This window comes from Triticum dicoccoides, chromosome 1B (assembly GCF_002162155.2).
Source record: "Triticum dicoccoides isolate Atlit2015 ecotype Zavitan chromosome 1B, WEW_v2.0, whole genome shotgun sequence".
NCBI lineage: Eukaryota > Viridiplantae > Streptophyta > Magnoliopsida > Poales > Poaceae > Triticum > Triticum dicoccoides.
In genome coordinates this window covers 416,961,550-417,020,207 of record NC_041381.1, presented here as the reverse complement: position 1 = coordinate 417,020,207, position 58,658 = coordinate 416,961,550, and the positions used below count along the sequence as shown (strand labels likewise).

Genomic DNA, 58,658 nt, shown 5'->3' with positions numbered 1-58,658 from the left:
ACGTTTGGCAGCATCACTTCAAGAAAGTAGCATGACTTCAAAATGCTTGGTTGAAGCGCATGAAGATCTCATGCTTACCAGCAGTGTAGATTCCCATGCTTCTGCCAATGAGGTTCTCGAAACAAAGATCAGTGAGCTTGTGCATACAGTTCAGCTGAAAGAACAAGAGATCGATGGTTTGCAACACTGTATGAGAGAAATGGAGAACACCATTGCTGATATTCAGAAAGAGAAGAGTCAGTTAGAGGAACGTTTGGCAGCATCACTTCAAGAAAGTAGCATGACTTCAAAATGCTTGGTTGAAGCGCATGAAGATCTCGTGCTTACCAGCAGTGTAGATTCCCATGTTTCTGCCAATGAGGTTCTCGAAACAAAGATCAGTGAGCGTGCAGTTATGCTGAAAGAACAGGAGATCGATGGTTCGCAACATTGTGCGAGAGAAATGGAGAACACCATTGCTGATATTCAGAAGAAGAGTCAGTTAGAGGAACGTTTGGCAGCATCACTTGAAGAAAGTAGCATGAATTCAAAATGCTTGGATGAAGCGCGTGAAAATCTCCTTGTGCTTACCAGCAGTGTAGATTCCCATGTTTCTGCCAATGAGGTTCTCGAAACAAAGATCAGTGAGCTTGTGCGCACAGTTATGCTGAAAGAACAGGAGATCGATAGTTTGCAACATTGTAGGGGAGAAATGGAGAACACCATTGCTGATATTCAGAAGGAGAAGAGTCAGTTAGAGGAACGTTTGGCAGCATCACTTGAAGAAACTAGCATGACTTCAAAATGGTTGGATGAAGCGCGAGAAGAACTCCTTGTGCTTACCAGCAGTGTAGAATCCCATGTTTCTGCCAATGAGGTTCACGAAACAAAGATCAGTGAGCTTGTGCGTACAGTTATGCTGAAAGAACAGGAGATCGATGGTTTGCAGCTTTGTACTAGAGAAATGGAGAACACCGTTGCTGATATTCAGAAGGAGAAGAGTCAGTTAGAGGAACGTTTGGCAGCATCACTTGAAGAAAGTAGCACGACTTCAAAATTGTTGGATGAAGTGCGGGAAGATCTCCTTGTGCTTAGCAGCAGTGTAGATTCGCATGTTTCTGCCAATGGGGTTCTCGAAACAAAGATCAATGAGCTTGTGCGTACAGTTATCCTGAAAGAACAGGAGATCAATGGTCTGCAACATTGTACGACAGAAATGGAGAACACTATTTCTGATATTCAGAAGGAGAAGGATCAGCTAGAGGAACGTCTGGCAGCATCACTTGAAGAAAGTAGCATGACATCAAAATGCTTGGATGAAGCGCGAGAAGATCTCCTTGTGCTTACCAGTAGCGTAGATTCTCATGCTTCTGCCAATAAGGTTCTCGAAACAAAGATTAGCGAGCTTGAAAGCCACAAAGTTGAACTAGAGTTGCTTGTAACAAAGCTGGAACAAGAGAATATTGAGTTTTCGGAGTTCATATCTGAACTAGAGGCTCAGTTGACTTCTCTCACAAGTGAAGAGGAGTCAACCAGGCTAGAAATGGATTATTCTATAGCACTTATCGCAAATCTTAAGGATTTAGTAGAACAGCAGCAAGCAGAGATGGAAGCTCAAAAGCTGGAAATGAAGCAAAAGCATTTGGAGTCCCAAACTAGATTGTCAGAAGTACAAGAGGATTCGGAGGCTCTAAGAAGATCAAATGCAAAACTACAGGCCACAATTGATAGTGTTGCTGAAGAATGCAGTTCTCTTCAGACTCTAACAACTGACCTAAAGAAGCAGAAGCTGGAATTACATGACCATTGTGCACAGCTGGAGCAGCAATTAGATCAATCAAAAAGGAAGACAATGGATTTGTTCGAAACAGCAGAGTTCCTAGAGGCAAAACTCTCTACACTTCAAAAAGAGGTAACTTTAAAAGAGCAATCTTTGCTTTCAGAGCTGGAGAATATATTCCAGGAGCACAAGGAACACGAAGAAAGGATAAATAGTGCACATTTCCTTTTACACAAGATAGAGAACGAAAAGATTGGTGAAGTGAAGAATCTTGAGAGGGAGGTCATGAGCCTTACTGCACAGCTGTCCTCCACAGATGGGGAGAAAGAAAGTGCTGCCTTGGATAGCATACATGAGGTCTCCATCCTGCGAGCAGACAAGGCTAAACTTGAGGCTAACCTTGAAGATGTCAGTGCACAAATGAGACATTATCAGTCTCAGTTGGAAGATCTTCGTACAGAGTCTAAAACCAAAATTAAAGGCCTGATTGATTCGCTTAACGCATCCAAACATAATGAGGAAACGCTGACAACAGATGTTGAGCATATGACAAGATTGATGGAAGCTGCTAGATCCAATGAAGAAAACTTAAGGAAAACTTCAGACGAACTAGAGTTGAAGTATAAATCCAGTGATTATGAGAAACTGGAAGTAATGGAGGAAATTTCTGGACTAAAAATCCAGGTTAGCAAAATGGCAAGCATCCAAGATGAAGTTTTCAAACTACAAAGTTCTCTTGATCAGGCTAAGTTTGAAAAGACAAAATTAGAAGAGCGTATGCAGTCACTATCTGAAGAATGTGAAGAACTAAAGGTGCAGAAGGCCATGTTAACAGACAAAGTCTCTTGTATCCAGAGTACTTTGCATGATGCCGATGAAGAAAATCGTCGTAAATCCACTCAAGCAAAGCTTGTAGTAAATAAGGTGAGCCATTTAGAATTATACCTCAACTTGTTCTAGATCAGGGTTTACGTAGATTTAAATGTGATGGCCATGTGCACTATTTTCACTTAACTATTTCCTTGCTACTTTAGGGTAATGACGACGCTGCTAATGACAATGGAGGTACTCATGTTAATGAAGATCTAGACATTCACTCAAAGCTAGAATTACTGGAGGCTAGACTTGCTGATGCATTGGAGGAAAATAAATCATATAGGGCGCAGCTGCAAAGGTTTAGTGATTTATCGCATCCCTCCTCCCTCTGACATCTGTTACTAGCAAAACTCATTTTTCACTAGATTTCCTTTGCTATACCATGTATATGGGAGTCTTAATTAAACTCCCATGTTCTGAAGGCTGCAGACCATCTATGCCACTCCATTAAGCATTAAAAAGAAGTATTTCGCTACAAATCAAACGTCAGATTTTTTAGCATGGCAAATCGAACGCCTGAGATGGCAAATTATACCGTCGTGAGGATGTCAATTTCCTTTAGCAAGCATGGCAAATTCTTGCCATGTTTAGTTCTTTGCCAGGATTTGCCATGCTTGCTAAAGGAAATTGCCATCCTGGCGACAACACAATTTGCCATAAAAAACAGTTGATTTGCCATGGTTAAAAATCGACGTCAGATTTTTAACATTCCCATAATAAGAAACAACATTCATGTAAAATTATCCATGTGGTATTAACTATTCTATACAAAAAATGTTCAAAAATAACAAACTATTCTATACAAAAAGATAGTTTGGATGCATGCTCCCAGCTGCTTTTCAGCCTTTACTTGCTGCTGTCACCAGTGCATCTAATATAAGGGTGCAACATTGCCGCCCCCAGATGGTCTCCTTGTGCAGAATACATCCATTTGGAAATAGATGACATCCTAGAATGCGTGCAGTCAAAATGTTTCTATTGATTGAGAGAAAAGAAACAGTGAGACATTTGATTTGTGCGTCCGTAAATGGACAACTTCTAATATATAACCTTTATCGTACCATTATCATGATCAAAATATTGTGCACATTAGAATGGTTTTCGTTTCATGCGGTTTTTACTAGTGTAAGGCATCAATCGATGATATCGGGGTACCTTTCAGAAGATCATACTCTCTTTTTACCCTGTACAGTCCAACGGGAGAGGGACAACTCGGTAGCAGGGATGAAAAGGATAACAAGGATGGGAACAGGATAGCACAACTGGAGTCAGAGCTAAAAGACATGCAGGATCGGTTACTCAACGTGAGCATGCAATATGCAGAAGTGGAGGCTCAACGAGAAGAACTAGTTATGGAGTTGAAAAGTGCAACTGCAAGGAAGGGACGATGGTTCTAGGGGATGACGAGCAACTGTGTGCCATAACCGTAAGGCCCACAGTCCACAGTACAGGTACTTCATGTATTCTCCTGCTCCTTCGATTACATGCAATTGCAACTTGATTTGTTAGATGTGGAGCACGAAAAAAATTTGGGTTAAATTCAAGGCTGCTACTTCGATAAAACTTTACCTGCTATCGAATACTCAGACACACCATGACAGATGCAGTAGATACTAGCTAATGTAGTACTGGGAATTCCCACCATAAAAAGTTGATTTGTTGTGATGAAACTCAAAAAAAGTAACAGTAACATGAATGTGTAACATTGGCGGCACATGGACTGCATGGTTTGATAGCAGATAATGTGTCATAAAATTGGGCTAAACTACACTTATCAAGTGGTAAGAAACCCTCTTTCATTGAAGAAAATTATGGCAGTAAACTCATTCATTGAAGAAGCTTATGGCAGTAAACCCTCTATCAATGAGGAAATCACTGATAACTCTTTATACTTTCCTGATATTGTAGATGCGCGAGCGTGAGCGTGAGTACATCAATCAGTATTTGTGTCCTCATAACGACATGGTTGTCTAATTATCAGGACATATTTTGTCGACGTCGGAGGGTACCGGCATTCCCAGACAACCACCGTGCAAGAGCTGAGTAATTCCAAGCAAGTGCAGAACTGGATATGTGCTCTGAGCTGCACCGGAAGCTGTGCCCCCAAAAGAATAAAATGCTCATGGTTCTCACTTCTCAGGTCTCAGTGATGAAGCAATCACATGGCAACAACAACCATTCACAGTTAGCAGTTGGGAGGCCCTACTACACTTAGTCTCAACCGATTATTAGTTGTCGCAAGCATATGTGGTGCTAGGGGATAGCCTAAAATTCATCGGTTCATATAACCACACAGACCACTCTTCCCTTTACACAGAGCCAACATAACCGTTGGTTAGTTCATCTTTGTAAATTAATCAACTGCTGATAAGTGTAGTTTCTCTTGCTGAATTGTATAGTTGCTCATGTGATATCCTTTTGTAGGCTAATGTTCTTTCACATGTAATATAGTACTCACTCCATCCCAAAATAAGTGTCTTAACTTTAGTACAAAGTTGAGACACTTATTTTGAGACGGAGGGAGTATATGCACATAGTCTGTCGATTACTTTGTTATTCGCTTGTTGAGGACAGTATTCTGTCAAACACAATTTGGCATATAGCTTCTTTGATTGAATGTGACAATGGGACCCAACAGAGCAATGGTTACAAGAGGTCTTTAGTAGCAAAGAAAGAAATGGGGGATGATTGAGTACTCGGGATGATTGGACAATCTGAAACTGTTGGCAGTCAGGTCATCATTGAAGAAAACAGTTGGGTTCAGTCCACATGTTGATGATGTTCATGCATTGGTGCCTGGAGAACTCTTGGCTTGCATGCTGATCAAGAAATAATAGCTTGTGTTTAGACAGCGGCCTTTCGAATGTCCTTTGCACTCACCAGCTTCGGTGAAAGTATGGATCAGCTGATAGGATCCTGTGTTCAAAGCCAAGGACATGCTCCTCTTTGTTGAAACTTGAAGCATGGCTTCTGAACTGAACTGATCTTGAAACATGCGGTGGGCGCTCCGAATCTGCTGCATGTATTTTAGACAAATAATTATAGTACCTAAAATAATATTACTCCCTCCAATTCATAATAAGTGACAAGGTTTTAGTTCAAACGGACCGGAGAGAGTAATTATTAAGCCATATGGGTTGCGAGGCTTCATATCTACATACAAACTAGTATGCTACTCTACCTAAAAAATCCTATCTGATAGGAACTGGGATAAGATAGCTCAATTTATTTTATATTTATTTATTTATTATTAGCGAAAGCTCGAATTGGGTATTCGACGTGTCGCTATCTAGCGGGCTGTAGTTTTGCCAAGTGACAAATTGGCGCAGGCTACAATTGGATTTGGAAAGCAACCACCTAATACCTATCCAATAATATAAGCAATATAGAACAAAATGTCTCCTAGTTGGCTTGGCCCCATTTACATTTATTTATTCTGAAAATGGAGGATCAGGCGAGGAAGGGGTCAATGATTTGTGCTCCCTTTAGCCAACAAGGAGGAGACTTCTTTCTCAATTTCTGGCTGGCTGTCTATGCATGTATAATTGATAGCCTTGAGAATACAGCTTACCTGGTTTATAATGTGTGCGACTAAGGTGGTCGTTGGTTATATATATTCAAAATGATTAACAAGTACTTCCTCCGTTTCAAGTTACTCGTCGCATAAATGGATGTATCTAGAACTAAAATACATCTAGATACATCCATACCCGCGACAACTAATTCGGAACGGAGGGAGTATACATTTCACAAATATCCTAACAAATGCTAACATAATCAATATATATTTTTACATCAACTAACATTTGATTAATAATACCTTGTTTGCATTAGTTTTGCCTCTTCGGAGCCTACCACGGTGAAACAGACCAGCAAACTTAGGAATGCTATTCGCCGAATTTAGAGAAATAGGGTTCATAGCTATTTTTATTGAACAATGAAACTGACAATCATCACATTCTATATGTATAATGCTTTGATCATACACAACTCAGTGTTCTTAAGAGAATTTGCACAATTGTGAAGTTATTACCACTCTGTACTATCACACCAAAGCTAAAACATAAACTTACCCAGTTAGGTTAGCTGTGCCTGTACACCCTCAGCCCCTCAGGCATGTACGCGTCATCACCCCCGGGCCCTCGCGGTCGCCGGCGCGCGCCTCGCCGCGGCCTCCTCTTCTCTTATCGCTTCGATCATGGCGACCACGCGCTCCAGCACGATCTCCTGGTCGTCACCGTCGTCGCCGGCACCAGGGCCTGCGCGGCCGGCGTAGTGGCAGACCACGACGCACCGGCAGACGGGGCATGAGTTGCGCACGTCGAGCCACCGGTCGATGCAGGGGGCGTGGAAGACGTGGCCGCACGCCGGGACGACCTTGACGCCGTCGTCGTCGCCGAAGGCCTCGAGGCAGACGGGGCAGTCCCCCTCGGGCTGCTGCCCCTTCTTGGCGCCGGCGCCGGCGTCGGCGTAGCGCACCACGGGGAGCGCCGCGCCGTCGGCTGGGCGGAGGAGGGCGCTCGGGAAGCCGTGGCGCATGGCACGGCCGCCGCGCGCGGCCGCCATGGCGCGCTGCCGAGCGCAGCGGCAGTAGGTGCAGAGCAGGATGAAGCAGAGCACGATGGAGAGGAACACCACGGCGGTGGCCGCCCCCGACGAGAGGTCGAACTGAGACCTCCCCGACGTCGGGGCGGCCGACGGGTCGTCGCGCGAGGCCGCCAGCCGTCTCGCGTGCGCCGCCATGGCCATGTTTCCGGCGCCTGCTCGTGCGCGCGACGAGACGCGCTCTCCTCTCTGGTTGACTGGTTGTCCGGAGGCCACAGCCCACAGGTGGCCCTTTTTCTCCGTGTAATTGGACGCGAGTTTAGTTTTGTGATGATGACTGGTGAGGTGCTAGGTTTTGGGCTACGCGGGTCAGCCAATTTTTTCTTAGGAAATCAGTAGTCGACAGCCATCGATTACATCTAGCCAGGTCCTTCCAAATTGGAAAACCATGCTCGGGTCATCCTTCCCACCCATCTCCCCTGGCGGTTACAACTTACAACCCACACAGAGGTGCAGCCTCGTAGTACGTGGGCGTTGAGCTCACAGCAAGTAGCAGTAGTCCGTGATCAGCCTCACTGCACCTCTGTGTGGCACCTCGCGGCAGCTGGCACGGGCTTGCAACAGTGACCCTCCTGCAGCGTCGCTCGTCGTTCTTGCGGTAGTGCGGCGATCAACTTGCAACATTCAATGTGGGCTTGCAACACCCACCCATGTCGCCGTAGCATCCTGTGGCCTACTGGATCGCGAGTCATCTGCGGTCGTCGCGCCAACCGATGTTGCAGTGCCGGCTGTGCCCCTAAAGCATCGACACAATCATCGCACCACCATCGAGGAACCTTGAAAGCTCTGATGGTCAGCTTTTCTGAGAGCTCGGGGCTGGCTTTGCAGCGCCACGCCCCATTGAGTCACTCTGTGCGTTTAAAAACCGAACCAAAAAACCATATCGAAAATAAACCAAACCGAACTGATTTTATGGTTTTTATGGTTTCTGGTTTCGGTATAGTATGAACTTTTCATACCGATTTAAACTTTGGTTTTTATATACATACCAAAATACCGAACGGTTAACCGAATAAACCGAAGTAAAAAATAAATTTATATTTCTTGAGATGAACAACCATACAAATTGTCATTTTTCTTGTACATGAGTCAAATTCATTACTAAGCATGTAAAATTTTCTTGTAACATAGTCATTTTTCTCTTTTTGAAATGCTAAGCACGTCCATAACCATCAACAGATGAATCAATGCATGCATATATACTTATATATATAGTCATATACTATTTGTGTAAAATAGTATGTGTTTTGAGTCATAAATTTGCAAATTATTATTATGTCATTTTCAAATTCACGTCAACTTTGGTTTTTATGGTATATACCGAAACCATACCGAAATAATTTGGTATATACCGAAACCAAACTGTATTTTAATTTCATACCGTATTTACCGAAGTATTACAAACCGAAAAACCGTATAAACCAAACCATGTAAACCGAATAAACCGAACGCACAGGGTGACCATCAAGTGTCGGCCTTGTAGCACCAGGCGCAAGTTGTGGCCGGTCTCGCTGCAACACCAGCCACAGTGCTCATATCATCACTAGATGACCGCTCACAGTGCGGGTGGTGCATGTTCGCAACGCCGCCCCCTAGCTCGTCGTGGCGCCAACCGTCCCTTTGCAGTAGTGGCCACCGGCCATGGGAAGAGGCATGCATATCCTCGAGGAGGGCTTGATGCTTCTATGAAGCCATTCTTCACCACCAATGGAGATTTTAATGATTCACTTGGGAATCATTCTCCCAATAGAAGGCATTGATAATTTACTTGGGGAATCCTTCTCGCATTAGGAGGCTTTGGTTCCACTAGAGAAGATAGATCCCACAGAGGGAGATACATGAGCAAAGCTCTATGATTTTAGTTCCAGTCTTTGCTAACCCTAAAATGGAGGAGAAGGATGAGGGATATATGTAGGTCCAAGGCATGAAGGGGTAAGTGAGGGGCAAAAGGGTAAAGATACATGGACTTTGCCCAAATTCCGCATGCAGACGCGCTACCGGACAGTACAGTCGACTGGACAATCCGACCCTTCTGACCGGACAGTCCGGTGGCAACAAAAGGTTTGGAGCCTCGTGCAGACGTTGGCCGGATTGTCCGGTGGTGCAGCTTTTGCACCACTTCATCTATCGCTGCTTTCACGACCCCCTCTTGGATGGTGTTGTCGTCTTCTTGTGCTTGCACTCCTCATTGCGCATGAAGCTCCTCTCAAATCTATACATGCATGAGGGGGGTCAAATAGTGTACCATCCAAGAGAGAACCAAGTATACACACATAAATGATAGTATTCACCTTAGTATATGTGATGTGCATGTCCCTTGGTGATGAAGCCAAGTCCATGGTATTGACACTAGGATGACAACTCTCTGATGTACAAGTCTTCCAACATATGACTACATGAATGCAATGCAAGATAGCTTCTTACCAAGTCTACTCACTCTAGCCATAATATTATCAATTTTGGGCATGGTAGCTTCCATAGGAAGTCCAAGATATGTAAAGGGCACACCCTCTGTAATGCATCCCATTTGATTGGCTAGTTCATTAACACTCTCCTCAGAAATGTCAATAGGCACAAGATAGGACTTCGTATAAAAAGATCATGCGTGAGTAGTCTTCCTCGGACTATGAGTCCATAATAACAGTTATGTGGCGTCATATCTCCCTTGTTCTTCAATACAAAAATCACATTAGCAACCCTACATGATTTTGATCCATTGATGTAATTCTCGGTGTGTTTGTTGTGGTGTGATGAATTGTCACTCCAAACCCAACCCATATGTGGGGGAAAATGGGGTTGTACAGACATGTCCTCCACACCGGACCCGACTGAAAGGATCGATATAGTTGACTAGAGGGGGGGGGGGAGAATAGGCAACTAACAATTTTAGCTTTTCTTTAACAAATTAAACTTTGCATCAAAGTAGGTTGTCTAAATATGCAACTAGGTGAGCAACCTATATGATGCAACAACAATAAGTACACACGCAAGCAAGGGATACAATACAAGTAAGCTTGCACAAGTAAAGGCACGAGATAACCAAGAGTGGAACCGATGGAGACGAGGATGTGTTACCGAAGTTCCTTCCTTTTGAGGGGAAGTACGTCTCCGTTAGAGCGGTGTGGAGGCACAATGCTCCCTAATAAGCCACTAGGGCCACCGTATTCTCCTCACGCCCTCACACAATGCGAGATGCCGTGATTCCACTATTGGTGCCCTTGAAGCCGGCGACCGAACCTTTACAAACAAGGTTGGGGCTATCTCCACAACTTAATTGGAGGCTCCCAACGTCACCATGAAGCTTCACCACAATGGACTATGGCTCCGCGGTGACCTCAAGCGTCTAGGGTGCTCAAACACCCAAGAGTAACATGATCCGCTAGGGATTAGTGGGGGGGAATCAAATTTCTCTTGGTGGAAGTGTAGATCGGGGCCTTCTCAACCTATCCCGAGCAAATCAACAAGTTTGATTGGCTAGGGAGAGAGATCGGGCAAAAATGGAGCATGGAGCAACAATGGAGCTTTTTGGGAAGAGGTAGGTCAACTTTGGGGAAGAAGACCCCCTTATATAGTGGGGGGAACAATCCAACCGTTACCCCCCAAGCAGCCACGCAGAGAGCGGTACTATCGCTGGGGAGGGCGGTACTACCGCTGAGCCAGTGGTACTGCCGTCCTGCCTAGCGGTACTGCCGCGCAAAGGAGGGGAGCAAGGTCCTGGACCCTGAGCGGTACTACCGCGATGGTAAGGGCGGTACTACCGCTTAGGAGCGGTACTACCGCCTCTACTGCCGCAGCTAGTGCCTCAAAACCCGACATAAGAAAAAGGGCCCTCGAGTCGAGGCGGTAGGAGCTCGGAGCCGCAGCGGTACTACGGTGGAAGGCTCCAAGCGGTACTACCGCTGAGGAGCGGTACTACCGCTTGTTGCACTTGGGCGGTACTACCGTCGTGGCCCGCGGTACTACGTTGGGACCAGACAAGGCCAACAGGAAGGGGAATGAGATCTCCATTGAAGCGGAAAGGTTCAGCGGGTGCGATACAGATGCGTACGTGTTGATTCCACCCTAGCCTTACCAAAGCATATCCCCTCTTGATAGTACGGTGACTCCTACGAAACTAGTCCACCAACATAGAAACGAAAGAGCTGCACCGTCTTGAATAAAACACCGAGGGGAGGGAATTGTCTTGTGCCAAAGGATGAATATCTGAAAATCTCAACGCACACGATTAGACTGCAAAAGCATTGTCATCAATCACCAAAACACCTTAGGGATGAAAATGCCCTTACAATCTCCCCCTTTTTGGTGGATTGATGACAATACGGGATTTGCACAAACGGGAAAAGACATAGGACATGCGCAAACCCCACAACTCTAAAATATAGATGGGATCCCCCTAGATGTGTGCTATCTAGATAAGTGCTTTGGACTACACGGCACACATACTAGGATCAACGCTCCCCCTACATTTTAGAAACCAACAACCTAAGCAGGATATATGAGAGCAGAGTATATATCAGGATAAGCATGCAACTCATAAGATACCAAAGGACTAGATAGACATAGATAATGATAATATAAAGATAAGGTAGCATATGTCTGGAACTTAGGTCTCACTGGCACAAAACCAAACAAAGCAAACGGCGAGAAAACACAATGACACCACAAAGACACACGACACCACAAAGACACACTCGCAAATCAGACAACGACACAAATCCCTAAACTCTCTCCCCCTTTGGCATCGAGACACCAAAAAGGGAGGGAGTGTTGCTACAGCTCCAGATGATAGCAAGGGAGGGTCTCGAACATCATATCCCAGTGGGATCATCTGCACCGCCGTCATCGGTCGGAAACTACTCGGCGTCTGAATCTGTCCACGGGCAGTGCTGCTCAATCCGCTCCTCCTCCTCAGTTATCTGGCCCTCAGAACCACTATTAACGGTCACACCCAACTGACGCATGAGCTCCTTGTGACGTCCCCTGGCCTTCTTCTCAGCCACATGAGTCATGTACTGACCATGAGACTCCATGCGTAAAAGCTTCTTCATCTTGAGCTTGAGCTTCTTTTCCCAAGAGGGCTCTGCCCCAGAAGGCTCATAGTCATCGTCATCATCAGCCTCAGCCTCCTCCTCGGTCTCCATGGCAGCAGCAGAAGATGTACCCCCAGTTTTAGGGACTGGGGTGCCCTAGTTGTCCTTCTTCCTCAGATGCTTGATCTCATGAGACACCAACTCTCCAGTCTCCAGCATAACTTTACCTGATCCCAGGCCTTCTCAATGAGCAACATGATGAACGGTCCATAGATCGGGCACTTACGCTCAGAGATAGCAGATAAGAGCTCAGACCACATAACATGAAAAATGTCCAGGGACTCGCCAGTGTTTGCTTCCTTCTCATGCTGGCAGAAGAGAAGCATGTCCACGAGATAGGAGTGAACCATATCCAGATTCTTGATACGAGGGAAGAGAGTCTCACGGAAGACATGATGAAGAATGTCCAGAAAGGCGGGCAGCTCATAGGTTTCCTTCTTAGTGTCGGGGTTGATCTTCATAGTGCAGTAGGGCCATAGGGCTTGCTTGTGAGTGGAGGTTGCATTTCGGTGAGGGCGAAAGCCAACAGGAGTCTCAAGCCCGTGATCTTCCACCCCAACTAACTCCATGAAGGCCTTCCACTTGACAGAAAGCAACTTGTCATTTGTCATCCAAGTCAGAGTCCTGTCCTCATCAGTCCCTAGATGGACAGTGGCATAGAATTGAGCCACTATATCTGCATCAAAGTCCTTGTTGAACTGCATGATACTAAGAATGTTCAGCTGAGAGCACATCTGAAGAGCTTCACCAAAGTACTTAGGATCCTTCTCCATAAAGTCCATGTCGATGGAGCGCACATCAACATAGAGATTCTTCTTGGCCTTGATCACATCAAAGAAGATGGCAAACTGAAAGCGGTTCCAGAAAGGCCGGTTGACCAAAGTGGGTTCTTGGTCTTCCATATAGGGGTTACGGCGATGCCTTGCCCAGAACTCCTTGGCGTCATTTCAGGCACAGTTTTGCCCTTCGGCTTCGGCTTGATGGCAGACTTCTTCTTGAGTTGAGGTGGAGTTGGAGCACTTGAGGAAGCACCTACTGGCGGCTGTGGAGCACTAGAGGAACCACCTGTTGACTCAGATGTGCGGTAGCGCTTCGACGTTGCACGATCGGGGTTGACACATCGGGCTTGCTGCTCAGGATGTTCATCACCTGGAACCAAACACACGAACACACGAAACAACCAGAAAGAACGAGCATAAGCCAACAAACACAACAAAAGAGACCAGGAAATGGTAGGAACATGGTGGAACTGGGCAAGCAGCGGTAGTACCGCGACCCAGAGGCGGCAATATCGCCCGAGCGGTAGTACCGCGCCAAAGGGAGCGGTAGTACCGCTCGAAACGAGGAAACAGCGGTTCCCTACTGCCATGGTCAACTCCGGCACTACCGGCTTGCCAAATTCAAAAATACTCCTACCAAACACTAATCCACATAGTCTAGTTGCCTTCTCCATCCTACTCAAGCCTAGATTTAGCCAAAAATTGAGAGATGCAACCACTATTGTCCCTAAGACGCTAGATCTGAAATATAGACAAAAAGAGAGGAGGAACGGGGGCAATACCGACATCCATGGCAAGAGGATGAGGTGGGGATCGACTCCACCGAAGGACATGGAGAGGGACGGCCCGGAGAAGAAGGCCCGCCGGAGCCCTCTCATGGCGAGGCATTGCTGGAGAGATGAAGAGGAACGAGGGGGCAGAGCGAATGGGTATGGGGGAGAAGAAACCTCCCCCTGCCCCGATATAACCCCCTGGTCCCGCCCCTCAGCGGTAGTACCGCACTGGTGGGCGGTAGTACCGCGCACCACCAGCGGTAGTATCGCCCAGCAAGCCACATCAACTAGACAACAACGACTTTGCTCAAAAAGGAGAGAAAACCAACGACAAGAAGAGGAGGAAAAAGAACTCGGCAGCAAACACACTAGCAAGGGGACAAGAAACACCTCTTCAAGAGAGGGCGGTGGCCGAGGCCAACTACGTTTGAGTCAAGAGGTATGGCGCCGCGAAGATTTTAACCTTGGGCATGACCAAAACTCGTCCTTGAAGCACAAGTACCATCGGAAATGGTTAATGTAAAAGACTTGATCAATTTATGCATAATGGGGGGAGGGAGAGTTCATTGAGAGAACAACACTCCCCCTATGTCCATGCCTACACCTAAACTAGACAACAAGTTGAATGTGGTGGGATGTGCATGGGTTCAAGATACATTGCTCGAATCAATGATATTTAGCTCATGCCTTAACTTGCGAAATCTTGCTTCATCCAAGGGCTTCGTGAAAATATCTGCAAGGTTATCATGAGTGTTGACATACTTGAGCTCAACCTCTCCTCGCCTAATGTGATCCCGGATGAAGTGATACCAAATCTCAATATGCTTCGTCTTGAAATGTTGCATTGGGTTGAGAGAAATCTTGATGGCACTTTCATTGTCACACCAAAGAGGCACTTTGTCACAAATGACACCGTACTCCTTTAAAGTTTGCCTCATCCATAAGAGTTGTGCACAACAACTACCGGCCACCACATGTTCCACTTCGGTGTACGAGAGAGACACACAACTTTGCTTCTTGGAAGACCAACTCACCAAAGAGCAACCAAGGAATTGGCACCCTCCGGAAGTGGACTTCCTATCCACTTTATCTCCCGCCCAATCAGAATCCGTATATCCTTCAAGCTTGAAGTTTTCTCCTCTTGGTACCATAAGCCAAAGTTTGGGGTATGAGCCAAATATCGAAAGATTCGCTTGACCGCCACATAGTGGCTTTCCTTCGGTGCGGCTTGAAATCATGCACATATTCCCACACTCAACATGATATCCGGTCTAGATGCACAAAGGTAAAGCAAGGAGCCAATCATGGAGCGATATACCTTTTGATCCACTGCTTTACCATTGGGATCAATGTCAAGTTGGCACTTGGTAGGCATTGGAGTAGAAGCCGGCTTGACATCACTTAACTTAAATCTTTTTAGCATGTTTGGGTGTATTTGGTTTGGTTGATGAAGGTACCTTCTCTTCTTTACTTGATATCGAAACCAAGGAAGAACTTCAACTCTCCCATCGAAGACATCTTGAACTTAGAGGTCATGAGAGCGGCAAATTCCTCATTGAAGGCTTTGTTAGGAGAACCAAAGATAATATCATCAACATATAGTTGACATACAAACAACTCCCCTTTGACCTTCTTAGTAAAAAGAGTGGGATCGATTTTCCCAACCTCAAATCCACGATCTTGTAACAACTCGGTAAGGTGGTCATACCATGCACGTGGGGCTTGCTTAAGGCCATAGAGTGCCTTATCGAGTTGATACACATGATCTGGGAAGTAGGGATCCTCGAACCCGGGGGGTTGCTTGACATAAACCAACTCATTAATAGGACCATTAAGAAAAGCACTCTTCACATCCATTTGTTGTAACTTAAAGTTGTGATGGGAAGCATAAGCAATCAACAACCGATGGATTCGAGGCGAGCAACGGGAGCAAAGGTTTCACCGTAGTCGATACCCTCGACTTGGGAGTAGCCTTGTGCTACCAATCTTGCCTTGTTGCGAATGATGTTCCCATGAGCATCTTGCTTGTTCTTGAAAATCCACTTGGTTCCAATGACGTTGTGGTTCCCCGACGGCCTTGGCACCAATCTCCACACCTTGTTGTACTCGAAGTTGTTGAGTTATTCATGCATGGCATTGAGCCAATCTGAATCTTCGAGTGCCTCATAGACCTTTTGGGGTTCAACACAAGAGACAAACGCGTGATGTTCACAATAGTTTGCTAATTGTCTACGAGTGCTTACCCCCTTTCTTAGGCTTCCAACCACGTTCTCCATGAGATGACCTTGGGTGGTGAGCTCGGAAGCAATCTTCGCGACACGACGCTCTAATTCCTCCTCGGATGTGGAAGGAGGAGGATTAACTTGATTATCTTGAGCGTCGTCTTGAGCTTGTTCTAAATCTTGAGCTTGCTCTTGATCTTGAACTTGCTCGAGGGAGAGAACTTGACCTTGGGCATCATTTGGTGATTCACCACCGTCTTGCGGTTGATCTTGCCCTTGGTCTTGTTCACGAGGTTGAGGGCCTTCACTTTGTTCTTCGGAAGCGTGTGGGTCTTGGGTTGGTGATGGCTCCACTTGAGTGGAGTATTGTCCTTCTCCTTCGGCCACAAGGGGTTCCTCAATGGGTAGTGAGGGAGTCCTGGACTAGGGGGTGTCCGGATAGCCGAACTATCATCATTGGCCAGACTCCAAGACTATGAAGATACAAGATTGAAGACTTCGTCCTGTGTCCGGATGGGACTTTCCTTGGCATGGAAGGCAAGCTTGGCGATATGGATATGTAGATCTCCTACCATTGTAACCGACTCTGTGTAACCCTAGCCCTCTCCGGTGTCTATATAAACCAGAGGGTTTTAGTCCATAGGACGAACAACAATCATACCATAGGCTAGCTTCTAGGGTTTAGCCTCCTTGATCTCGTGGTAGATCCACTCTTGTACTACCCATATCATCAATATCAATCAAGCAGGAGTAGGGTTTTACCTCCATCGTGAGGGCCCGAATCTGGGTAAAAACATCGTGTCCCTTGTTTCCTGTTACCATCCGCCTAGACGCACAGTTCGGGACCCCCTACCCGAGATCCGCCGGTTTTGACACCGACATTGGTGCTTTCATTGAGAGTTCCTCTGTGTCGTCGCTCATAGGCCCGATGGCTCCTTCGATCATCAACAACAACGCGGTCCAGGGTGAGACTTTTCTCCCCGGACAGATCTTTGTATTCGGCGGCTTCGCACTGCGGACCAATTCGCTTGGCCGTCTGGAGCAGATCGAAAGCTACGCCCCTAGCCATCAGGTCAGATTTGGAAGTTTGAACTTCATAGCCGACATCCGCGGAGACTTGATCTTCGACGGATTCGAGCCATAGCCGAGCGCGCCGCACTGTCACGATGGGCATGACCTAGCTCTGCCGCCGGACAGTGCCCTGGAGGCCGCACAAGAGTCCGCTCCGACCCTTAACTCGGAGCCGACTGCGCCGATCGAGGATGGGTGCTTAGACAACGCCTCGGGGGCTGCTACCTCTACGGCGATAGAGCCGAATACCGACCCTGTCCCTTGTGAAGCTCGTGACTCCGAGGTGCCTGACTCCTCGCCGGCTTCATTATCTTCATCATCATCGTCATCCTCATGGTATTCTTCTTGAACCACCAACCCTCGAGTAGGAGTCTTTTTGGTGAAGTTGTTCTTGTTGGGGAAGGACTTGGCTTTGTCCTTTCGGATGAGCTTGCCACCATTGTCTTCCCGCTTCTCGTAAGGGCAATCCACAATAAAATGGCTCACATTGCCACAATTGTAACATGTTCTCACACGTTGCTTGCCCTTGAACCCACTTGAGTTGTTCTTGTTGAAGTTGGGCCTTGTGTTCTTCTTGCTCCAAAATTGCCTTGAAGCAAGAGCCATGTGTTCATGATAATCATATTTTGTATCTTCGGGGTTGCTCTCCTCATCTTTCTCTTCTTCCTCTTCTTCCACAATAACCTTGGCCTTCAAGGCAAGGTTGGGCTTATTTATCCTTTGTGAGTACAACACCGTGTTGTCGGCGGTCTTGTCCAAGATCCTCATTGCCACAAACTCATCCAACACTTCGTTTGAGGTCAAGGAGTGGAAGTCCGGTCTTTGACGGATGACGGAGGACAAGGCCTTGTGGTAAGGCATCATTGCTCTAAGAAACTTGCGCTTGATCCAATTGTCATTCGTGTCCTTGCTCCCATGATCTCGGAGTGAGACCGCAAGTTTGGTGACTCTCCGGAAGAGCTCACGAGGTTCTTCATCTTCTTTCATTGCAAACTCATCGGCTTCATCTTGAACCATTTCATAATTAGAGCGTTGAATGCTTGCACTTCCCTTATAGAGGGAAACAACGCAATGCCATGCATCTTTAGCCATGGCGAAGGGTCGAAGATGAGGGAGATCTTCAGGAAGAACTGCATCTTGAATGATGAAGAGAGCATTCTCATCAAATTGATGGTCCACGGCTTCTCTAGGGGTGAAGTTGCTTCGGTCATGTAGATGAAAACTTTCTTCAATGATTCTCCAAAGGTTAGTATTCACATGATTTAAATGACGCTTGAAGCGATACACCCAAGAATCAAAGTCCTCATTTTTCACAATCTTAGGAGGAGGCCCGACATGATTTAAATGAGTAGAAGGAATCGGTCCTCCATAAACTGGAGGTGCCACATGGGCAAAGATGCCGGTGCCATTTCTACCACTAGTAGAAGGATCCTTTTCACTCGTAGCTTCCCCCTTATCGGAGTTAGCATCCGTCACCTTGTCAGTGGGATCACCCACTTTCAACGGCGAGGTAGATAGTTTAAGTCTTTCTAAGAATTTATTAAACATGCTTTCAACCTCGGTTGTCATGGAGGTTTTCAATGTGTCCAAAGCCACATTGAATTCCTCACGGGACACCGTGGTTCCCCCATCACCCACAGACGAGCCCGGATTCACACCGGAGTGCTCCTCCCTACCGTCTACGGTGTCAACCATACTCTTCGGACGACAAAGTCCTTAATAAAGAGACGAGGCTCTGATACCAATTGAAAGGATCGATATAGTTGACTAGAGGGGGGGGTGAATAGACAACTAACAATTTTTAGCTTTTCTTTAACAAATTAAACATTGCATCAAAGTAGGTTGTCTAAATATGCAACTAGGTGAGCAACCTATATGATACAACAACAATAAGTACACACGCAAGCAAGGGATACAATACAAGTAAGCTTGCACAAGTAAAGGCACGAGATACCAAGAGTGGAACCGATGGAGACGAGGATGTGTTACCGAAGTTCCTTCCTTTTGAGGGGAAGTACGTCTCCGTTAGAGCGGTGTGGAGGCATAATGCTCCCCAAGAAGCCACTAGGGCCACCGTATTCTCCTCACGCCCTCACACAATGCGAGATGCCGTGATTCCACTATTGGTTCCCTTGAAGGCGACGACCGAACCTTTACAAACAAGGTTGGGGCTATCTCCACAACTTAATTGGAGGCTCTCAACGACACCACGAAGCTTCACCACAATGGACTATGGCTTCGCGGTGACCTCAACTGTCTAGGGTGCTCAAACACCCAAGAGTAACAAGATCCGCTAGGGATTAGTGGGGGGGGGGGAATCAAATTTCTCTTGGTGGAAGTGTAGATCGGGGCCTTCTCAACCTATCCCGAGCAAATCAACAAGTTTGATTGGCTAGGGAGAGAGATCGGGCGAAAATGGAGCTTGGAGCCACAATGGAGCTTTTGGGGAAGAGGTAGGTCAACTTTGGGGAAGAAGACCCCCTTATATAGTGGGGGGAACAATCCAACCGTTACCCCCCAAGCAGCCCCGCAGAGAGCGGTACTACCGCTGGGGAGGGCGGTACTACCGCTGAGCCAGCGGTACTGCTGCGTAAAGGAGGGGAGCGAGGTCCTGGACCCTGAGCGGTACTACCGCGGTGGTAAGGGCGGTACTACCGCTTAGGAGCGGTACTACCGTCTCTATTGCCGCAGCTAGTGCAGCAAAACCCGACATGAGAAAAGGGGCCCTCGAGTCGAGGCGGTAGGAGCTCGGAGCCGCAACGGTACTACGGCGGAAGGCTCCAAGCGGTACTACCGCTGAGGAGCGGTACTACCGCTTGTTGCACTTGGGCGGTACTACCGTTGTGGCCCGCGGTACTACCGCTGGGACCAGACAAGGCCAACGGGAAGGGGAATGAGACCTCCATTGAAGCGGAAAGGTTCAGCGGGTGCGATACGGATGTGTATGTGTTGATTCCACCCTAGCCTTACCAAAGCGGATCCCCTCTTGATAGTACGGTGACTCCTACGAAACTAGTCCACCAACATAGAAATGAAAGAGCTGCACCGTCTTGAATAAAACACCGAGGGGAGGGAATCATCTCGTGCCAAAGGATGAATCTCTGAAAAGCTCAACGCACACGATTAGACCGCAAAAGCATTGTCATCAATCACCAAAACACCTTAGGGATGAAAATGCCCTTATAATCCGACATCACCCCAAATCGCCCCCCCATTGTGCAATCTCTCCTCTCTTGTCCTAGCTGCGTCCACCTCCTCCCAGTCACCATGTGCACCTCCCTCCTAGCCCCCTGGGCCCATAACACCTTCCGCCTGTCTCCCTCCTAGATGTTGGGCCCACACCACCCTCTGCCCGCCTGCATGGATTTTGGCTCGACAAAATATGTGGGGCTATTCACGACGCCATTGCTAAATGTGTAGAGTCACACCCACTAGGACCATTGTGTCTGCGAGCGCACGCGCAAGGTGGTCGAGAAGGAGGTCGCCAACCTGGACGTGGACATGACCGCATCCATGTTGGTGTCTTCCTCGATCACGTCCATGCATGTGGATGACTCCGGCATGGCTTTGCAACAGTATAACATCCAGGAGGGCTTCACCTGGGACGCAAATGCATTTCTGGTTGGAGTTGAGCGGGAAACCTAAGTGGGCAACCCTCTTTGAAGATCTCAAGAACCCCAACAAGAAGAAGAAGAACAATGATGGCTCAAGCTTCCACCAAACTATTGGATTGGATGAAGAGGATGAGACAAGTGGACTTGGGGCCGAGCCGAAGATAAGTAGGAGCATGAGGGGGAAAAAGTTGGAGAAAATCGGAGCAACGAGCAAAATGTCAGCCACATGGACGAAGTTGCTTTTCAAAAAAGACTTGGAATTGAAAAAAAGAAAGGACATGAAAGAGGAGGAAGAGATACAAGCTTTACTTGGATTTCAAGGGGGAGAGGCCGACAGGGTGTGGGAGAAGTTGGTAGTTGAGACGGAGAGGATGAAGATAAAGAAGATGTAGGCATGTGAGCATATGAAGCTTGAGAAGACAAAGACGATGGAGAGCATTTAGATTGGGAGAGAGAAGGTGAGGACCGGGAGGTTCACCAAAGAGTCAAAAGATAATGTTGATCGACACAAGCCTCATGGATGTCAATGCCAGAGAGTAGAATATCAACGCACACAGAGACATCGATGCACATAAAAAACACTTGATTCATCTGCTTTATTGGCTATGTATATACCGATACCAAAGAGTGAACTATCAACACACGTAAAGACAACGACGCACATAAAAACCACTTGATTCATTTGTATTATTGGCTACGTATGAATTGCTGGATTTTATTCGTCATGGATCATGTTGGCTTGTTTGAATAGATTGGGAGGGAGAAGGTGAGGATCACGAGGTTCACCGGAGAGTTAGTCAAAGATCATGTTAACCGACACAAGAGTAAATAGCATAAAACTACTACTTTACAGGCTATGGTTCCAAAAAACTACCGGTTTTTAATTTTTCTCAGATAACTACCAAATGGGCGGTCGGCTATTTCAAAAAACCCAAATCATCGAGTCCTTATCAGTTGATCACGATTATGACAGGTTGGTCCCACAGCTAAACAAACCGTTAGTTTGACCTTAGTTTGACCGTTAACTTACATGTGGGGCCCACATGTAAGTTTCTTCTTCCTTCTCTCTTTCTTCTTTCTCTGCCTCCTGTGCCAGACCTTTCCTCTCCCGAGCCGGCGACCCCCTCCCCCTCCCAAGCCGGCGAACCTCCCTCCAAGCTGGAGCTCCTGGTGGCGACGGTTGCAACGAGGCCGGTCTCGTCCGCGACACTCCAGCAGTGGCGCAGGCCATCTGCATCGAGCTTGAGGAGCTCGGGCCAGGGGATGGCGGCGGCCGCGGGCGAGGCACGGCGTGGGGGCGGCGTGGAGACCTGAGCGGAGCCCCATGGCCGGCGGCGCCCCAGGCGGCTCCTGATGGCGTGCAGTGGCGCAGCGACCCGAGCCGGAGCCCCATGGCTGGCGGCGCTCCAGGCAGATCCCGATGGCGCGCGGCGGCGCTGTGGCGCTGCGACCTGAGCCGGAGCCCCATGGCGGCGCGCCCGGCGACCACCCCGGCCACCCAAGCTGCGGGCGCGGCGACCAAGGGCAAAGCCCCATGGTGCAACGGCGACCACGGGCAGAGCCCTTTGGAGGCGCGGCGGCGACAGCCCAAGGACCCGATTGCTTTTTGTTAAATGATTCCAGGGACCCGTTTGCTTTTTAAAAATATTTGTAGGGGCTAATCTGTAAAAAATTTGTTGATGAGGCGCTGACATGTGGCCCCCACAAGTCAGTTAACGGTCAAACAAACGGTCAACCAAACGGTGTGTTTAGCGGCGGGTCCGACCCGTCATAAACATGTTTAATTTTTTAACAAAGAGAACTTGGGGTTTTTTGAAACAGCCAACCACTGACTTGGTAGTTATCTGAGAAAAAATAAAAACCGATAGTTTTTTGAAACCATAGCCTGTAAAGTAGTAGTTTTATGCTATTTACTCCCGACACAAGCATCATGGATGCCAATGTCAGAGTGGGCTATCAACGCACACAAAGACATCGACACACGTAAAAGAAAAACTTGATTCATCTGTTTTAGCAGCTATGCATGAATTATTGGAACTTATTCTGTCATGGATCATATTGGCTTGATTGAACTGTTGAATTGATTTGTGCTACATTTGAGAAGGGGAAATGGGGGCGCCATTGCCAGGGCGGACAAATGAGGATCAAGCTCTGTTGTCCACAGAACAAATGGAGGCTCAAATTTGGTACCTGCTCTTGAGATGCTCTAAGCCTCGGCAGGGTATATTACCTGCACTAGCTCCTATCCGAGCACTAATGGACCTTCGACGAAGAACAACTCAACAAGTTTTTCCCAGCCCACGCATACTCTGCTGGAAAAGGAAACCATACAAACAGACAAGGTACTACCGATTTACTACATTAACTGTCAAAATCAGCAAGTCGATGATTCATTTCTTTACAGTTTACGCAACTATTAGCCAATGATAGCTGGAACCTGCTGAAAAGATACAAGAAGGGGACATTTAGTCGGGTCAAAATTTCTGGACAAGGAAATGTTCCAAACATGTCCAAATTTAATTGCAGAGGCATCTCATGTATTGACAATTCTGTTGCCGATGACTGCTAGTCTCACCCTGTTTTGCTTTGATTTTGTCTAGCCCGATGGACTGCACGAGAGGAGTGGATAATCAGGAGAAGAAAAGTAATCATTGAATGCATATGTTGGATCATTCTGCCAAAATGTCAACGGCACTAAAGAAAACTAGTGAGAGGTCTTCTTGGCAATCTGTAGTTTTGTAACATCTGTTAGCTTATATAAAGATGATAAACATATAAACATATTAATGTGTTTACCTCAGTGCTAAGTCAGCTTCTTGCTCAACTTTACGCAGACTTACATTCATATACAATCCCTGCAGAAGAGAATATTTGTTGAGTGTCATTTTAGACCCAAAATCACAAGTGTAACACAGTGAAAGGAACGAAGTGAAGCTTGGTCTCAATTGATTTGAGACCTGCATTCTTTTTAGTATCAGCGCCATGCCTACCCATTCAAGTAATCACAAGACGGCATGGATGACTACAGGTCTACAGCAGCTATGGTTTTAGTCGAGTGATTTCGAAACGTGTAGTGCTTTTATCCTTCTCTTTGTCAGGGAAAGGTGACTAAAGCTCCAAATTGCAATTTCACTGCACTTTCCGCATTTCATTTAGTGTTTAAAACTAATTATTTTCAGCCATCTTGTTGATGGTGGGACAGGCATAACCTGGGAGCTTACAACTGATCTAAACAAACTTATAATAAAGCCCTGTTCGGATCCACTCCGCTCCAGCTGCAACTCCCGGAGCGGAGGGAGCGGCAGCGCAATCGCACAGAGCGGCTCAGACCCAGCTCCTCGCACGGAGCGGAGTTTTGAAACTGGAGAGGTACCGAACAGGCACTAAGACCAACATGAACATAATCACCTACTATGGTATCTTGCATAGTCTACCCGTGAGTGCTACAGTGTTTTAGAGTTTATACCTCTATCATAAATTGAAAGCAACCTGATCATGCACAGGACACTGAAGTAATTGGATAGTGCTTCCTTACATTGGTTGTATGGATAGTGGCCCCAGTGGTCATGCTGATTTTTTGATCTGCCACAAGCTGAATGTCCATCTTTTGTATGACAATTGCAAGTGCCACAATTGCTTCTAAAAGAGCAAACTGATCTCCAACACATTTTCGAGGGCCTCCACTGAAAGGGATAAACCTGGCAAAAAGAGGTGGTAATGGGAGCACAAAATAATGTAACCATTTTGCAACACCAAAATAACAGCATAAAAGAATGTATCTCAAGGTTACTTTCTGACCTGAAATCGGTGTTTGACTCATTTGGAATGGGACCCTCCAAATCAAATCTCTCTGGAATGAATTCATCTGCTCTGTCCCATACCTTCAATAGGAACAAAAGAATAATTATTGCAATGATAAAATATTGGAATGCTGTCCATTTATTCATGCCTGGACACTGCCCGAGGATGACGATATGCAGTAAACAGAATACTTCCAAGTTTTCAACCTCTGAAATTTAGCGTGATAAGAATTTTTCTTAGTTCATGTTATCATTATATTGTGTAAATTGGTAGTTTGGTATCATAAATCCATAATATCATCAGTGTAAGCAGCATCAAGGTCATACACATACATAAGCTATTTAACTGGTAGCTCATGGTTTTGCGAATCTTTGAGTAACCATACACATTTCTGGTAATTAACTCTATTGTTCATCAATAGACTAGACATAGATATGCTATATTTCACTATGCAAAATAGTTGAAAAATAGCTTTAAAAAATATCAGCCAAGATCACAAGATGTAATATTCAGATGAAAAAGGATACCTCGGGTGATCTGTGTATATTGTACACAGAAATCATAATATCTTGACCAGTCTTAACCTTGTAGTTTCCAGGAAGCACATCATCAACTAGTGCACGCCGTATCAGCACCTGTTAATACAGTGTCCTTGAGTAACCAACACTAACTCTGAAGTGGCTTGTCTGAAGCACAAGGAATTACAGGAGGATGTGGGTATAGCCGCATGGACTCATTGATACAGCGCATCAAGTACTTCAGCTCTTTTACATCTTCATATCTGGGGAGTCTACCTTGTAGAACACGATCTACCTCTTCTTGAGCTTTCCTTAGTGCTACTGGATCCTTCAGCAGTGTAACACTGAGCAGTCAATAGATATTAAAGAGATAATTTAAGTAATGTGTTGCTTCTCATTTGGGACTTTACTTGATATAACATTTGGCCAAGGTAGAAAGGAGTACCTTACTGAGAAGATAAATAGTCCATGTCAGTACAGAGCCTGTCGTTTCATGACCAGCAACTAACATTGACAATAGATCATCACGTAACTGCAAACTGCTGACCTGGGTCATACAAAGAAAGCATGTTAGTTAAAGCAATAAGCAATTGAGCAAAGTGCTTGTAACATAAATAGTGAAACATACAAAACAAATAGCCAACATTTGCATGCCAAAACGGCACAGCTGAGTTAGCACCAAAAGAATATACTGTGTTCGAAATAGGATTTTACGTTGCTGCGCCAAACAGGTCCTCTGTACTGTCAATACTCCAAAATACTCTGTTATGTCAACACCACGGTATTTTATACATACAGGCTAAATTACTATTCTTTTACCAGGAAACAGTAGAAGAGCCCTTACAGTAAAATTATTATTCGAAGGCAATCAATAATATGGTCTATGCTGAATATTATCATTTGTACAAGTAAAAGTGCTAACGACTACAGTTAATTTTACGTCGCTGCGCCAAATAGGTCCTCTGTACTGTCAATACTCCAAAATACTCTGTAATGTCAAGACCACGGTAGTTTATACCTACAGGCTAAATTGCTGTTTTTATCAGGAAACAGTAGTGGAGTCCTTGCAGTAAAATTAGGATTCAAAGGTAACCATAATATGGTCTATGCTAAATATAATCATTTGTATGTGTAAATTTTTTACGCTGCAATAGTAATAGGATGTCAATAATTGCTGCAGAATCAAACAGGCTTTCTCTATTCAAACATTCAGTTGAACTGACACTAGCAACATTGATCAGCTGAGCACTCAAATGCATGATGGTTCAATGCCCGGTTAATGATTATCAAATATTGCGAAACTAAATGGATAATAAAATAAGCCATCATAAGGGAAAGACGAAAACCCCTGAGTTAATAACAACAATAAGACTAATCTCCAAGATTATATGAAACGAGGAAAGGTAGCTTCCTAGATAGTAGAAACATCAATAGGAACAATAGGAAATTGACATCAAACATTGTTTTAGCTCGAGATAAACTAAACTACCTCTTCACGGCTAGCAAGTAAAAACCGCAGGATGCTAGGATCTGCCTCATTTACATATTCTTCACCCTCAATCTGTTCATTTTCAGCATCTACGATGGCCTTGCATTTTATGATTAGCTCCTCAACGGTACTCCTTATTGTGTTAACTGCTTTTTCTGCTTTTATCTGTCTAGGAACAATCTTGCACAGCAAATCGATCTGTAGAAAATAAACAAGGATCACATCAAACATCAGTCGTGCAATTTTCCCCTTCTGCAAGTTAGCAAGACCGAAGTCAATCAGAGGTCCAAAATAAGAAATGTAACATGATGAAAGAACCTACCTGCCAGTATGGTAAAAGATCTGTAGAACGAGCCTCTGCTTCTTTGAGTGCAGTGTAAACAGCATCAATAACAGGACTATCTGATGTGAGGGAATCAAAGTTGTAGTTGAACAAGGATAAACCAATCACATCTAACGTCATTTGAGAAAACCTCGCTTCCATATTAACAGGTTCACCGCTCAAAGCATAAGTCTCGAGCTTTTCCACCAATCTCTCAGCACATTTACAGAACACTTTATCAACCATTACTGAGAGAAATCTTTTGTGTAGAGATGGTACAACTGCTCTACGTCTCACCTAAAATAGCAGATTAATAATAAGTTAAAGAGAGGATTAATAGACGAACAAGATAGGGAGGGCATGAAAACTCAAAATCAAATTCATGTGAATTACAGGCAGGAAGCTTTCAAATTGTACAAGCATCACTCCTTGCTAGAAAATAGGACCTAGTGAGTGTCCCCCTGAGTTCCAATTTCCGAAGAAGTCTAATAGAGTAATAGAGTGTATTTCACAAATACAAGGAGGGTCGTGGTCCGGTTATCAAAAGATCTACTCTAGTTCTGAGTCTTGTTCTACACACACGAAGTAAACTTTAATCCAAGTATAGATTGTCTTTTTTGAGTATTTTGACGCATGTCCAGTCCAGCACCTATAGTCTGTGAAGTCATATTGGAAGGGGCTACACTGACACCATCTACCAGATAGTATATCAGCAAGTAAGGTGTATAACTGTTGTCTTAAGTTAAACTTGTGTAAGGTTGACCAAGTTTATAAAAAGAAAAAACTGTTACGTCCACAATACCAAACCAAAATCAGTTGATCCATCATGAACTATGTTTACATGGTCTATTTCTTTGGTATTATAGATGTTGATACTTTTTGCTATAAACCTTCAAACTGATAGAAGTGTATCTTAGGACAAAAATTAGTATGCCTTATATTTTGGGAAGGAGTATAAACTTTTGTACTGGTGTGGAAGTGATTCTTCATTTGTCAGAAATACCCTATTTAATTCTTCATTTTTCAAAGCTAGAGAGAGAGCACACCGTCCAGAGCGCTCCCTCGGCGATGGCGAACCCAGAGCCAAAGAGGAACTCGGAGACCTCGGCGACGAGCCCCTTCTCGTAACGCGTGCCGTACCCGCGGAGGACGTGCTTGGCCACGGCGGGGTCGCTGACGATGACGAAGTCGCGCGGCCCCGCGGCGAGGCGGTAGACGGGCCCTTCCTCGCGGAACCACTTGAAGAGCGGGAGGAAGAGCGCGCCCCCGAGGAGGTCCTGCACGTCGTCGAGCTTGGCGGAGGCGACGGGGATCCCCGAGTCGTCGTTCCCCCGGCCGAGCACCGAGCGAGACAGCGACGTGAGCCAGTCGGGGCTGACCCACGAGGTGGTGGGCTTGTCCCCTCCTCCGCCGCCGCTGCCGCTGCTCCTTGGCGGGGGCAGGCGGAGGCTTGCGTGGCGAGGAGGCGGTCGTGGGGCCCACGGCGGAGGAGGAGACGCGAACGCGGAGGCCAATGCCGCGGCGGGCATCGCGCACGCGCAGGCCGCCGCGGGCTACTGTTAATTTGGGTTGGATTTGGGTGAGAGCAGTAGTGAAGGTGTGTGACAGAGAGAAGAGAGAAGAGAGAAGAGCAAGAGGATGAGGTGGAACCCGCTGGTGAGCGGGGGCGCACGGTATCATCGTGAGACTGTGAGAGCAAATCCATCTCCAACGGCCCGTCAAGTTCCACGCTCCACATCTTCAAATATAGAGCCTCTCAAAAATATATTTTATTCTTTTTTTTTGCGGGTCTATTCATATTTCTTAGCTAGCTAGCTAGCTCTCTGTAAAGTTGAGAAATATAATTCTCGCAAAATAAAAAAAAAAGAGAAATATTATGTTGGTTTTTCTTTAGAATAAATATTATGTTGGTTGGATGATGCATTTTATGAGCGATTTTCACGTGCCAAAAATGATGTTTTTTTTCAAATGTGCAGAACTGATGCTAAAGTGATGTAGAAAACGGCAGTTTAGGCCACCTTGGAAAAAACGCTGTTTCAACGGGTGATGCATATTCTCCGCAAAAATAACGGAGCATATGCATATGGCCCATGAGCGGCCGGAATGTTTCAGAAAAATATGAACATTGGTAAAATGTTTCGGAAATCATAAAATGTTTTGTGGATTAAATAAATGACATGATATTGAAAAAACAAGGTATTGAAAAAAAGTTTGTGAATTTGAAAAAAAATGCGGATTCAAAAAATGTTCAGATCATGAATTTCGGAAAATGCTCATCAATTCAGAAAAAGTTCACCAATTAAAAGAAATTGAACTCAAAAAAATGTCATCGATTAAAAAAATGTTCACAAATTTCTAAAACATGTTCGCAATTCAAAAAAAGTCGCAAAAGATATAATATGTTCGTGATTTCAAAAGATGTTTGTCAATTTCAAAAATGGTCACATATTCATAACAAATGTCCGCGAGTTCAAAAAATGTGCATGATTTAAAAAAATGTCTTGAATTTGAAAATTGTTCATGACTTCAAAACTATGTTCGTGAATTCAAAAAAATGCCAGCAATTTGAAAAGTTGTTCACAACACGAAAAAGAAAAAGAAAAAAGAAAAGAAAAAGAAAGAAAAAATTGAAAAAAGGAAAAATATATTAGGGGAGCTTCTAGAACCTTCCCAAAACTAGTATGGGGTGGAACCCATAATGGGATGGCCCAGAAGAGGACCACGCGCACGAAGGGGAGGGCATGCGCTAGGTTGCTACGGAGGGACCTAAATGCAAAATAGGATTCCTCCCCACAAAATGACCCCCACTGCTGCATATTTGCGGCACCGCTACCTGCTGCCACAAGATGAAACTGCAACCGCATGAAAGCAAGCTGTCCCGCGGAAGTTTCCCCGCCTCTACCCGACGTCGATCCATCTGGATCTCGTCGCCAGGCGAGCCCGTCATCCACCCCCGGCCCAACCCGCCCCTGTTGCCCATTCTCATCGTTGGCGCTGAGTTCTTCCGTCATCAATCGATTTGCATCGATTTCTCGTAGCTTCTCTCCCTTCCGCAGCACCCGGGCATGCCTTGAGGTCGAATAGTCGTCGCCCCTTTCCTCAAGTGGTTGTCGTGGCCACCATTGAGCCGCTGCTCTTCCAAGTTCTCGGTTGTCAGTCGGCACAACGACGATGGCTCTGCCCGAAATCCACAGCTTCTTGGTGGTAGAGGAGCACCACGACTACATGCCTAGCCAGCCCGGCAACTGCCTCTACCCTGGCATGCTACGGCGGTCAGATTTCGTGTTCGTGCCCACTAGGTGTTTGAGAAAATCCACCAAGGTAGAAAATGATTTATCTTTTATTGCAATTGTGGAGTAAAATGAAAGAAGGGCAAAATATTGGACACCATTTTACATCATTTGTTAAAGCAGCAGCCACGGTGTTGCAAGGAATTTTTCTCTCTTCTATCCTATAATGGTTTTTACATCATCGATTTTTCACCATCTATTGAAGATTTCTCTAAGGGGGTGATTCCCCTATATCATGGCAGTGTAGTTTCAAGTAGTTTGTCATTTTCTTTGAGCTTGAAAACATAAGTTGTGAAATCATCAACGGTGTTAGACAAGATTGTTGCTTGTGGCGGCTAGTGATTTTCTCCACTGAAGGCAGGATGGGATCATGGGAGCCGTTGGTTCTCATGCTGAAGGATGGTTGATATTTGAGATGTTTTACAGTAACTTAGACAATAATAAACTTACCAGGTTGGCATTTTACAGGAACATGTGTTCCGATGAAGGTTTAGTAGTTGACATAATGTAGTGCTTAAATTATGTACGGTTGCCATTGAGAATTTTGTAATGTACGTTTTGCATATCTAGTTAATCATCATTGGTTGTAGGGAAAAGTTGGGTGCTCCTTGAAACTGGAAAGAAATGGGCAGTTCTTTTGATAAAAATGAATTTGGACCACCTGGCATAAATCCATAAATGTCAATGGACTCAATTCACCTCAAGTCCCACCACATACAAGAATATACACAGATGTCTTCTAACACCTCCTGGCAACAAATTTGTGGAAAATATAAAAATTCTCCATTTTTTAACAAACAAGCAACAAACTAACTACCACCTAAACAAAGTGAAAATGCACACTACTGCTCCTATCTCATTTCCCTCTTTGGCCTCCGGATTTGTATCAAGCCCTCTCTTGCCCCCAAATAAAAATGATTTGCCTAACCTTATATTCCATTCCTTTCACACACACTGTTAAGAAACCATAGTCACCAGTGGCAGAAATGTTCTTCAGTGATAGGCGTTGGGTCCATCAATAGCATGTCACTAGTGGCAATTATAGGGTCATTTATGTTTCTAGAGAGGGATTTAATGGGCAATTCTAAAGTTGTAGTCATGCTTTAGATGGCCAGCTTTAAACTTTAAGCTATGGTTGCCTAAACACCCTAAAGCATGCAAGATCTAAGAAAAGTATGTGCAAGCAAAACTTGCAATAAATAAAGGATCAAGGAAAGGTGTATCTAGAGATTCGAATTGTTGGGACAATCCTACATCCTGAATGGTGGAGGTTAGAACACAAAGTTTTAAGACCACTAATGTTCGGGGGGTAAATATTAATACCACAAGATTCCATCTCCCAGCTAAGCACAGTCAAAGCTAATTATCAAGGCAAGAATGAGTCAACACAAGTCAAGCTACTGTCATGGTCAATAAGTCAACAAGGAGAAAAAAAGATAAGAAGACGAGGTGAAAAGGGAAGGAAAATAAAAGAAGCCCTAGTGAAGCTTTAGTGCCCAGTCATAGAATCCCACCAAAGGTGGAGGAATGAGAGGGATTGGTCCATGAAATGGCTAATTGAAAGGATTGAGAGGTCGACTAGAGGGTGGTGAATAGGAGACTACAAATTTTAATATTAACTTTCAAATTAGGTCAATGCAGATAAATTAGGTTCTCTAGATATGCAACTACGTAAACACAGCCTATATGGCAAGCAAACTCAAAACAAGGTATGCTAGGCAATAATACAATTAACAAAGCCAACAAGCATACAAGGAAATGAAGGAAATATGCCCTAGAGGCAATAATAAAGTTGTTATTTTATACTTCCTTATTCATGATAAACGTTTATTATTCATGCTAGAATTGTATTGATCGGAAACCTTAATACATGTGTGAATACATAAACAAACAACATGTCCCTAGTGAGCCTCTGCTAGACAGCTCGTTGATCAAAGATGGTTAAGGTTTCCTAACCATGGACATGGTTTGTCATTTCACAACGGGATCACATCATTAGGAAAATGATGTGATGGACAAGACCCATTCGTTAGCTTAGCATAATGATCGTTCAGTTTTATTGCTATTGCTTTCTTCATGTCAAATACATATTCCTTCGACTATTAGATTATGCAACTCCCGGATACCGGAGGAATGCCTTTTGTGCTATCAAACGTCACAACGTAACTGGGTGATTATAAAGATGCTCTACAGGTATCTCCAAAGGTGTTTGTTGAGTTGGCATAGATTGAGATTAGGATTTGTCACTCCGAGTATCGGACATGTATCTCTGGGCCCTCTCGGTAATACACAGCACAAGCTTGCAAGCAAACAACTAAGGAGTTAGTCACGAGGTGATGTATTACGGAACGAGTAAAGATACTTGCCAGTAACGAGATTGAACTAGGTATGAAGATACCGACGATCGAATCTCAGGTAAGTAACATACCAATGGACAAAGGGAATTACGTATGTTGTCATAACGATTTGACCGATAAAGATCTTCGTAGAATATGTAGGAGCCAATATGAGCATCTAGGTTCCGCTATTAGTTATTGACCAGAGAGGTGTCTCGGTCATGTCTACATAGTTCTCGAACACGTAGGGTCCGCACGCTTAACGTTCGATGACGATATAGAATTATATGAGTTATGTGATTTGGTGACCGAATGTTGTTAGGGGTCCGGATGAGATCACGGACATGACTAGGAGTCTCGAAATGGTCGAAAGGTAAAGATTGATATATAGGACGATGGTATTCGGACACCGGAAGTGTTCCGGAGGGTATCAGGCACATATAGGGTCACCGGAAGGGGTTCCAGGCACCCCCGGAAAAGATATGGGCTTAATGGGCCAAGGGAGGGACAGACCAGCCCACAAAGGGTTGGTGCACCCCTCAACCAGGCTGGCCAGCCCTAGGGAAAGGAAAGGGGGAGGGCAAGTGATACGTCTCCAATGTATCTATAATTTTTTATTGTTCCGTGCTATTATATTATCTGTTTTGGATGTTTTATATGCATTAATATGCTATTTTATATTATATTGGGACTAACCTATTAACCTAGAGCCAAGTGTCAGTTCCTGTTTTTTCCTTGTTTTTGAGTTTCGCGGAAAAGGAATACCAAATGGAGTCCAAACGAAATGAAACCTTCGCGATGATTTTTCTTGGACAGAAGACAACCACGAGACTTGGAGATGAAGTCGGAGGAGCCACGAGGCGGCCACAAGGACAGAGGGTGCGCCCAGGGGGTAGGGCGCGCCCCCTACCCTTGTGGGCCCATCGTGACCCTCCTGGCCTAATTCTTTCGCCTATATATTCCCATATATCCCCAAACCAACAGGGGCATCCACGAAAACTTTTTTCCGCCGCCGCAACCTTCTATACCCGCGAGATCCCATCTAGGGACCTTTTCTGGCGTCCTGCCGGAGGGGGATTCAACTATAGAGGGCTTCTACATCAACTCTATATCCCTTCCAATGAAGCGTGAGTAGTTTACCATAGACCTACGGGTCCAAAGCTAGTAGCTAGATGGCTTTTTCTCTCTCTTTTATTCTCAATACCATGTCCTCCTCGATGTTCTTGGAGATCTATTCGATGTAATACTTTTTTGCGGTGTGTTTGCCGAGATTCGATGAATTGTGGATTTATGATCAACTTATCTATGAATATTATTTGAATCTTCTCTGAATTCTTATATGCATGATTTGATATCTTTGTAATTCTCTTCGAACTATCTATTTGGTTTGGCCAACTAGATTGGTTTTTCTTGCAATGGGATAAGTTCTTAGCTTTGGGTTCAATCTTGTGATGTCCTTTCCCAGTGATAGTAGGGGCAGCAAGGCACGTATTGTATTTTTGTCATCGAGGATAAAAAGATGGGGTTTTCATCATATTGCTTGAGTTAATTCCTCTACATCATGTCCTCTTACTTAATGCATTACTTCGTTCTTTATGAACTTAATACTCTAGATGCATGATGGATAGCGGTCGATGTGTGGAGTAATAGTAGTAGATGCAGAACCGTTTCGGTCTACTTGACACGTACGTGATGCCTATATTCATGATCCTTGCTTTAGATATCATCATAACTTGCGCTTTTCTATCAATTGCTCGGTAGTAATTTGTCCACTCACCATATTATTTGCTATCTTGAGAGAAGCCTCTAGTGAAACCTATGCCCCCTGGGTCTATTTTCCATCATACAAGTTTCCGATCTACAATATTAGTTTCCGATCTACTATTCTTGCAATCTTTTACTTTCCGATCTATAAACCAAAAATACCAAAAATATTTACTTTATCATTTATCTATCTCTATCAGATCTCAGTTTTGCAAGTAACTTTGAAGGGATTGACAACCCCTTTATCGCGTTGGGTGCAAGTTGTTTGATTGTTTGTGCAAGTATTCGGTGATTTGTGTGTTGTCTCCTACTGGATTGATACCTTGGTTCTCAAACTAAGGGAAATACCTATCTCTACTTTGCTGCATCACCCTTTCCTCTTCAAGGGAAAAACCAATGCAAGCTCAAGAAGTAGCAGGAAGAATTTCTGGCACCGTTGTCAGGGAGATCTATGCCAAGTCAAGACATACCAAGTACCCATCATAAACTCTTATCTCTTGCATTACATTATTCACCATTCGCCTCTCGTTTTCCTCTCCCCCACTTCTAAAATGATTTTTGAGAAGATTTGCCTTTTCTTTGCCCCTCTTCAGTTCATCTTCTCCGCTTGCTTTTTGTGTGCTTGTGTGTTGGATTGCTTTCTTTGTCACGATGGCTCAAGAGAATACCAAATTGTGTGACTTTTCCAACACCAATAACAATGATTTTATTAGTACTCCGATTGCTCCCGCCACTAGTGCAGAATCTTGTAAAATTAATGCCGCTTTGCTGAATCTTGTTATGAAAGATCAATTTTCTAGCCTTCCTAGTGAAGATGTTACATCCCATCTAAACAATTTCGTTGATTTGTGTGATATGCAAAGGAATAAAGATGTGGATAATGATATTGTTAATTGAAGCTATTTCCATTTTCACTTAGAGATCATGCTAAAACTTGGTTTTCATCTTTGCTTAAAAATAGTCACTGGTACGCATCGGTGCTATACAAACGGTTTAAAACCCCTTTCCGCGACGGCCTTCGGAATAGTCGCCTAGTGAGTGTGGGCGATTAGGGGGTCCTTCCCACACGACCCAGAAACCGTCAGGGATATGCCCTCCTAGCAGACACGCTCGGCAAAATGGGGTCGTGTGCGACCGACGAGCGACCAAATACGGTTATACGTATAGTAGTGCTAAAAAATACAATTATACATGTGAAATCATTTCCGGTCGTAAGTTCATCCCACACAGTCAGTCCCCGCAAAACATTTCCGTTCGTACATACATCCCACACAGTCGCTGCAAGGAAAATGTTTCTGTTCGTAGGTACATCACACACAATTTTCCTCGTTAAATCATTTGTGATGGCCTTCCCATCGCACACAACATTAATAATTTTATCATTTTCATTATTGAATGCATTGCACACGGTGCGTAGAAGAAACTGTGTGCGTTGCCTTAGGTCATCGCCCACGGTATTTTCTCAATAACCGTTTGCAATAGCAAAAACCAATTAGCAGGCTAATTGCCCTATTATTAATAATCCATTTATTAATCTAATTGACATTCATATTAAACACATAATATATTTCATTCCCATATTAAGGAAGCATGATTTCATAATTAAAATACATCAGAGTACAACATGATATAGCTTCATCACTCAGCTACCCCATTACACAACTGCACCAACACCAAGTTTCATGTGCAACATTTAGAACCTTTTAAAATTAGCATCATAGACGATACATAGACAGATGCATCTCATTGGGAAAACTGCTGAAGTGGAAGGCGAATATTGAGCATTCATTGATGTCGAAGGTCTTTGTAACTTTAGGCCAGTGCTTGTGGATGATTGACCATCCATCCTTCATCCTCTTCAGGAACACTTCATTATTGAACTATGGGTGTTGTATGAAAACTTTCCTCGCCTCCTGTCCATACATGTGGTTTGAGAGGTAATCATCAGTGAACTGTTTTCACTACAAAAAATACACTTCCGTGATGATACGTGTTTGTCACAGTAGGTCGCGTTTTTTGTCATGCATGTACATCCATGACGATTTTATGACAGAATCAAGATAGTCATACTTGTGCTGTCGTAGAAGTGTTCCATGACATTACCAAAATTATCATCACAGAAGTGTCCACTTCCATGACGATAAATCGCGCGTCACAGAAGTGCTTTCGTCAAGGGTGACCGACACGTGGCATCCACCGTAACGGAACGATGTTAAGCTATCGGGTCTGATTTTGGATCCGATAACCCGTTAACAGCCCAGACCAATGGGGATTTTCCATGTGTAAAATCATCAATGTCTGGAGGAAACACGTGTCAGCTCCGCGTTGGCACATGTGTCACTCATCCAATGGGCAAGATGCGCCTATGATATGTTGACACATGGACTGGCCCATAAAATTTAAATGGGTCGGCCCAACTACAGGCCCACAAGATTTTGCAGACCATAATGGGCCGGCCCAGCTAAAGTCCCACGAGATTTTGCGGACCATAATGGGCTGGCCCAGCTAAAGGCCCACAAGATTTTGCGGGCCATAATGGGCCGGCCCAGGTAAAGGCCCACAAGATTTTTGTGTGCCATAATGGGCCGGCCCAGGTAAAGGCCCACAAGATTCTTGCGGATCATAATAGGCCGGCCCAGCTAAAGGCCCATGAGATTTCGCTGACATTAATGGGTCGGCCCAACTATAGGCCCAAAAGATTTTGAGGACCCTAGTAGGTCGGCCCATTAACTGGCTGCCATGTTTTGGGCCAAATGTCGGCCCATATTTGATCCGGTCCATTAATGGCCTGCCATGTTCCGGGCCTAATAATGGCCCATATGAGATCCGGCCCATTAAAAGCCTACCACATTCTGGGCCAAATTACGGCCCAGGTCAGGTCCGACCCTTTAAGAGGCTTTGGGCTAAATTATGGCCCATATCAGATTTGGCCCGTCAACTGGAAGCTATGCTTTTGGGCCCACTTGCTAAAGGCCCATTTAGTAATTCAGCCTGATATTAGTTTCGTCCTGTTAAGGGCCCGTTCAACATTCAGCCTTATATTTATTTCGTCATGTTAAAAGCCCGTCATATAATTGGGCCTAACTACGGCCCAGTTTGCATCCGGCCTGCTCGCAACCGATATCTGATTGGGCCAAACAAGGACCGAGACAATTTTGGCCTGTTAAAAGCCCGTGATTTGATTCAAAAAATCATGGGTCGGGGTTCATTTCGGGCTGCTGCCGACCCGTGAGCTGTTCGGCACGTTTCAGGCCCAACCTACTTCTCAGCCTCCTAAAAGCCCATTGAGTTTTTTTGTGAAAAGAGGGCCGGCGGTTACTCGGCCTATTAAAGGCCCGAACCTACTAGTGGGCCAGTTTACTTTTGGCCTTTTACGGACCAAGATGACGGGGCCCATGATGCGGACCATACATCATGATTGCATGACGACCCGATTATGTATCGTAATTTTACGGTTTGGCCGGTTTACTGTGAAGACAGGATATATATACAGTAAAATAACTGCAGCATCATGAATAAGAAAAAACATAGACTATACAATAAACAAATTACGGCATATTACATCCACTGGGCATCAAAGTTCGCCACTATGATAATAAAGCACAAGCAGATAACGGATTACATACATTGGGCAACAAAGATCGCCACCATTGCAAATAAACACGCCGGCAAAATAATATACAAAACCGACAACACTTCAATAGAGTTCAAGAAAGGTTAGCCCTGCTGGGGAGCTGCAGCGCAAGTAGGTGAGCAAGCTGATGAGATTGCGCTTGTTCAACACTGATATCTTCCTTCTCTGAAAGATAAACAAGCAGATAGATGACATGTTTTGCACATAAAAGTATCAATGCTGACAATTCATCACATTTCTTACTGACGAATAAAGTGACACCGTTTAAAATTGCATTAACACAATATGGTATTGTTCAGGTCAAGACATGGCATGAAATGACATTGTGAAGGAGTTGGCAGCTTCACGACACTACTGGATTACAGATCAAGAACTCATAAGTATCAATGGTTAGTGTGCTATCAGTTTATCCCATTTCAGATTAGCAAATAAAGAGACGGTTTAAATAATAGTAGAATGATACAACATTGTTCATAGTTAAGACATTGCAGAATATGACATTGAGCTGTAGTGGATAGGTTCACCACACCACTGGATTACGGATGAAGAACAGAAGCATACATGCAGTGCAAAAGAAGATCACTTGCTTTGTATAGTTTAATTTACATGGTATGAAGAAGGAACTTGGTTGTACAACTGAAAACATAAATTGAGAAGGACAAACTTTTGTTTATGAACTACATAATAAACTTTAAACATGCAATTTGATGCAAACACCAAAAATAAACAGCTGTTGCAATCATGCCTAACCAAATATACACAACAAAGTTTGAAGGCTTGAGAAGGACAAACTTACATTATTGGTGAAGACAGGCTCTATAAAGCCCTTGTCCATTCTGATGGGGGGGGGGGAGGCAATTCAAGAAGTTTACCACAAAATCTTCTTCATAAACATTGCCTTTATTCTACATTTTGTTAAGAGTAAATATACATGTGACAATATAAGAAAAAATGGAGAATATTTAAGAGAAGATGAAGAGTGATGCTACATAACCAAGTAGCTATAAATGTAAGTACAGCGATACAGGCAAAAGGTACAGCCAAGAGTAATGCAGAGCTAAACTTCTTCAGTACCATCGGTGTTATCCAACCTTATGGTAAGAGTAAATATAGATCTGATGTGTAGAAAATGAAGGGCAAAGGAAAATAAGCTGCAGAGTGATGGTACATGAACAACTACATGTCAATATAAGTACACTGATAAAGGACAGCATGTACTTACAAGAACAATGCAGAGCTAAAAAAATTCATTGGCATTGGATATATTCTACACTAATGTAACCATTCATACAGATCAGATAATTTGGAGCGAACAATTGATAAGCAAGCTATCATGCATACTGCTGTCACATAATGAACCAGGTATGTACGCAAGTACAGTGATACAGGACAACAGGTACTAACAAGAGCAAAGCAGCGGGCAACATATTTGCGATATCCTGTTGTTCTTTTCATACCCGAATTCTTCTTCGAGCATATTTCCTGCAAAAAAGATCCGTAAGGCACATGCGGAAAAGTAGAAGTTCAAATTGTCATGTCATTCCATAGACAATACCTCATCCTGGGAGCGAGACGAGTGCATAACAAGGTTTTTCCATTCAATGTCTTCTAAATTTAGCACATGAGACTTCACCGGAAATTCGTTTATAGACTTGCCATCAAAGTGTGATTTCCTCAGGTAACACCGATACTGCTGCAATGCTTCCTTGAAAAGCACAAGCAAGCTTTGCTCGTCATGACTATCCATATTGACCCTCGCCCAGTAACAACAATGTAATGTAAATCATTGATGTGTTCAATTAGCAGAAAACAGGAAAATAATCACCATGAATAATAGCACTTACACGTAAGTGGGACAGGAAGATGTGAAAATGGTGTTTGTCTTCACTATAATCTTCCCATGATGGGAATATATGCACGTAGTCCCTAACAACATTGAAAGCATTTTCTTTTAAACTGGGAATAACTGGAATGGGGTCACAATCTGCAGGAATTGGCCGTCTCTGCAGTTAGGATAGGTCTTCGGCCGGTGGACTTGCTACACTTTTTGCTCGAGTGGGATTTTTCTATGGTACGGCTGGTGCTATGGCAACTGAAATCGGCATACCTTTTGCTGGAGTGCAGGTCCTGTGTGGTGGGGCTAGTGGTGTGGCCAGTGAAGTATGGGTACAGTCTGCTGGAGTCGGTCCTATGTGAAAGAACATGCGATGCCCCCATGTTTGGTTTTGGTAATTGATGACAATCTCTATGGACTAATGGTTGTCTTGAATTATATTTTAAGGATTTATCCATAGGCTTTTCTTGAAGTCCATGTGTTGGTTTCAAGGAGTTTATGAGTTGACCAAGGTGCTATTAAGCAATTATCCAAAGATTGGTCATGTGAGTGTTGAGCTTATTGCAAGCATGTCTTGAAGAAGAAGATTGTGTGATCATTCATGTCCACCTTCAAGACATCATCCAAATGAAGAGAGTTGAAAAGATTCAACACACAAAGCGCACAAGATGTACCAAGGGATCAAGTGATCCCATGGTATGGTAAGCATTGTCCATTACGCTTTGTGTGCTAACCCATGGTCTTCGTGAGAGTTCTTTGTGGGGTTAGGTTGCGGTGTGCAAGTTCAAGTGATGCATCACGAAGAGATCAAGTGCTTGAAGCTTGTCGTCCATTGTGGTGACAATGGACTTGTGAAGATGAACGGAAGAGTGGCTCACCCATAGTGGAGTATGGGGGAGCAATCAACTAGTCTTCATCGAGCCAACGCAATCAAGAAAGGTGGTCCATCTTGAGGAGGAGGAGATCATCATCATCTAGCTCAAGTGGACTTTGTGCAAGGCAAAGGTTTGCCCTTGATAGGTTTTCTATTTTACCGGTCTCATGGTAGTTGTGGGAGACCGGGTTATAGGATCGATTGCCATACTATCAAGGGGGGCTCTCGACGAGTTGCTTGATCATATCGTTCGTAGAGAGCTCAAACCCTTGCATCCTTGCATCATGTTTCTTGGTTCTTGTTTGGTTCTCTTTGTGAGTCTTAGAGCTTATGGTCATCTTGATGACAAGCTTGAGTTCATCGAAAACGGAGTTCACATGCGTCTTCTATGATGTTTTCGGTGTTGGAGGTTTTACCGGTCTTTTCCGAGGAAGGATTCTCACCATTTTCCTTTGGGACTTTTGTCATTTGCTTATTCTTGATATTTCTATCAAGATTGTGTTAGCCCATGTCGTTAACTTTCCAACAAACTTGGTTTCGTTGAATTCGGAGTCCGTTTGCAAAAGTTGTGGCTGTTTTGGTAAAGGCTGCAGCGGTACTACCGCGACTAGAGCGGATGTAATTTTTTACTACCGCTCCAGAGCAGTACTACCGCGGCTCCTGAGCGGTAGTACCGCCCCAGAGCAGTACTACCACGGCTCCTAAGCGGTAGTACCGCTCCGGACCAAAATCTCGTGTTTTACTCAGCGGAAGTAGGCACAAAAGTATTTTTTTAGTACCGCTCGCAAGCAGTAGTACCGCTACCATTTGCGGTGGTACCGTGAGGTCGAGCGGTAGTACCGTGAGGACGAGCGGTACTACCGCTCCGAAGGTTCTTTTGGCCTTTTTGCCTCCTCGCTGTTGTGTTTCGAAGGGGTACTACCGTCCTAGCGGTAGTACCACTCCTTGGAGCGGTAGTACCGCTCTGTGCGGACCGTGAGCATAACGGTTGGATTCGGAAGCTCCTGTAAAAGGGGGTCTTCTTCCCCATTCAACCTTATCCTTTGAGCTCGTGTTCTTCCCCCATTGTTGACCTTCTTCGAGCTTGCTAACTCTCAATCCCTCCATGGATTCTTGCTAGTTTTTGAGGGAAAAGAGAGAGGAGATCTAGATCCACACTTCCACCAATCACTTTCTCCTTTATGTGAGGGGAACCCCTTGGATCTAGTTCTTGGTGTTCTCCTTCTTGTTCTTCCTCTCATTTTCCTCCCTAGCATTAGTTGCTTCGGCGGGATTTGGGAGAGAAGGACTTGGGCACTCCGTGTGCCCTTGCCATTGCATTTGGTGCATCGGTTTGAGTTCTCCACGTGATACGTGGAAGTTACAAGTCGAGAAGCTTATTACTCTTGGGTGCTTGGTGCCCTTGAGCTTGTTCATCTAGGGTGCTTGGGCGCCCTAGACGGTTGGTGATGTTCGGAGCTCAACCATTGTGGTGTAAAGGTCCGGGCAAGCGCCGGGGTCTCCAATTAGGTTGTGAAGATCGCCCCGAGCAATTTGACGGGTACCGGTGACCGCCCCCAAGGGTTACCAAAGTGTACGGGTTCGGTGACCGCCCCCAAGGATCGCCATTTGTACGGGTTCGGTGACCGCCCTCAAGGGTCCCTTAGTGGAATCACGGCATCTTGCATTGTGCGAGGGCGTGAGGAGATTACGGTGGCCCTAGTGGCATCTTGGGGAGCATTGTGCCTCCACACCGCTCCAAACGGAGATTAGCATCCGCAAGGGTGTGAACTTCGGGATACATCATCGTCTCCGCGTGCCTCGGTTATCTCTTACCCGAGCCCCTTTACTTATGCACTTTACTTTGTGATAGCCATATTGTTCTTTGTCATATATCTTGCTATCACATAGTTGCTTATCTTGCTTAGCATAAGTTGTTGGTGCACATAGGTGAGCCTAGTTGTTGTAGGTTTTGTGCTTGACAAATTAACCGCTAGGTTTATTCCGCATTTGTTCAAGCCTCTACCGTATTTATTTTAAAATGCCTATTCACCCCCCCCCCCTCTAGGCGACATCCACGATCTTTCAATTGGTATCAGAGCCTCGTCTCTCTTTGTTAGGCTTAACCACCTAGAGAGTAAAGATGTCGACTAGGGGATTAGGATTCTCTGACACTCTTAGTTTCGATGGCACAAATTTTGATGTTTGGGTAATTCGCATGCTTAATCTCTTTAGGGTCATGGACCCTAATTTAGAGCGAATTGTAGATATGGGTTTTTCTCCTCCAAAGGATCCTCAAAGATTATCTTTAGAGGATGAGAAAAACTCTTATCTCAATGCTCAAGCTTCTAATGTGCTTTTTGATGCTTTGAGCAATGTAGTTATTTTTCAACTCATGCCATTCCGGGATGCTCATGAGTTGTGGACAAAGCTTCAAGATAAATATGGTGTGTCCAATATTTGTGGGGATATTTGTTCCCCCTCCACCTCCGGTCGTATAGTCTTCTCAACTTCTTCTACTTCACCTAGATGTGGTTTGCCACAAGGTAATGATATGGTGAGTAGTGTTGGTCATTGCAGTGGTGATAGTATGCTTATTGTGGATGATCCTTCATCACTATATTATTGCAATGCTCCTTCTTTGGGCTTTAACACTTCGAGCACTCCAAATGTTTCACATGCTTGTGTTGATAGTCCTTGCATATCATGTAGAAATTGCTTGACTAAATCGCATGATGATATGCTTGCTATGTCTTGTTGCCATGATAAAAATGCATCTATTTCCTCGAATTATTGTGCTAACAATGTAGAGGAAACCGAACACTCCATGGAACAAGATGTGGTGTTTAATGGTGCCTCAAGGGATCCTACATCATCATCTATTTCTTTTTGCCTTATGGCTAAGGCATCAAAGGTATCTCCTACTTTGTACCCCAATATGTCTCTTGATGATGATGTTGATGCTAATGATGATGAGGATAATGATGAAGAGAATTATAATGTTGCCTCCTTAAAAATTAAGGGGGAAATGGTTTTTAAAGCTCTTCATAAAAATAAAATTGCTCGTTCCAACTTCATGGAAATTATGTCCATTGCTATTGAGAGCAAGAAATATATTGATGAGTTGGAATCTCGTCTTGAGGAGCATGAGGTCACCATTGACAAAATGGAAGGTCATGGGCGTGATTACGCTAATGAGATTGCGGACCTCTCTCAAGCTCTTGAACTTGAACAAACCACCAAGGAATCTCTTGAGGAGACTTTTGCTCTAGAATTGTCTAGAGTGAAGGAATCTACTGATAGAGCTCTTGAGGTGGCCAATGTTTTTGAAACTAAAAATGCTAAGCTTGAAGTTGCTCATGCTAGACTCCTTGAGGATTTTGAGCACCTCAAAAATGGCTCAAGGGTCATCAAGGGTGAGCTCATCAAACTCACCAGGTCTCATGCTCAACTTGAAGCTTCTTATTTAAAAGAGCTTGCCAAGTTACCTTCTCCTCTTGTTGTTAATGATGATGCTTGTGCTACTAATTCTATTACTTGTGAAGCATCCATTTTGAAGGAGAATGTTGAGCTACGGTCTCAACTTGAGGTGCTATCTTGCAATTATGGGAAATTGGAAGAAAGTCATGAAAAGCTCTCAAGCTCTCATGATGATCTTCTAGTATCCCATAGTGTGCTAAAGATAGCTCATGAGGCCATGATTTCTAAGGTAACATCTAGTGAGCCTCATGTGGATACTAGCACTACTTCTAGTCAAAATAGTATATTGCCATGTGCTAGTCCTTGTAATTCATCTACTCACAATGTTGGTACATCTTGTGATGAATTGCTTTCCTTGCCTTGTTTCTCTAACGATGAAGCTTATACTTCCTCTAGTACTTGTGTTGAGACTAACCATGTAGAGGAAATCAAAGAGCTCAAGGCCCAAGTCACTTCTTTCAAGAAAGACTTGGAAAAGTGTCATGAAGGGAAATTCACACTCAACAATATCTTGAGTGTGCAAAAATCCCCCAATGACAAAGGTGGACTTGGATTCAACTCCAATAAGAAGAAGGAGTCCAAGATGAACAAAAAGAAGGGCCAAGAACAAGTCAAGAATTCGGCCAAGATTGTTTGCTTCAAGTGCAAAGTAGAAGGGCATCATGTTAGATCTTGCCCATTGAAGAAGAAGGCCATTAGTGTCAAGCAACAAGGGAAGAGGGCACAAGTTCAATCTCATGCTCAACCTCAAGTTGAAGAAAGGCCACTTCCCAAGAAGACTCAAGCTAAGGCTTCTCTTGTGGAAAAATCAAGTGAGAAGAAAGTGAAGAGTAGACGTTGCTACTTATGTCTTGAGAAAGGTCACGTCGCTTCTTCATGCACTAGTGGTAACTTATCCAACCCAATTATTATTGATGATATCTATTCTCTTGGGAAGGATAAGGTTGGCAATGTGTTTGCCAAGTTTGTTGGTACTCAAAGTGGTGTCAAGAAAAGAACCATTTGGGTAGCCAAGCCTATTGTGACTAACCTCTTAGGACCCAACTTGGTTGGGGACCAACAAGCTCAAACTTGATCAATAGGTGTTTTTGAATGGCATTGGAGACTTGGCTACATTATGAAGAATTAAGGGGACTTCATCACTCTTATTGTCTCAAGCCAAGTCAATTGAATCATCAAGTTTATATCTTATATCCAATGTGCCTCCTTGCGGTAACTTGTACTTAAAATTGCTTACATTGAAAGTTACTTGCCCCCTTGCATGTTTTGGTTTTGTTCCTTGCATGTGTTTGTATATGTTGTGATTCCAACTTGCTTATCTTGAGCAATCAAGTATGTGTGTGTTGGTTTGCACACCATGTACGTGTGTGTCGTGCGTTGAGCCTTTATGCTTCTTGTTTGTATCCTAGTTGGCTCGTGTGAGAGATTAATGGAACATCCCATTTTGGGGGAGTCATGTGCTTTGTGCACCTCACAATCCTATAAATGTGTGTACATGAGGAATACCATCTAGTATTGATATTACAAGATTATCTCGTCGCTAGGTGGTATATCTCTCATGAGAAATTCAAATTCTAAATAGTCCATTAATTATCTCTTGTTTGTTCCTCTTATTGCCTCTTGTTAAGTTCTTATTGGTATCACATTATGGGGGAGTAATATGCTAAGTGCATATTACAAGCCTAGAAAATGTGTACATTTGAGATATTGTCACCTAGAATTGATATTGTAGATTATCTTGTTCCTAGGTGGCATGTTAGCTCTACAAGTTGCAATTTGCTTGTGTTTGTTGTGAAGATGATGTTGGATGTCCTTGTTATCTACCACCGGGAATTATTTCCATATACTTCTTGTCTTTTGACAATTGGTAGTCACTTATGTGTGGTAGAATTTGTTGATCATCTTTACTTTGGCTTTTGTTTTTCCTTTTCTCTTGCCAAGGTTTGTGTCAACTCCCAGTGTCTTCCCTACCACTTGTGGATCTTGTTTATTTCTTGTTCTTGTCTAGTGTTTTCTAGATATAGTGAAAGTAGTGATCCCACCTTGTGCATTTTGTATTCAAATGCAAATCCTATATAATGCACAACTCGTGGGGGAGCTATCCTATTTTCTTTAGAACACTCTTCTTGTGATCCTTATCAAGTGTGCTTTGGTGGAAGGCAAGCCATTTCTTTTTGGTACTTTGTGCCATCATGAAACTTTGTTGAGAGCTTGGTTTGTTTGGAACCATCCTCTCTTTGGGAGTTTGACATCTTTAGTTTAGTGTGTATCAATGGATATCTCATTCCTTGATATATCTTTAATGATATCTTCCAAGTGATGATTTATCCATTTGGTATCCTTTTCACTTGGCATTCCTTTGTCTTTTGGTTTTGGGTTTTGAAAGTCTTGAGCATGCATGTTTACTTCATGTATTTCATTTGGCATGCTTTCTTTCTTTGACTCAATATATAGGGGAAACTCCACCTAGTCTCAATTTGGATGAGATGTGCATGAAATTCATTTTCATATCTATATGCACATATTTATGTGGAGTTTGTCCTATGTATTGGTGTTTCTAACTTTTTGGTCCCGATGAGTTTGGGTACCGTTTAGTTTGTGTTGTTCTTCTAGGAACATTTGGAGATGCATTGGATGCTTGGCTCACTCACAAGGAAGGTGTTGTCACCATGTGCTCATTGGAGTCAAGCTAGGATGATCAATGAACTACTATCTACCTTCAATTGGTATCTACTACATCCTTCCAATGATATCTCGGTAACAAGTATCTATCCATGATTTCCTCTTGCATTCAACCTTGTGTAGGTTGCATCTTGGCATGATATTCATTTCATATCTTGTGATACTTGTTTCCTTTCTCAAAGCATCCCAACGATGATCTCTTGTTGCTAGTTGTGATGTCTTTGATGTTCATGCGATAGGAATTCATTTATATACAATAAGACCATATCTAGCCATGTGCTATGCTTCCAGGCAAATATCTTATTTGTATATGTATGACTTCCTTTTGGATATCTTGTTCCTTCGTGCTGTAACTATTTCGGGTGTACATCCTTCTTTGTAGATATATATCATCATGATTTCGTCTACCTAGAACCCTATACACTTGAGAGAACTTACATCTCTAGTTGATATCCTTTCTTTCACGTCCACCTTGTCTTTCTTATGTTATTTCTTTGGTGGCTCCGTGAAAGCTTTTGCCTTGAGTGCGTGTCCTCTATCGTTGCATCTTGTTGCACTCTTGTGTGGTGAAGATTATTTTCCTCTTGCTTATCTTTACGAGGTTTTTGCCATCTTAATTGGTATCCCTCGTCTTGATGAGCCTCCCCTCGTCTATCTTCACCACGGGTTGTCACAAGCATAGGTTCTCTTTTGCTTATTTGTAAGCTTGTGAACCCATTTGCCAGTTGTGTGTGGGAATGATAGGCCTTGCACCGTGTGCCTCATTCTTTCAAGACTATGTTGATGCTTAATGCTCATCCTAATCTTAGTCTTCTCAAGTGCTTCGCCATGACTCACACACATCATTTTGGTTGAGCCTATTCTTAAGTTGCCTCTTTTACATGTTGCTCAACCATGTGCTTGTTGCAAGCGCTAGGCTTTGTTTCCTATATGCTCACTTGCACTGGATGTGAGTTTCTATTGATTTTGGGGGAGCTATGATCCTATTTTGTGCACTTTGTATTCAAATACAAAAATTCTTATGTGTGCACAAATCATGGGGAGCTTCTCTAGTTTCTTTAGAACACTCCTTTGCGCTTTTCATAATATCTTTATTCTTGTGGCATGTAGGATCATTGGTCTAGTTGGTTCAATTGATATCCGTTGATTGCTTGCTTCAATTGGTATCTTCTGATTGCTTGTGTCTCTCTTTGTTATGTCTTTGTGGCATATCTTTTTGTTGCAATCTGTGGGCATCAATATAGTTTGTCTTCCTCCAAGTATTGGCAGTTGGGTATGTGTATTGCATTCCACTCTCTTGTTGAGAAATACACAATTTATGGAGGACCACAATTTATTTTGGCCTTCTAAGCTTTTCGCCCATTTTGGCAATCGATGCCAATGAGGGAGAAGTTTCAGAGAGTTTTGTGGAGAAGGTTTCAAAGTTTTCTCCTTGCTTTGGTTTTGTTCCTAAGCATTTGCATCTCATTCTCCTGCATCATTGGTTGTTGCGTTGCATTGTGATGCATAATTCCTTATATAAACTCTCTTGAAAGTGATTGTCATCAATTACCAAAATGGGGGAGATTGAAAGAACATGCGGTGCCCCCATGTTTGGTTTTGGTAATTGATGACAATCTCTATGGACTAATGGTTGTCTTGAGTTATATTTTAAGGATTTGTCCATAGGCTTTTCTTGAAGTCCATGTGTTGGTTTCAAGGAGTTTATGAGTTGACCAAGATGCTATTAAGGAATTATCCAAAGATTGGTCATGTGAGTGTTGAGCTTATTGCAAGCATGTCTTGAAGAAGAAGATTGTGTGATCATTCATGTCCACCTTCAAGACATCATCCAAATGAAGAGAGTTGAAAAGATTCAACACACAAAGCGCACAAGATGTACCGAGGGATCAAGTGATCCCATGGTATGGTAAGCATTGTCCATTACGCTTTGTGTGCTAACCCATGGTCTTCGTGAGAGTTCTTTGTGGGGTTAGGTTGCGGTGTGAAAGTTCAAGTGATGCATCACGAAGAGATCAAGTGCTTGAAGCTTGTCGTCCATTGTGGTGACAATGGACTTGTGAAGATGAACGGAAGAGTGGCTCACCCATAGTGGAGTATGGGGGAGCAATCAACTAGTCTTCATCGAGCCAACGCAATCAAGAAAGGTGGTCCATCTTGAGGAGGAGGAGATCGTCATCATCTAGCTCAAGTGGACTTTGTGCAAGGCAAAGGTTTGCCCTTGATAGGTTTTCTATTTTACCGGTCTCATGGTAGTTGTGGGAGACCGGGTTATAGGATCGATTGCCCTACTATCAAGGGGGGCTCTCGATGAGTTGCTTGATCGTACCGTTCGTAGAGAGCTCAAACCCTTGCATCCTTGCATCATGTTTCTTGGTTCTTGTTTGGTTCTCTTTGTGAGTCTTAGATCTTATGGTCATCTTGATGACAAGCTTGAGTTCATCAAAAACGGAGTTCACATGCGTCTTCTAAGATGTTTTCGGTGTTGGAGGTTTTACCGGTCTTTTCTGAGGAAGGGTTCTCACCATTTTCCTTTGGGACTTTTCTCATTTGCTTATTCTTGATATTTCTATCAAGATTGTGTTAGCCCATGTCGTTAGCTTTCCAACAAACTTGGTTTCGTTGAATTCGGAGTCCGTTTGCAAAAGTTGTGGCTGTTTTGGTAAAGGCTGCAGCGGTACTACCGCGACTAGAGCGGATGTAATTTTTTATTACCGCTCCAGAGCAGTACTACCACGGCTCCTGAGCGGTAGTACCGCCCCAGAGCAGTACTACCGCGGCTCCTAAGCGGTAGTACCGCTCCAGACCAAAATCTCGTGTTTTGCTCAGCGGAAGTAGGCACAGAAGTATTTTTTTAGTACCGCTCGCAAGCAGTAGTACCGCTACCATTTGCGGTAGTACCGTGAGGTCGAGCGGTAGTACCGTGAGGACGAGCGGTACTACCGCTCCGAAGGTTCTTTTGGCCTTTTTGCCTCCTCTCTGTTGTGTTTCGAAGGGGTACTACCGTCCTAGCGGTAGTACCGCTCCTTGGAGCGGTAGTACCGCTCTGTGCGGGCTGTGAGCATAACGGTTGGATTCGGGAGCTCCTATAAAAGGGGGTCTTCTTCCCCATTCAACCTTATCCTTTGAGCTCGTGTTCTTCCCCCATTGTTGACCTTCTTCGAGCTTGCTAACTCTCAATCCCTCCATGGATTCTTGCTAGTTTTTGAGGGAAAAGAGAGAGGAGATCTAGATCCACACTTCCACCAATCACTTTCTCCTCTATGTGAGGGGAACCCCTTGGATCTAGTTCTTAGAGTTCTTGGTGTTCTCCTTCTTGTTCTTCCTGTCATTTTCCTCCCTAGCATTAGTTGCTTCGGCGGGATTTGGGAGAGAAGGACTTGGGCACTCCGTGTTCCCTTGCCATTGCATTTGGTGCATCGGTTTGAGTTCTCCACGTGATACGTGGAAGTTACAAGTTGAGAAGCTTATTACTCTTGGGTGCTTGGTGCCCTTGAGCTTGTTCATCTTGGGTGCTTGGGCGCCCTAGATGGTTGGTGGTGTTTGGAGCTCAACCATTGTGGTGTAAAGCTCCGGGCAAGCGTCGGGGTCTCCAATTAGGTTGTGGAGATCGCCCCGAGCAATTTGACGGGTACCGGTGACCGCCCCCAAGGGTTACCAAAGTGTACGGGTTCGGTGACCGCCCCCAAGGATCGCCATTTGTACGGGTTCGGTGACCGCCCTCAAGGGTCCCTTAGTGTAATCACGGCATCTTGCATTGTGCGAGGGCGTGAGGAGATTACGGTGGCCCTAGTGGCATCTTGGGGAGCATTGTGCCTCCACACCGCTCCAAATGGAGATTAGCATCCGCAAGGGTGTGAACTTCGGGATACATCGTCGTCTCCGCGTGCCTCGGTTATCTCTTACCCGAGCCCCTTTACTTATGCACTTTACTTTGTGATTGCCATATTGTTCTTTGTCATATATCTTGCTATCACATAGTTGCTTATCTTGCTTAGCATAAGTTGTTGGTGCACATAGGTGAGCCTAGTTGTTGTAGGTTTTGTGCTTGACAAATTAACCGCTAGGTTTATTCCGCATTTGTTCAAGCCTCTACCGTATTTATTTTAAAACGCCTATTCACCCCCCCCCCTCTAGGAGACATCCACGATCTTTCACTATGTTTTGTGTCATTGGTTGTACATCCAATATAAGTGGGGTGCTGTCTAATTTCTCCGGCACAACCATACTTTTCAAGGACTTTGCTGGTGCTCATTCAGGTTCGGCAATCACCCTCTTCCTTTTTGATGTCTGATGCACAAGAACAACATTTGAGTGGAAAAACATGGTATGATAACAGATGGAATATGTATTGATAATGGATGGGCATGGCATCTCGACATATATGATGAGTAAACTAAGCAGATGGCGGTGCAACAAAGTAGAAGAAATGCAACACAACATATGCAAGATACGCGCAATCAATAAAACCTTGCCAAATTATAACAGGCACCTTGATGGGTGAGTATGACAGGCCATCTACCTTTGACTCCTCGAGGTTAGAATAGTCATTAGGATCATATTCTGAAGAAGAATCTACAGATGGGGAGCGTATGAGTTTCATTGCATCCAGAATGGCACTCAATGCGTTGGTGCCAATTTGTAAGTCATTGCAGTGTTCCACAATATTCTTCTGATGCGTGGATTCTGATATTCAGTGTAATTACGTATAATATCTGAGAACCATGAAAACATAAATAGTTGTGAGCTTATCTTTGTAATGCAGATGATATTCTAATATAGGGGCGCCCCTGTAAACACTTGTGTGCTATCACTGGATTCTGATGAGAGAGCTCATGTGTGCTGTAATATGGTGCGTGCATTTATATAATCTGGCACAAGTACACAAAAAATAGGCTCCATAAGTAAGGATAGTTGGCAGATGATAGGTTCATAATATACTATATAGATAGTTTATTGCCAAACCATGATAACAAGAGCACACAACAACTAGGCAGATCATAGTGTACATAACAAGGGTACACCATAACCACGATATATAAATCGGGAAAGTGGAATTGGATTGAAAATACAGTGTTGTATTGCCGCTAGTAATTGAAAGCCTATCGATCACGTACATGCCAGCTCTATCAGCTGTTGACTGCAGATGTCCCTGCGCCCCTTCCTGACAAGGACATATTATACGTACTAAATACAGAATAAACAAAGAGGAACATGTTAAAGAACAGAATAGGAAGCATATTCTTGAGGTTCCGCTTCATTGCATAGAATGTTGGTTGCCCACTCATGATGAATCACAGCGCCCAAAGAAATACAATTCCATGTTGTCTCTCTATATGTGGCAATTTTGAACAAGAGTCATTAGGATCATATTCTGAACAAGAGTCAACAGGTGGGGAACGCATGAGTTTCATTGCATCCAGAATGGCACTCAATGCCTTGGTGCCAATTTTGTAAGTCATTGCAGTGTTTGGCTTCAAGAGTGGACTGCTGCTAGTGCAACACAAAGCAGCTACACAGATCATAGTGTAGATATAATGGGAAAACCTTAAGCATCAGAGTAAAATCAGCAAAGTGGAACTTGCTGGAATATATGTGCTAGTATTGCCGGTACGACTAGAAAGGCTTCGGATACCAGCTCTCTTCAAGTGAAGGTGCGGTACTATTAATATCAGTGTAACTCTCAAAGGCAACACAGCTCCCCGCATTTCCTTGCTATTCTTATAGGATTCAAGTGGGCAGGCCACTACAAATCCTATTCCTATGTTTACAAAATCCTACGAATCAAAGAGGCTCAAAGTGTCCATCACAACCGACCGTATAGACCTCTACACTGCAAATGTCCCTGCTCATCTTCAGTATAAGGAACATATTGTACTACTATCATACTCCCTCCATTCCAAAATATAAGTCTTGGTAGAGATTTCCACTATGGATCACATACAGATGTATCCAGAGTGTAGATTCACTCATTTTGCCCCATATGTAGTCCATGGTGGAATCTATACAAAGACTTGTATTTAGGAACGGAGAGAGTACATATTAAAAAAGAACGGAAGACGAACATGGTAAAGAAGAGCAAACAGATTTTGGATAATAAAATGTTGGTTGCGCAGTGCCCACACATGATGAACCAGAGCGCATTAAGAATGCAACTCCTAGGTGTCTCTCGACCATTTCAGGCGGTTGGATGAAGATCCTACGTCTCCTAACCCTTCTTCTTCCTCGTCTCTGATTCTTCCCATACAGAACACCGCACGGGCCGCCGGCCGGACCACCGGCCCCCACTGCCCGTGTTCCTCCGCCACCCCCACCCCCACCCCCACCCGCGTCAAGTTTTCTTCGTTCGGCAAGGCCCCACAACCACCCGAGCCCCTTCGTTCACACCGGCGAACTCCGGCGAGCTCTGAAAAATCGACTGGCCCAATTTTGAAATTTAGTCTATTGTGATTTAACTAGTGTGGAATATAAAAGGGGAAAACCATAAGCATTGGGAGTATAGTGTTGAGCGTGCCATGGCGGATCTGAAGGTGCAAATCGGACAAAGGCAACTTCTCAACCAATACAAGAAATCAGAGTAAAGCAGTGGCGATCTATTTTCTTGCTGTGATAAATAAGTTGAGCAGATACGAAAGAGTACCACCTCTGGTGCGGCGCCATGTATGCATCTGCTGAGAATTTGATGGTGCTGCAGTAGCAATGGCTGTCGGCGACGTGGAAGCAGATTTAGGAGGGTAGACGGTGGCGGCGGGGCGCGGTGGATGAGATGGTTGTAGGAGCGGCGCCGGCAAGGTGGACGACGGCGGGGATGAAGCGAGAGGACAGGACACAAGGATCCCGGTTTGAAGGCGTGGATGAGAGAGGTCAATCTCTTGTAATGGACGGCGGCATCGGGGTATCAGCTCCGGCATGGTGGAGGAGGACGGCGGTGGATGGGGTGGCGGACGGCGGCGGACGGAGGAGGCTGGGGTGGAGAGGGTGTTTTGGCACCCACGGAGTACGAATGGGGAAAAGGGAGGTAGAGAGGAAGGGTGAACCATGTATTCAGGACGCGCTTGTCTCAAATGCGAGGAAATTTACAAACTTAGCCCCTGTTTCAAATTTCCTACATCACAGCAATATTAGTCGGTTGGGGATAGGACGGTAATCTCGCATACACCGAATATTTGCCGATGAGAGTTTGTTTTTGGCGCCCATCGTGTATGAATATGAATCGGGGAGGGAGTCAATTTCGGCCGAGGACACACTGTGTTTTGGCGCCCACAGTGTATGAATCCGGGTGAGAGGCGGTTACGTCACGTTTGGGTGAAATTACAAACCTACCCCTATCGAAATCTATAGAAATCCAGCAGATAGGCTTTGCGTGGCAGGGATAGGCAGTAGTAATTTCCATCTCGCAGATTTTGGTTTCGGGCGGTTACTGCGACTTTCCCCGCTTCGCTCAAATTTTGCAGAGTGCACGTTTACCGTGCCAACTCAGTTCGAATCCCATTTGTATTCTATTTTTTTTCGGGCGGGGTCCATTTTCAATTGGAATTAAATTCTATATACATCTTTTTTTATATACTTTCAAAAGCACAACAAAGAATTCTGCTCCTTTATATGTATAATATGATTTACAAATACAATGATCTCAAAATCTTAAGGTTGAATTCAAAAAATTTAAACCAAATTATGTCCTACTAAAATGTATGGATCAATAATATCTACATATTAAATAACATAGATGCGCGTGAATTCATATGAGTATGCATGTTTGATAGATCAATTTTGGTTCAAGTATGGATTACATGTATCATCATCTCGAATTCAAATATTTGAATCCCTTTATGTTCACTCCTTTCACGCCCATCTCTCTCGCATGCATGCTCCTTCATGTAGCTATCACTCTCTTTTCTCCAGCTCACCCGCACACTCACTTCATGTTTCTCCTATCCTCGCAAACATGGTCTCTCGACGTATCCCTTGAGAAGTGTCACACTCTCCCTATCATTATACATTACACGGTTTCCATTATCTCTCACGTCTCTATTGTTCACTGGTATCACTCGGTACCTAAGCTTTCTTTTTCACCGCCACACACATAGTCTCCACTCTTCTTTCACTTTGTCTTTATCTTTATGGGATTCTCTCACACACCCTATATGTCTCTAGATGACTCATACCACTAAAATTACTCTCTCTTTTTCCTGTAGACACAACATTTGTTGCGGTCTCCTTTTCATCTCCATCCCAGACTGACATTATTCATTTGTTTACCAATCAGACAACCCCCCCCTCTCTCTCTCTCACACACACACACACAACTCCTGGTTCCACTCCCCGACCCGACTACCGTCTCTCTCTCACACACACAAAACTCTCGCTTTCGCACCCCGACTCATATTTCTCTCACAAACATTTATCGACTAGCCTCTAGATAGGTATATACACCTGCACACTCGTGCTTCCACTACCGCATACATGTCTCTCTCCCGCTCCTTGTATCTATGTAGATTTTTCTTCCCTTCTTGAGACACACCCTCTTGATCGTGCACACACACACTATCGCCTCATTTTAAGCTGATACCTCTCGCACACACACTCTTTTGTCTTTGTCATACATGCACTTTGTCCTCCTACACTCTCCCTCCCTCTCTCACACACATGGGCTTTTTGCAACAACTAGCAAGATGCCCATACGTTGCACGGAACATCAAGATGCATTTGTATGAGTAGTTTATCTTGTGGGCGAAAAGGATGAACGAGGGAAGGCCTTATTTGCAAATGTGGAGAGGGGTGTGGGTATCTTTTTGCAAAATTGCCATAGTTTCCTTCCTATCCATCAGATATAGATCGGACGGCCTATATTGCAGGATGGCAGGCACACAATCATCACCGACAATGCTTTTTATAAGAGTAGGGATAAAAAACAGAGTTGGTGATGACGGTGGGCCTGCCATCCTGCAATGTAGGTCGTCCGATTTATATCTAACGGACAGGAAGGAAAATATGGCAATTTATCCGCACTCCTCACCACATTTGTAGATAAGGCCTTCCCTCGTTCATCCTTTTATCCCACAAGATCTTGATGTTCCGTGCAATGCACGGGCATCTTGCTAGTAAGAGTAGAAATTAGACATATACCACTTCTCGAATCTTGAAACCAACAACATTCCTCCCTTATCTCATCAAAACCGCCAAAGGAATATATTTTGAGTGAAACATAACATATTTTTAGTGATATACGTATTTCAAAACTAGACTTTTTTTCTATCAAATCGGTGAATATGTATTAATCTACTTTGATCGTGTGGCAACGCATTGGCACATTGATAGTAGTTATTATAATTTTTTGGACACCAGACAAACGGTGGAGTACATATATGAAGAGAAGAGGCGCACGCACGCAGCCGGTCTCTCGCTGTCTCGCGCACATGAGTGTTACGTAAAGGCGACGTTAACAAATAAACCCTAAAACCCTAGGTGCATGATTGCTGCATTCGCGGGTACCGGGTACGTGGTGGAGCACCTTTGTAGGAATAGTCAGCTCGCCTGATAATTTGATCCGTAGGAGTTTTTGTTTTTTGAGGGGTTGACCCGTAGGAGTTTATGGTCGGGACCACAGGTGAACGACTTGGAGGCGGTGGCTCGCCAGTTGCCATAGATCGAGTAGCCATGTTTAAAATATCATTTTTTAGCGGGGTTAAGAGTTCCAATTTTCAATGGCACGTTATAAGTACTAAGTAGTTTTTAGAACGATTGGTATGGAGCGAAAATGGAATTCATAGAACTACGTACCTCCTTGGTGTATGGTTGTATGGGTTTATGTTGCCAGATGTTGAACCTGGCAGTTCTAGGGCAAATACTATGGTTTAGATTTAGATGCTGGTTTTCAGTAATGAAAATCGGAAGGGGGAAACCCTTCTTTGATTAAAAAAACTATTACTTCCATTCTAGTTTACTAGTCCCCATCGTATTTTGGGTCAAAGCTTGCCCACGAATTTTACTTGTAAAATGTGAATGGAAAACGAGATTTTGTTATACCCAAACAAAAAAGGACCGGAGGGAGTGATTGCTCTGACACGGCCGCGACCTCTCATAGCGTAGGCATTGAACCGGCGTGCCGGCCAAGAGGGCCTGTGACGCCCCCGATTCAATCGTACACTAATCATGCACGCAAATGTGTACGATCAAGATCAGGGACTCACGGGAAGATATCACAACACAACTCTACAAATAAAATAAGTCGTACAAGCATCATAATACAAGCCAGGGGCCTCGAGGGCTCGAATACAAGTGCTCGATCAAAGACGAGTCAGCGGAAGCATCGATATCTGAGTACAGACATAAGTTAAACAGGGTGCCATAAGATGGCTAGCACAAACTGGGATACAGATCGAAAGAGGAGCAGGCCTCCTGCCTGGGATCCTCCTAGGTCACTCCTGGTCGTCGTCAGCGGGCAGCACGTAGTAGTAGGCACCTCCGGTGTAGTAGGGGTCGTCATCGACGGTGGCGTCTGGCTCCTGGACTCCAGCATCTGGTTGCGACAACCAGAAAGAAAGGAAAAGGGGAAAAAGGGGGGGAGAAAGCAACCGTGAGTACTCATCCAAAGTACTCGCAAGCAAGGAACTACACTACATATGCATGGGTATATGTGTAAGGAGGCCATATCGGTGGACTGAACTGCAGAATGCCAGAATAAGAGGGGGATAGCTAATCCTGTCGAAGACTACGCTTCTGGTAGCCTCCGTCTTGCAGCATATAGAAGAGAGTAGATTGTAGTCCTCCAAGTAGCATCTCCAAGCAGCATCTCCAGTAGCATCGCATAGCAATATCCTACCCGGCGATCCTCTCCTCGTCGCCCTGCGGAAAAGCGATCACCGGGTTGTCTGTGGAACTTGGAAGGGTGTGTTTTATTAAGTATCCGGTTCTAGTTGTCATAAGGTCAAGGTACAACTCCAAGTCGTCCTGTTACCGAAGATCACGGCTATTCGAATAGATTAAACTTCCCTGCAGGGGTGCACCACATAGCCCAACACGCTCGATCCCATTTGGCCGGACACACTTTCCTGGGTCATGCCCGGCCGCGGAAGATCAACACGTCGCAGCCCCACCTAGGCAAAACAGAGAGGCCAGCACGCCGGTCTAAACCTAAGCGCACAGGGGTCTGGGCCCATCGCCCTGAGCACACCTGCACGTTGCGTACGCGGCCGAAAGCAGACCTAGCCTAGTGGCGTTCCAGTCCAATTCGGCGCGCGCCGCTCCGTCGCTGACGTCTGAAGTGCTTCGGCTGATACCACGACGTCGGGATACCCATAACTACTCCCACGTAGATGGTTAGTGCGTATAGGCTCGTAGCCAGACTCAGATCAAATACCAAGATCTCGTTAAGCGTGTTAAGGATCCGCGAACGCCGAACAGGGCCAGGCCCACCTGTCTCCTAGGTGGTCTCAACCTGCCCTGTCGCTCCGCCACAAAGTAACAGTCGAGGGCCGTCGGGAACCCAGGCCCACCTCTACCGGGATGGAGCCACCTGTCCTTTCAGCCCCCTCGTCAGAATCACTTGCGGGTACTCAATGAGCTGACCCGACTTTAGTCACCATCTGTATAGTATGTATGTATGTATAGTATATACCCGTGATCACCTCCCAAGTGATCACGGCCCGATAGTATAGCAAGGCAGTCTGACAAGAATGTAGGGCCAATGATGATAAACTAGCACCCTATACTAAGCATTTAGGATTGCAGGTAAGGTATCAATCAGATGTAGCGACAATGTCAGGCTATGCATCAGAATAGGATTAACGAAAGCAGTAACATGCTACACTACTCTAATGCAAGCAATATAGAGGAGAATAGGCGATATCTGGTGATCAAGGGGGGG

At 44.5% G+C, this 58,658-nt stretch overlaps 3 protein-coding genes across 7 annotated transcripts; all 3 read right to left on the bottom strand.

Annotated features, from left to right (window-relative positions):
* Positions 1-8: 8 nt before the first annotated feature.
* On the bottom strand, positions 9-863 carry LOC119338522. The gene is made up of 3 exons (XM_037610848.1): positions 571-863; positions 328-458; positions 9-215 (listed from the first exon to the last, which is right to left on the bottom strand). The coding sequence occupies exons 1-3, from the start codon at positions 677-679 to the stop codon at positions 129-131; spliced, it is 327 nt and encodes a 108-aa protein (XP_037466745.1). The 5' UTR covers positions 680-863; the 3' UTR covers positions 9-128.
* A 4,300-nt stretch (positions 864-5,163) lies between these two features.
* LOC119338506 (RING-H2 finger protein ATL39-like) lies at positions 5,164-7,524 on the bottom strand. 2 transcript variants are annotated; one of them, XM_037610839.1, is made up of 2 exons: positions 6,709-7,524; positions 5,164-5,651 (listed from the first exon to the last, which is right to left on the bottom strand). In XM_037610839.1, exon 1 carries the CDS (start codon positions 7,382-7,384, stop codon positions 6,764-6,766), a length of 621 nt encoding a protein of 206 aa, XP_037466736.1. In that variant the 5' UTR covers positions 7,385-7,524; the 3' UTR covers positions 5,164-5,651; positions 6,709-6,763. The 2 variants fall into 2 exon arrangements, with proteins under 2 accessions (XP_037466736.1, XP_037466729.1); XM_037610832.1 differs by having other exon boundaries at positions 5,164-5,648; positions 6,709-7,519.
* A 15,409-nt stretch (positions 7,525-22,933) lies between these two features.
* LOC119338491 (carotene epsilon-monooxygenase, chloroplastic-like) lies at positions 22,934-28,558 on the bottom strand. Of its 4 annotated transcripts, none has more exons than XR_005164060.1 (11): positions 27,966-28,556; positions 26,920-27,216; positions 26,598-26,795; positions 25,554-25,655; positions 25,296-25,436; positions 25,118-25,225; positions 24,588-24,670; positions 24,325-24,487; positions 23,586-23,644; positions 23,327-23,398; positions 22,934-23,229 (listed from the first exon to the last, which is right to left on the bottom strand). XR_005164060.1 is itself a non-coding variant. In XM_037610821.1 (10 exons), the coding sequence occupies exons 1-10, from the start codon at positions 28,446-28,448 to the stop codon at positions 23,386-23,388; spliced, it is 1,647 nt and encodes a 548-aa protein (XP_037466718.1). In that variant the 5' UTR covers positions 28,449-28,555; the 3' UTR covers positions 23,060-23,385. The 4 variants fall into 4 exon arrangements, 2 of the variants coding, with proteins under 2 accessions (XP_037466718.1, XP_037466715.1); XR_005164062.1 differs by having other exon boundaries at positions 22,934-23,226; XM_037610821.1 differs by having other exon boundaries at positions 23,060-23,398; positions 27,966-28,555.
* Positions 28,559-58,658: the final 30,100 nt, after the last annotated feature.

Excerpts from the sequence above, each read along its gene's own strand:
- LOC119338522 (XM_037610848.1), bottom strand. The coding sequence starts at position 679 with ATGTTGCAAACTATCGATCTCCTGTTCTTTCAGCATAACTGTGCGCAC. Across the intron at positions 459-570 it reads CATGGGAATCTACACTGCTG|CAATGGTGTTCTCCATTTCT; the intron begins GTAAGCACAAGG and ends TCTGAATATCAG. Across the intron at positions 216-327 it reads CATGGGAATCTACACTGCTG|CAATGGTGTTCTCCATTTCT; the intron begins GTAAGCACGAGA and ends TCTGAATATCAG.
- LOC119338506 (XM_037610839.1), bottom strand. The coding sequence starts at position 7,384 with ATGGCCATGGCGGCGCACGCGAGACGGCTGGCGGCCTCGCGCGACGAC.
- LOC119338491 (XM_037610818.1), bottom strand. The coding sequence starts at position 28,448 with ATGCCCGCCGCGGCATTGGCCTCCGCGTTCGCGTCTCCTCCTCCGCCG. Across the intron at positions 25,656-26,597 it reads TACTTGCTAGCCGTGAAGAG|GTCAGCAGTTTGCAGTTACG; the intron begins GTAGTTTAGTTT and ends TGTATGACCCAG. Across the intron at positions 23,645-24,324 it reads CCACTATCCATACAACCAAT|GGATTGTATATGAATGTAAG; the intron begins GTAAGGAAGCAC and ends TCTCTTCTGCAG.